The sequence below is a fragment of the Nuphar pumila genome, chromosome 4 (assembly GCF_984573655.1).
Source record: "Nuphar pumila chromosome 4, dmNupPumi1.hap1.1, whole genome shotgun sequence".
Lineage (NCBI taxonomy): Eukaryota > Viridiplantae > Streptophyta > Magnoliopsida > Nymphaeales > Nymphaeaceae > Nuphar > Nuphar pumila.
In genome coordinates, this window is record NC_143252.1 from 136,114,833 (window position 1) to 136,177,655 (window position 62,823).

At 34.9% G+C, this 62,823-nt stretch overlaps 2 protein-coding genes across 3 annotated transcripts; both read right to left on the bottom strand.

The window, feature by feature from the left end:
* Window positions 1–6,898: 6,898 nt before the first annotated feature.
* LOC149841202 (putative calcium-binding protein CML23) lies at window positions 6,899–7,593 on the bottom strand. Its single transcript, XM_090004707.1, has one exon. It carries the CDS (start codon window positions 7,502–7,504, stop codon window positions 7,226–7,228), a length of 279 nt encoding a protein of 92 aa, XP_089860833.1. The 5' UTR covers window positions 7,505–7,593; the 3' UTR covers window positions 6,899–7,225.
* A 19,135-nt stretch (window positions 7,594–26,728) lies between these two features.
* LOC149841203 (uncharacterized) lies at window positions 26,729–37,742 on the bottom strand. Of its 2 annotated transcripts, none has more exons than XM_090003674.1 (4): window positions 37,583–37,742; window positions 37,398–37,467; window positions 27,220–27,372; window positions 26,729–26,863 (listed from the first exon to the last, which is right to left on the bottom strand). In XM_090003674.1, exons 1-4 carry the CDS (start codon window positions 37,713–37,715, stop codon window positions 26,830–26,832), a joined length of 390 nt encoding a protein of 129 aa, XP_089859800.1. In that variant the 5' UTR covers window positions 37,716–37,742; the 3' UTR covers window positions 26,729–26,829. The 2 variants fall into 2 exon arrangements, with proteins under 2 accessions (XP_089859800.1, XP_089859799.1); XM_090003673.1 differs by having other exon boundaries at window positions 37,398–37,485; window positions 37,583–37,741.
* Window positions 37,743–62,823: the final 25,081 nt, after the last annotated feature.

Below are 62,823 nucleotides of genomic sequence, written 5' to 3' on the forward strand. Positions count from 1 at the left end.
GGGTAGTTTACCTTTTAAAATGTTGGCCATGATGCAACACACATCTTGGTCCTGCATCCCACTAAAACGAGTGTTTGGTAGACTGTAACATCCTTAACCCTCTCTCTCTCTCTCTCTCTCTCTCTCTCTCTCTCTCTCTCTGGAAGGTTTTATTATTCATCTTTTAGATGTTAAAAATGCTTATCTGCATGGGGGTATTCACCAAACAAATTTTCATGGAACAACCACCTAGATTCAGGGGTGCAACATGGCCAAACCATGTGGTTAAAACAAGTTTTCTACTTGGTCAAAAACACAATTTGGCACCTAGCCATCAAACCCTAAAAAGACCTAGTTGGCACTTAGGGGGACTAGAGTTACCAAAAGCTTCTTAAATAGGTGGCTTGCTTTCCGAAACATTGCTTTAGAAGCCCGATACTCACCGCTTTCTAAACTTGATGAGAATCTCGATTCTTCCACGCTTCTCATATGCTTTCCACATCTTCATTTGTTCTTATATATTTTCTCACTCTACTTTTCATGTTTTTTATGTGTTTCCTCCCACTCTTCTTACTCACTTCCACGTGCTTTCTCTAAATTGGCAATCATTTATAAATTTTGTTAAAAATTTAATTCTTACACTAAAAAATTATGAAATTTAAGAATAGTCACTTTTATTTTGGTTTTTATGTGTTCCATTTCAATTTCTTATATTGCTTTTTTATTTTATTTCTTGCTTTCCGCTTCCTATACATTTTAAAATGCATCGCTTCTTGCTTCCGCTTTGTGTGTCGTTTGGGGGGGACTAGTCGGCCTAATCGAGATTTAAAATGAAAAGTTAAGTAAAAAAATTTACAGTAAATTGCTAATGATAATAGCAAACATATATATATATTTAATATGAAATTAATCAACAAGTTGATTATAATTACAAAATGACAGTGTAAACTGTGTAACACATCGTAAAAACTATAGCTTTGCATAAATATAAAAATTAAAAATGTTTGAGAAAAATCACATAATTGTGATTATGAATAAAGCTAAATAATTCAAATATATACGTATTACATACATATATATGAATACATATTTGCTACAATCGTTTGTTTGTATAAATGACTCAGCAATTCGTTTTTTATTAAAAGTGACCCCACGGATGTGATGTGATGTGCATGTTTTTCTAGTGGAGACTGGCATTTGGATCACCAGATTCTCACGTAGGAGCAGGTCTTTTCAGCTATTGAAAAAATCAATGGCAATAAAAGCATCAAATTTTTCACTCAAAAAACATATTTTTTTGAAAACCGAAAAACACAATCCAAGGATCAATTCTCACTAAATCAGGCATGTTAAACACATCAAGAGGGTTGATTGAGTCAAAACCAATGTGGTGAATAGCCTCTAGGCGTAAAGGGTAAGCTTCACAAAAAATATTAAAAAAAATATTTAAATAAAAAAACAAAAATAAATATGCATCATTTATGTGCTATTAATGAATAATTGGATAAAGTGAAGAATCTACACTAAATTGTAAAACGAATTCCAAACAACAAAGGATGTTCACCTCCAATTTAGGGCTCCCAAACAGAGCCTAAAACACAACTAAGTATGAGATGAATATCATGCCCTGTGATAAAGTTCTCAAGAAAACAAAGTCAAACATCTTGCAAAAGGAGAAATGAGTTCATTCATCAAATAGAACTATTTCTTGTAAGAGCTAAACATGGTATAGATTGGCAGCATTGTACTCTATTAACCAAGGGCAGTGAGGATGGAAACAAAAGATTTTTTAATGACTCTTTAGTAGGCTCCAAGGTGCTTTTCAAGTATATCCAAACTGATGTATTCCTTGCAACAAGGGTGGTATGGCCAGGCTCTAATCTTAGCTGGATGGGTTTTATGTTTCAAAAGATTAACATCTCATCATCCTTGAGTTTTTCTCTTCGTGATTTCCTACTTTCTCAATAAATTTTCTTTCTATTCCTTCAAAAACAAGTCTTAAAGAGATTCCCTTGTTTCAATAGGAGTTTGTGAGGCGACCCACGGAAATGCATGGGACCACGTGCATTTTGCAACACCGCCCCCCCTCCCAACTTTCTTTGGAATAAATCTCTCTCAATTATTATGGTGTTTGCTTTTGAAGGAGCTAAGAGAAAAGTTTGAGTTGATGTAAGTGGCTAGAAAATATCTTCTGCTTTATACTATTATCAATCAAATGAAAAGTTATTCTCTATATGAATCACACCTTACATCCTTACAAGTGGGGTGCACTTTTGGAATTGATAGCTTCAACCTTATTCATTGTATTGAGCCTTCTCATGTGAGTTACTTTTCAAGTGAATGTTTTCACAATGAGAGGTTGGGTTGGTTCACGCCTTGTTTGAGAGCTATCTTTTCATGGAAAAAGTTTATCTTTTTCATTCTGATGGTCCCCTTAGAACTCCTCACAATCAAAGAAACAAATAAATAAAAACATTATGGCAACTAAAATGCATTCCTATAAATTTTGGGAGCCTATGGTATGAATTTTACACTGTAATGGCTAATAAAGAGCCAATTTCACTTCTTTATAAAATACATTACAGTAAAACTTGAAACCTTTTGCAATGAATTTTATATTAATTACATTCTAAGTTTTGCACATGTTCTTAGTTAAGTTGTCGTCTAACTTCAAATTATCATAGAAGATGTCCAAAGATTCCAGTTCTATGGGGTTCTTTCACTGATACTTGATTGAGATATGTGAAGCCGCTCTTACCCCAAAGGGGTTTGGCATAGTGGGATGGGGCCTAGGCTGCTATGCAGAGAGTTTAGGTTCAAATCACATGGGCATGACCCCTTGAACAAGCCGAAGCATGGAAACTCCTTTGGGGTAAGGGGTAAGCCCACAGAGTTTTATGCTGCCAAGACAATGATCGTAAATATGTCTAGCAGAGCCTGAGTGGCTAGGTCTTTGATCCTAGGGGTGGTTTCTTTGCATAAATATCAGAAAAAAAAGGTAAGCACTCTTTTTCACATGGGCATATTCATAGCTATTTTACATAAAAAACCTCACATAGGGACCCGTTCTTTTACAGTTGTAGACATCCCAATTTTAACCAATCATATCCTAAGGATTTTTTGTCCAAGTGTCTGTTTTTTTCAAAACATTGATATCTTGTGTCCAAAACTATTAGATCTATTTCAAATGCACGGTTTTTAAGCCTTGCTTTCAAAATATAAGTTAAAAGAGGACATCATAATCTTTTCACCACACCAAAAAATCACCTCAAACTAAGATTTGAGTAAAAGGTTATGGTTAAAAAAGGTTTTTACTCTGTTTGGGTTAGTATTTAGACTTAGATTCAGTTCAGGTTATCACTCAAACCTCAGTTATCGTCCCTGGTTTGGACTTGGATCACACTTGTTGCTCAAACTATTTAGATCTAGACCTTAGTTATAGTCTTTAGTATGGATCTGGACCCAAGTTGTCATCCATACTAAGTGGGTTTGAATCATATCCAACTCAAATTGTTGCTCAAGCTATTTGGACCTGGAAAAATCTTGAATAAGTAGTCATTTTTATCTCACTTGTCGTTCTCGCTATTGGATTTGGACCGAACCATTCTAGGATCACTCATATTGTTTGGATTTGGATCAGATTCAGGTTGAGTTGGCACCCTTACTATATTCCAGGTTTAGATCCAGACTTGATTTAGACTCACCTTAGTAAGGACAACACCCATGTTGGGACCTATCATTTTGAGCTTGGTTCAAAAGAGTTTTGGACCTTTGAACTTGTTAAAAAGCTCAAAAGTTGCTCCTAGGCATTTCAAAATTGGTTCCTTAGCCTCTTCAACTTGCCAAACTTGATTTCTTGGTCTGTAAGTTAAAAACCTTGGCCAATAAAATTGTGCCACGTGATATTTCTAGCCAATCAAATTCAAGAACTTGCATGACACCTAGATCTAAATTTTTTAGTCCAAAATTCACTAGATCTAAGCTCAGGAACTTGTTAAAAAGCTCAGAACCAACCTCTCAGTTTAGCATCTAGGATCTTTAAGTCATCGTTCTAGACTTTGCCAGATTCAACATAGCCTTGTATACCCATACATGGAGCTTGGACCCATAAGCCTTTAGATCTAGAACATTGTCTCACTCAGCATTGCAAAGTCTTCGCCTAGCTGAAGCTCATCGTGGTGCTTGTCATTATTGTAAAAAGGGTGACCTAAGCTTGAGGTGAGACTCGTATCCTTGTAATTTTTTTTATTTGATATTTTGATTAATCTAAGTGTGGATTTGTCTAACGGATATCATATTGTTTGTTTTGAATCTTTTTCAAGCCTTGGTGGTGTCTCTACACCGTCAAGCTCACATTTTTCATAGAGTTGTACATGGAGTACCCGCAAAGAAGGAAAAATATTGGACTAGTAGGCACGTTACCTTTTACTAAAAAAATCTAGATTCATTTCAAAACCTTTGCTAAAAACCCCATCAAATCCCTGTCTTCACGACCGTATGTTCCAAAGAATGGCACTTTTTTTATATACGTTAGGGCATGCTTTTATTGAAAAAGTAGACCAAAAGAGATCTACTTTAGGCCTATCACATCAACTTAATTATTTTACTTTAACCTTTCGTTACTTAGAATAAATTTACTAAATTAAGTACCATTCGAAGTTCACTTTATCAAAAGAAAAAAAAAAGTCACTTTGGAAACAAACATTCTAACTGGAGATGAGCAATGGTTTGGCACCGTGCACAATTTGGATAGGCAAACTGGGCCCAGCCAGCAGCCCACCAGGTTGGCTCATGAGCTTAGTTGAGCTGAGTTGGCTGGACCAGTATATATAAATAATGAAAAGGGGACCGCCCAACAAAAGGAAGGTACAAACCGTCGAAATTACTTTTAAAAATCACATTTAAAAGCACTTTTTTGGCAAATCTGACTATACAAATGGAATCTTCATGATGAAAAAAAATCTTCAGAACTATCTCTTATTGCAAACATTTTTATGCATGGATTTTGGATTTTTATGATCTAAGAAACTTCAAAAATATCAAACCATTGATTTTTAGCACATTATAAAACCTTAGCTACACCTCGAAAAATTTTTTTACAAGAGCTGATTCTTAAGTTTTTTACTATAAAGATCATATATGTACTGTCATAATTGCCAAAAAAACACTTTTAAAATCAGTTTTTAAAAAGTGGTTTGGACGGTTTGTACCTTTCTTTGATTGGACACACGGAGAGAGAGAGAGAGAGGCACAACAGTCTCTTTATTTTCTTAACTTTTCTTTTTTGTTTGCTGCTTACGGGTTACTTTTCACCACCCTATCTGAATAAAGTTCACTTTTATTCAAATATATATAGAAAAATTTAGTCTCTGTTTTTTTCCCCGGCAATTACTTGCATTTCACATACTTTTTACCTGTGGACTAAGTGGAACAGATCTAGTGATCAGGCCAGAGTACTCAGTCCAAACAAAACACAGAAAATCACTGTGCGTGCAGCGATTTTCTGTGTTTTGTGTGTTACACAAAATCGTTGCACACATAGTGATTTTCTGTGTGTGTACTTTACACAGAAAATATCTACACATTAGCAATTTTATGTGTGCTCGAGTACTTTGTAAAGTACTCGGCCCAATCACCTAACCACCTCTGGTGGTCTAAGAAGATTGCTTAGTCCAATCAAAAATACCTGAAATTTGAAAGGTGCACATCCCATGCATTTTCAATTAGTAACATTTGGAGTCTTTGGACCTGGTGAGAGTCAAGTACCCCAACAACTGTAGATAATTTTTCTTTTTTTCAAGGTTAATGGGTGCCGGTGGTTGCACTTGTGACTCAGTTGCATTAGACCGAATGGAACCTAGGCTGATTAGGCCTATCATTAGGGCCCTAGGTCAGTCATCTGAGCCCTAGGCCTCATCCTGGCATCCTAGTGGATTCTGTCACTCTTAAACCTGGTTCACCAAAGCTTGACAGACCCTTGTGTGTTCACTATAAAACCAGCTTGAGCACTACCCTAGTGCCACATATAAGATCCAAACTGATAGATTTTTTTTTTAATTTATAACCCGAAGAAACAACACCTCTCACGAAGAGCTGGTCGTCATGCTGGTAGCGTAAAACTCCGAGGCTAGGACCCCTACCCTTTGGCCTATGCTACTTGTTGGCTTGCGCCGAGGGGTGATGCCCTTGGGAATTGAACCTTGACTGCCTATCTAGCAGCCAAGACCCCACCCCACTATGTCAACCCCCCTTGGGCATCCAAACTGATACATGAAAATGGATATCTAAATTTTAGGTTTTCATTGCCTTTGTGTTATAAAAACCAAACCACCTAAAGTAAAACATACAGATACGAAGAAGAGAAAGAAAAAAAAAAGGAGGGAGAGAAGGAAATCTCAGATTAATTTACATCGTACCAACGGCGCTTCCTTTGTTTGGTAGGAGCAGTTAGTAAACGTCACCTTGTGTCACCTTGTGTTGGGACGTTGCAAGTTCAAAACCCAATGGTATGAGTTTTATAACTGGTTGGGGTCTGCCTAACACCATCTTTCTTCATAAAAAAGGAAAAAAAAAAGAGTTACGACATTATGTGGTTCGGCTTTCGTCCCAAGCCCACCGCTACCACCATAAACCTCAATGGAATTTCCTTTTTTCTCCAAAATTTTGTTGGATTGGGTCACCAAATGGAATGGGCAAAGAATTCAACACGCGTAATATCTGTAACTTGAATTCCTCACGAGGATTGAAAGGTTATTATAAAAGCTAAGCTTGCTTAAAAAAAATTACGTATATATAGTTGTTGTAGTGAATATTAATTTATTTTATTTCGAGTTCATGCAGTCAGTCATTGATATCCCTCCCAAAGGGCCAAAGCATACCCATGAATGAGGCCTTGGAATGCCCAAAACAGGCGACGTAGTTTACAAATAAATAACCATATTACCACAACCTTTTATACACTTCAATCTTAATCAGGTACAACTTCCAAGATAAGAGAAGTCTTATTACAATAAAACCTAGAGAACTATTGACAAATACAATCAAATCAAAACCATTAGGAAGGAAATTATGTAGTTGACACAATTATATTGGCCAACTGCATCAAACTATAGAAATTCAGGAATTCAACAAGTTCTTGAAATATGGTGGTGGTGGTGGTGGTGGTGGTGTGTACCTGTGTGTGTTTGAGAGAGAGAGAGAGAACCATCTGCTTTGCTTGAAAATATGATTGTGATCTACTTAATTATCAAGCGGTTATCTTCATGCCCAACCTCTTCTCAGCGAACACGACCAGCTTCTCCATCTCTGCATCATCGAGGACTCCATCTCCATTGGTGTCTGCATCTCGCATGCCCTCACCGATCTTGAACCAGCTGAACCTCACGCTGGCACTGCGCATGGCAGCACGCAGCTCACGCTTGTTAATACGGCCGTCACCACTGCGGTCGAACTGCTTCAGCCACATCTTGAACTCCTCCATTGACAGGCTGGGCTTGCATGGGGCATGCTTCATCACGATGGTCATCTTCTTCTTGTGCTCTCAAACTTGTCAGAAACTTTCCTTCTTCTTCTTCTCTCAGACAACGTTTAGCTTACTGTGTCCACAATGACAAGGGGATCAGCATCATTTAAGCTTCCTTCTGGCCCCCTATCTTTTTCAAAGTTATTCTATTTTATTCTCAATAAAGTTGCCATCTATTGTTCGTCCTTATCAACTCTGGAGAATAGCATAAAGTTAGGCAGCACCACCTTCATGACCACCAACCATGCATCTCCAACTTTAGACTATTATTGGTTGGAAATTTTGATTCAAAGTTAGTGCGCTGGCACGTACCGTTTGTTTTGGACTAATTCAAATCAATTTGCGTAAATACAATGAAAGTTTTCATGATCATCATCATAATAATTACGTGATCAACTTCAACTATAGTACCAGCCCATAAGGGTTCCACTCATCTGGTAGGGGTGACTTTGAATGTCAACAAGTTGATGGGGGGTGTCACAAGTTGGAAACCCATGGGTGGTGCCCCTTGCCCCTTGCTGCAAGATTGAAGCTGGGTGTACTCCCCAATGGGCAGGGGTGCAAGAATGACAATATGCACAGAAACAGGTGAACTTGAGTGGTAAGGTTACGCAATAAATTGCCACAAACAGATTTTTTGTTCACAGCCTCTTGCCTTTCAATTCGATATGTTGGGATTCCCAAATTCTTGTAAGAGTTTCATGCATTGTAAACTGGCCCCCAAGGGCCCTTTTTGTAAAATTGAAAGTGGGGGTTGGATTGGGACATGTCTGCCCCTTCAATTTCAAGGGTTGCATCCCTTGTATTATTATCTTTCATTTTAGTTTATGTTTCTATTTAATATTTTAAATAACTATTGGAAGACATGTAATCGTCTTAGGTGGCTCCACTTGATCCTTATATCTCTCACTTGGCCATAAGGGGCAACTTGTGCTATCAAACTTGCTCTTTTATGAGTTTTGCAATGATACACTTTCTTGAGTTGTATATTGTTTACACAATTTTTGTGAACTATATACCATCACCATTTTAAAATATAAATCAAACATACCAGAGTTTCATTTGACTCGCATGTTTAGAGAAAACATCCTCATGACTGCTTTTGTCAAAGAATCGACTACCATGTCACTTGATGAAACATAATCTATAATTATTTTATTCTTCATAATCATGTCATGCACATATTGATATTTAACTTCAATATGTTTACTTTTAGAGTTATTTGTTGTTATATGAATTAGATGTATGACGGCTTTGTTATCACAAGAAATTTGACATAAATATCTTAAAATATCTAATTTCAAATAATTTAAGAAGTCATTTATCTAAATACTAAATATAACCATAATATTACAAGCAATATATTCAACAATCTGAGCAACACCCTTGTTTTTTCATGACCAAGCAACTACTCCACCTCTTAAAATAAACACATAACTAGAAATGAAATTTCACTACAAGAATTCTTCGGATTATCGACGGATGCTATCCATCGCTAAGCCATCGCAAATCCGTCACTAATCCGTTTAGCGAAGGATTGGCGTCGGCTTAGCGATGGATAGCATCCGTCGTAATTTCCTGATCACTAATTAGTGGCAGAACTGATATGTCACTACTTTTGTCGCTAATTCGTGACGGATTAGCGAATGTCATGATCCATCACTAAATAAGGACTGATTTTGTTTTGCGATAGATACATATTTGTCGATAATCCGTCGATAAAATTTAATGATGGATATGTATCTATCACTAAGTTTCATTGCCAAATTATCGACGAATTCATGATGGATTACATTCTATCGCAAAACATCGGTTGATTCAGTTTTTGAGATAGATAAATATTCGTCCCTAATCCGTCACTAAATTTGCGACGGATATTATCCATCGTAAATTTTATAAAAAATAAAAAATTTTATTTAAAATATAAATATCAAGAAAAAATTTCTTGTTGTACAATTTATATAACCTGTGTATAAAAAATAAAGTACACATAAAAAATATATATACAAAGGAGGTGAAACAAATTTAACACAAGTTATAAGTGAAACAAATTTAACAACTCACTATAATCCTCGTCAAGTTCTAATTAGCTACAAGTAAACATATACAAAGAGTTTCGTTTGAAACAACAAGTACGTGAAATAAATTCAACACATGAATCTAATCATCGCCAAGATTCAGAGCATCATCTTCTTCATTGTCTCGACCTGCCCCCTTATCCATACCTCCATTAGCTTCTCTACACTGATCATCTCTAGCATCCTACAAGAGAATCGAAATGTCAGTATTGATAAATAAAATATAATGAAATAAATTATATGCAATGCACCTAATCTAAAACAATCAAAGTAACATGGCTGAATGACACATAGACTAGCAATAAAGTGAAGGACATTAACAAAATTAAGATATGTGTTTTGAGGCAGACAAAAAAATTGCATAGTGATTCAATCATGTAGATATGTGTTCTAAGGTTATCAAAAAAATGTCATAGTGATTCAAGCATGCATATATGGTTTATAAGGATGTCAAATAAATGTGTTATGTATCACAATCATGCACACATATAAGGCAGTCAAAAAACTTTCATAGTGATTCAATGATGCTTAAGTGTGTTTTAAGGTTGTCAAAAAACTTTCATAGTGATTCAATCATGCATATATGTGTTCTAAGGTTGTCAAAAAACTTTCATAGTGATTCAATCATGCATATATGTATTCTAAGGTTGTCAAAAAACTTTCATAGTGATTCAATCATGCATATATGTGTTATAAGGCAGTAAAAAAACTTTCATAGTGATGAAATCATGCTCATATGCGTTTTACGGTTGTCAGAAAACTTTCATAGTGATTCAATCATGCATATATGTGTTATAAGGCAGTCAAAAATTTTTATAGTGATTCAATCATGCATATATGTGTTATAAGGCAGTTAAAATTTTTCATAGTGACTCAATCATGCTTATATGTGTTCTAAGGTTGTCAAAAAAAATTTAGAGTGATGAAATCATGCTTATATGTGTTCTAAGGGTGTCATACAAATTGTATAGTGATTCAATCATGCATATATGTGTTCTAAAGGTGTCAAGAAAATTCATAGTGATTCAATCATGCATATATGTATTCAATCATGCATATAATAGCTTGAAATGTAATGACATGAAACAAATGACATAAAACATTATACCTAACGGGCACCGAAGCTCATGTTGAATGCAGACGAAGTTTCTCTGTCCCAAAAAAAGTTGTGCAACTCATTATGGACAAGGTTGAGGATGACTTCATGTAAAAGTCACACATTGTGTCCTGAAGAAGCTGGCGGGCACCATCCCAAGAAAAAGCGGGGTCAATCGGATGGTGGGAGTTGATGCTGACAGGAAAACTCTGAGAGCCTTGGCTGCAGGAGGCAAAGACTGGTGTGGTGTTCATGTTACTCCTAAACCCGAACACACGACCCTTTTTGGGTTTACCGGCTGCAGTTACCCATGCTGCAGGATCAAAATGCGGATGCTGAGTGGAGTCATCGCCATATCGCTCTGCCATTTACTGCTCGTATGACTCCTACAAATTAATGATTACAGTATGAATTAATAAATAAGAATTATAATGTTTATGACAATATAATTCATGGTAACTTGTATATTACAATGTTTACTAATATAATAAATACATATCATTATCACTCTTGCCTTCTCTGATACAAACTCTCTCGTACTCTTACGTTTATGTGTTTCAACAAACACATCTTTGTAAGGCACAATGCCTCTTTTTTCTGCTTCCTGCAAGGTTAAATAATAAAAAATTTAATTAAAAAGTATGCAAAAATACTTATAAATTTGATAATATATATTAATGAGTTACCATTTTTTTATGGTGGCTCCCAAAAGTCCTAGATTCACTTGTGTGTAGATGGGCATCATGCATCTTTGCTCGGTTTTGTGCAGCCTTTGCTGAGAAGTTTCGAAATTCATGGTTGACCCACTTGTAGAACATTGCATCCCAATAATCTGTTTTGATAGTAGAAGGGTCATGGCCCTTCCACTATAGTGGATCATCTATCCCACCAACTGCTTTTATTGTTGCAGTCTTCATATTGTACAACATGTCAGCAAATTGACTAGCAGCCACCTTCTGCCACACTAGCCTCACATTCTGCTCTTCCTTGACAGTCGCGAAGTGATTCGAAGCCTACAAATAATTTTAGAAAGTTAGTACACATGACTATAACAAAAAATTAAGTATGAAACACAGTAGCTATGATAAACAATTGTATACTATGAATGAGGACCATAATTTATCCAACACCTCCTTCGGTTACTCTTTCCATTCAGCGACCAGTCTTGGAAGATGCTAAACTAGTGACTTCTTAATTTCTTCTATTACTTATGGTGGCTCGAAACTCGCGTTGTACATGAATTGGTAAACATTAACAATCGACTATTGATATACAATATTTATAAGATAAGTATTGGACAAGTGACAATGAAATACTTACGGTCGACTATATATTGATATACATTATTTGAATGAATCATCGTGTGTCAGACTGAAAAGACCCTACATCCAGCGTCGTTGTCTCGTGATATGTATGAGTAGTTGTGTAGGTGGGTTATGTGCAGGTGAAACATCATCTACAGAACAATGAGTTAGAAATTCACATAATACACATCTAAACTAATCAAATATATAATTATTTAAATAATATATCTATCGAAGCATTTCATGAAGACGAAGGCTAATATTGCCTGTCACTGAGCTGGGATCCTATAAAAATGATTAACAAGTAATAATTTTTATATCACATATAAGCAAAAACATAATGAATACCTATATTTAAATATAACACAAAGACATCTACCTATTGATGTCCCACGGCCTCCACTTGGTCCTCGACCACTGGGTGCTCGACCACTGTGACCTTCACGAACCATATTCTAACAAATAAAAATATTATTTATATCAGTTACATAACTATTGATCTTAGCATGGATATGACATATGCATTAAATGTAAAGATATAAAGGTACTACATGAATCAGTTTTATAACTGTGCATGTACATGATAAGTATGCATGAAATGTAACATGATAAGCAATTCCATGGATATGGATACATAATCAAATAAAAAATAACTTCATGAAAGCATGGATACAATCACATCAAATATGGCAATACATTCAAATCATTAATAAAGTTACCCTATTATTTATGCCTAAGTAAGTCAACTTCATTATTTCTTCTATAACACTGTAGTAGTCAAGTTCATTTTCACCGTAACTGCTACTCTTGACACACACGCCACTATTTATCGTTGACTTCTTTACACCATAGTCGTTTGTATGGAACTGATAACCATTTACGATGTACCCGTTGTAACATTACACAACTTTGGTCGAATTATTTTATAAATTACATATTTCTTGGTCATTAACATCACCATGGCGGACCTACAAGCATAAACAATAATTGTATAGGTGATGTCTAACGCCATATGGTTCTTGTGATCATTGCAAAAATTTTCCTCTTGTGTTCTCTCTTTTTCTTCTTTTAGCCTTTCTAGCCTCTATTCTCTTTTGAAGGGGAATAAAAGATAGAAAAGAAGAGAGAATGAGAAAAGAAAGAAAGAGAGAGGAACTCTTTTGCAAAGGTCTCACTTGACCTTAATTTTGAAAATATTTGAAAATTACTCACCTCCGTTTTGAAAATTTATGGGAAAATAGAGAGACAGGATTCGCTCGTTGGTACGAGGTTCGACCGTTTCTGGCGCCTTTACCAGAGGTAATCGAACCAAGGATCAAACTTATGCCTTTTGCTTTACCTAAATATTGTCTAAGAATTTATTCTAAGTCTAAGAATGCACAAAGAATCATGCTTGTGAAAATGCAAAGATGTATGCTATTTGAGAAGAATAATTAAGAAGTTTTTTAGATTATCCAAGTGATTCTGAAATAAATTTGATAATGTGGTGAAGAAATGATTCAAAGGGCTGAAAATTGGTATGAAAAAGTTAGATTTTTTAATCTAACTCAGAATTTGAAATAGATCTGAGAAAAGAGACTTGAAATGTCAAGTCTTGGAATAATCAGAGTTTGGAAGATGGATTTTGAATTGAAGAAATAAAAGGAAAAGGAGATTTGAAACTTGGGCTAGAATTTTGAGAGAAAAAAATGGAGTTTCAAAGTAAAAATGGACTTTGAATTTGAACTTGATTCTCAAGAATCGATTTTTGAAAAGAAATTTTTGAATTCAAAACCTCAAACAGGAATTGAATTTGAATTTTAGACTTAAGAAATGGATTTAAAAATGGATTTGAAAATAGGAACTGAAATGGAAATCTTGAAATCCAGATGAGATTTGAAAATGGAATTGAACTGGATTTGAAACCTGGGATCCAAGATGGATTTAGATTTAAAATCTGGATTTGGGAATGGATTTTGAAAATGGAATTGGATTTGAGAAATCCAAATGGACTTTGAAAATGGAATTCGAATTTTGAAAATCCAGATGGAACTTAGTTTTGGATTTGAGAAGTCCAAATGGAATTTAAAGATAGAATCGGATTTTCGAAATCCATATGACATCTGAAATTGGATCTGAGAGATCCTAAATCGACTTTTGAAATTGGAAAGAAGGATAGAGAATGAAACTTGATTTTCAAAACTCGAATTTTGAAATCAGGAGATGAATTTGGAAATTTCAAAGTTGAATTGAACTTTGAAATTTCATTTTGAATTTTAAATCGAATTTAAATCTTGAATCTAGAAATGAATTTGGAATTTCAAAGTTGAATTGAATTCTGAAATTTGATTTGAGTTGGAAATTGAATTTTTGAATTTGAAATTTCAAAGTTAGATTGAACATTGAAATTGGGATATTGAATTTTGAAATAAAATAGAAATGAGAATATGAAGGTGAATTTGAATTAATGAATAAGAATTGAAGATTGATTTAAGAAATGAAGAAGATATTTGAAGAATTGTCTCAAAATCACTTGATTTTTGAAGAAAATTTAAAATAATTTGAAAATATGATGTAATTTTATCCTAAATGATGAAATGAATTAAAGAATTTAAAAATTAGATTTTGAAAAGAATATTTCATTCTTTAGGAGAATTTAAAATAAGAGTGAAAATATAATACATCTCTGACTATGGTCATAAAATGTATTATAGAATAATCTATATTTAAATTCAGATGAAGAATAAGACACATTTTTGTGCCTTTATAGGGTTTAAAATGAAATTAACTCTTAATGTATCCTGACTATGGCCATATATATATTTTTTTAGTTAATTTGAAGTTAAACTTTAATAGAGGAAGAAAAATTTAGAAAATATGATGATTTTTTAAAGAGATTCAGCGTGGATCAAATGTTATTCCATAAAAGATGAAAATCCTAAATTTTGCCTACACCTTGACTATGGCTATTGATGCACATCGTCAACTTAGGATTTAATCACCTTTTATTAGAATGGTGCACGTGTCATTCGTGTTCTCATTCGTGAATTTTTGAAATAAAAGGAAAATGACATGAAACAGACAATTCATGATATTTGCATGCTCATACATTCTAATCTGAAGCTGGAAATGAAAACTTCTCATTAATATCTAGCTATTACATCCTTGAAATTGTATTGAAACACAAATTCCTAATCTAGAAAAGAAATTCAATAATTTATAATTTTTTTGCAAAACAGAGTTAGCATAGAATAATGTGCTAAATATTAAGGTGTTTCTTCTTAGCCCTTTTAAAATAATATTTTTGTTTGAGTCAAATATAAGACATGCATCATGTTTAAAACTGACATTATATTCTATGTCACACATTTGACTGATGCTTAGAAGATTATGCTTTAAACCTTTCACAAGAATAATGTTTTTAATAAGTGGATGATCGATATTACTGATATTACCAATACCAATTATTAATCATTTGTTGTTATCTCCAAAGGTGACGGTTCCTCCTTTATACTGAAGAACAGCAAATAGATCTTAATGTCCTGTCATATGCTTTGAACATCCACTATCTAATATCCACCTGTTCTTTTTTTTGAAAGCCTACAGTAAATCAAATGAATGACTTTTTTGGTACCCAATCGGGTCCTTTTTTGTTAGATTTAGGAACCCAGATCCATTTAGATTTAGGTTTCTCTTTAATCAGGAAAGAATACATAGTATTTGTCTTATAAGAATAATAACTCAGTTTGGAATTGAAATAACTTTTAACAAAAGTAGTTTTCTGATTAGTACAAGATGATTTATTAAAATGAGAGTAACTAATGTCATCCTTGTAAAAGAAGACTCTTTGAGAAGCTAAAAGTTTATCTAGGTTTTCTTTTCCTTTGGTAAATTTGAAAACTATTTTCATCAGGTTTTCAGTTTTACTTCTTAACTCTGAAGTTTCTATTTGAAGACTTTTAGTCTTTGCACTTGTAGAATTAATTTCAGAAGCTAGCCTTAGATTTTTCTTCTTTAGATCAGAATTTTCAGTAATAAGTTTTTCATTTTTCTGAGAAAGGTCTAAGTTTTCAAATTTTAAAACTTTATTTTTGTGACTCATTTTTCTAGATTCTTCAAATAGTTCTTGAAAAGCATCTAGAAGTTCATCAAAATAAAAGTTAGATTTTGGACTTACAGGGCTTTCTTCTTCCATGAAGCACATGTTTGATGTTTCCGCTTCATCATCACTTGAATCTTCACTTGAGAATAGCTTTGAGTCATCCCATTGAGCATGAAGAGCTTTCTTCTTGAAGTATTTTTTCTTTGGGTCTTCTTCTTTGGATCTCTTTTTTAGAAGAGAATGGTCACATTTTACATGACCTGGCTTTTTGCATTGATAGCAGATGATTTCTTCTTTAGGATCCTGCTTTTCGTTATGCTTTTTGAACAGCTTGTCCTTTTTCATAAATTGTTAGAATCTTTGAGTTAGAAGAGCTATTTCAGAATTATTTTCTGAATCATCTTCTTCAGGAAGAGCTGGGAAGGCAAGAGTTTTCTTTGAAGGTTGTTCTTCTCTTCTTTCCTTTATGTAGATTTCATAGGCCATTAGATTGCCTATGAGATCGTCCAAAGTTAATTTTGCTAGATCTTGGGCTTCTTCTATAGTTGTGGTCTTCTTCTCTCAAACATATGTGAGAGATCTCAAAACCTTTTTCACCCTATCAGTCTGAGAATAGGTTTTTCCAGAGATTTAAGATCATTGGTGATGTTGGTGAATCTAGTGAACATCTCTGTAATGGATTCATCTTTATTGATTTTGAATAATTCGTATTTCTGAACTAAAGATGAGATCTTTGCTTCTTTTACTCTGTTAGTTCCTTCATGGATGACTTTCAGAGAATGTCATACATCATACGCAGAATCACAAACAGATATTCTATTAAACTCATTTTGATCGATGATACAATATAATGCATTTATAGATTTTGCATTTAAATTTGCCATCTTCTTTTTTCATCAAACCATGAAGTATAGTCTGATGCTGAAGATGTATATGAATATTCTACAATCTTTTATACTGCAAATTCTACAGACTTGAGAAATATGGTCATTCTGCACTTCTAATATCCATAATTAATGTCAGTAAAAAAAAAAGAATGAGAGGAGTGTTGACCGTCAATATCACGAACATAGAAAGATGCTGTCATTTTGTGTCGGAGGACTTGTTATGTCGGGTCCAGCAAAACCTGATCTGATACCAAATGAAATTTCACTAGAGGGGAGTGAATAGTGGATTTGATTTCGGATTGAAAATTAAAAAATAATTGCAATCAACACATAGAGAACATAGGATTGATACTGATTCGGTCAAACACCTGATCTACGTCCAGTCCTCAAGTCTTACCACTTGAGTATTTCACTATTTCCTCCTTGTCAAACCCAATAAGGATAAATATTACAACACCCTTATACAGACAACCCTATAGAGGTCTTCTTCTCAATCCCGAAAAGGATCAATACTGAAAAACTGAAAGATTACACACTTTCTCTATAGAACCTTCAAAACAATATGCAACAGATGAATGGACTTTTAGAATATCTCAAGTTTTGAATATTCCCTCAGAATGCTCTCTTTTCAAAAGTAGAAAGAATAACCACTCAAGAGAACGAATTTTTCTTTTTGATTTTTCTCAATACAAATTTGTGTTTTTGTCAATAAGCGCTTTGTGTCTTTTGACACCTTTTGTTTGTATATATAGGTTTACAAAATGATGTATTTTTTTGAAACATTATTTTAAATGAGTGTACTTTTTTATATGAGACACCTTGGCTCTTCAAGACATCCTTTCTTTTATGAAAAAGTTGTGTACTTTAGACTATAATAATTTATGTACTATTTCATTTTTTCATAAGTCATCATTTCTTGAATAAATGCTTTGTTTAAACAATAAATGTTTGTATATTAAAAATAATGTTTTTACTATAAATCATTATTTCTCAATTAAATGATTTGAAGTATAATAAATGCTTGAGTATTTAAAATAATAATTATTTTACAAATCATCATTTTTTGTGTAATTGCTTTGTTTAAACAATAAATGTTTGTGTATATTAAAAATAATGCTTTTACTATAAATCATTATTTCTCAATTAAATGATTTAAAGTACAATAAATGCATGAGTATTTAAAATAATGATTATTTTACAAATCGTCATTTCTTGAGTAAATGCTCTTATATCATGAGCTATTATATCTTTTCAATAGTTGTCTTTTAAATAAATGCTTTTGAAATCATGAGTTATTATATCTTGTCAATAGTTGTCTTTTTCATAAATGCTTGTAGAAAGTACATTGATTGTTCTAAAAGGTTTGATTTTAACCTTTTGAAAATAATTCAACAACATACTCAACGACTATATTTAAAAGTAGCCTTTTTGAATTTATATGACTTATACGTTAATGTGTGATTTTTGAAACATATATAGAATTATGAATTATGCATGTTTTTTTAAGGTTCTGTTACATAAGACTCTAAGAAGAAAAAAAAAAGACATTCTTGAAGTACCTGATCATCTCCATCTTGAAGAGAGACTTTATAAAAATTGAGCCAATCAAGCTTTCCTTCAAATATCCGAGTATGATTGCTTCAAATGTTGCACGTGATCACATAGTCTTCACTATTCTTTAGTGAAAAAACTTCTTCACTATTCTTTAGTGAAAGAACCTTACATCAAATACACGTTAGATACATAGCAAATCATATCATATCAAGTCATAACATAACATTTCTCATATCATCATGTTAAGCATAAGCATATCATATTATCTCATATCACATATTCATCATCAAAATATTGTTTCTCGACACTAATGACCAACTTGAGTAGTAGGCCATTGAGATAGGAACTAGTAGGATAATGGTGGGTCCACTCTTCAATAGATTCCTAGCATGTTTGGGAATCCAATGAAGTTGGCTATGGTTGGGTAACGGCTACTCGGGGGGATAAATATCGCAACCCCTACCTCTGTAGGAAATATAGAAAACTCGATATTCATATCGAGGATCCCCTTAAAGCAGGTTGTTAATATCAATCATTCTTATCTTCTCTCCTAGCCTTCTCTGCTCCCACCTCGATCCTAATTCCTATAAAATTCGATATTAAATTTTGGACTTGTGTTTTCCTCTCATATAGTTTGCAATACAAGGGATACAGGTGCTTGCATCCTAGAACTAGAAGAACTATTTGTCTAGGCATGTGGTTGTCGATGAAGAAAACATGCCCTAAGAAAATACATCCTTGTTATATAAAGATGAAAAAATTATGTTAATTTTTTCACTTTTGATGAATGGGAGACAATGTTTTTGAATGACAAGGCTGGTCAAGTTGATGAAGGTTTAGCTGAAATGTTTTCAGATAAGCAGAATCATGATTACTAAGAAGATTCTCTTTCCAATGTTCAAAATGAGCACGTCACCCTCGAGGACACTCCTCACGACACACATGAAGATGCTCCTGTACTTTCTCAAAATTAGAATTTTGCAGAAATTTTTCATAATGATAATATAGGTCAAAATGATGAGAGACTTGATGAAAGTCAAGAACATAACGCATGACAGCATACTTAAGCCAAACCCCAAGTATGCCTATGTTCGTTTTTTGTACAAGCTATTCCAAAAGAGCCCAAGTCTATAAGATAATCCTTAGCTCAACCATGGTTAAAAATTGCCATGGTCGATGAGATTGCTGCCTCGTCCGAAAATCAAACTTGGGAATTAGTTTCCAGAAACTCTACTATGAATATTTTTTGCTCAGAATGGTTTTTTAAAACCAAACTTAAATCTGATGTGAAGCTTGACACTTAAAGGCTCGATTAGTAGCTTGGGGTTTCAATCAAATCGAGGGTATTGATTTTAGAGGGGTTTTTCAACCAGCGAGCATTAGGTTGATTCATACGATTGCCACTATAGAAAACTAAGAGATATGACAGTTGGATGTAAAAAATGTGTTTTCACATGAATCCTTATTCAGCAATCACTTGGTCATGAATATCAAGTTCCCAAAATATGTTTGCAAACTAAAGAAAGCCTCAAACGGGCCATTGAATACTTTTTTATATGAATATGGTTTTTCACGCAGTATGTTCAACCCTTTATGTTTGTCTATCAGTTTGAGAAGAGAATTCTTATACTTTTGGTTTATATTGACCATATGGTCCTCAAGGGGAGCGACACTATCTTGATTCAAGATTTTATTAGTCATTTGAAAATGAAATTTCTAGTTAAAGATCTGGGGCGGCTTCACTATTTTTTGGAAATGGAGGTTCTGTATGTTGAGGGGCTCTTTTTATTTCAAACCTAATATGTTAAAGAACTTTTGGAATGTGCACAAATGTTAGAGCGCAAAACTGCTAAACAGACCTATGGTCACCAAAATGGGGGTCATCAAGGGCATAGTGACAAACATTTTTTTAAGCAAAATCTCGTTTGTCAAAAACTCATGAGAAATTGAAAATTTTTCATAAATCTCATGCTTTTTTTGGCAAAATCTTGGCAATAAAAAAATTAATTAAAAAATATATAATATATTTTTATAAGAAAATATTAATAAAAAATATTTAAAATAAAAATACATGGTTTTTCACAATAAATAGTCATTTAAAATGTAAATATCGTGTTTAAATCACGGTATTTATGTTTTTTTCATAAATCTCACGAGAAATTGCCATTTTAAATTTTCAATTTCTCACGATATTATCGCAAGATTTTCATAAATCTCACAATATTTGTTACAGATATCATGGGAGAAGCTATGGATTTTGAAGATCCTACTCATTACAGGAGTATAGTCGGGGCTTTAGGGTACCCAACTATAACAACCATTGATTTTGAGTTACGTATCCTCTCTTGCAGTACTTTTGATCTATATGCTTTCAGCGATGCAGATTGAGTCGGGTGCCCCACTATCAGGAGATCCACTACTAGGTATTGTACATTCATTGGAGGGAACTTTGTATCTTGGAGCATGAAGAAGCAAAACATTGTTGCATGGTCTAGTGCAAAAACAGAATATCAAGCAATCCCTGTGATTCAAGGAGTTATAAATACCTCATCTTTATTAAAAGAGTTAGAATTTGAAAATTTTGGTATTTGGAGTTGGATCAACAGAAAGAGGGAAACCCAAATTAAATGAGATCTTCTAAGGATGAGATCAAGTTCATCTCTCCTTCTTTTCCTCCTTGATTATAGGAGCTACTACTGTGATTTGGTGCCTAGTTGAATTTTGAATCAGCGTCACTTTCTTTCCTTTTGATTATATACATTTTTTCAGCAGAGTTAAATAAAAATGAAGGTATGAGTGTGTTTTCCCGCGGACATAAGTTCATTCGAACTGACTATGTATATGGTTTAAAGAGGTTTGGGACAGTCCTAGGGATAAATGGTCTGGAAGCTACACATTTTTCGCTATATTAAAGACCTAAAAACTCTCTTTATCTCTATCTCTATCTCTATCTCTCTCTTTTTTTAGACAGAGAAAGCTGGAGTTAGGCACACCCCTACCAGTTATACAACTATATCATTGAGATTCGAACTTGCAACGCCCCAACACAAGGCGACGCGCACTAACTGCTCCTGCCACACAAGCGGAGCCCCCCGTTCTCTCTCTCTCTCTCTCTCTCTCTCTCTCTCTCTCTCTCTCTTGCACATCAGTTCCTATTTTGGACTATGGAGAATTTGAGATTGAAATCTTGTATTATGGATCTATCACCTAAGTTAAGGCCTAAACTTTAGGTCGAAAGATGCTCGGTTCCGATCTGGAGCAATATACAAATGTGAGAGCTTATAGCTTAGGATCAATAGCCTATGCACATAGAGTGGACATCATTCGAGATAAATCGGTTCTGGACCCTCAGAATAACCGTTGCACATGGCATCACACGGAGAATGATCAAGTGGGTGAATGATCATGGATTTGCCCCAAAAGCAAGCATCTTGCACCATATCTGTTTGGCATATGTTTGAAGTGCTCCACGAGAAGCAACCAAGTTCATCAACTCAAACACCATCTTGGAGTTCATGTAAAAAAAAAAAAAAGAAGATAGAGATCTTTTGAATCATTAAGCAATCAATATGGTGCTGCCACACAGGCAATGCCAAGAGGCTTCATTAAATTTAAAAAACAAAACCACCATGGTGGTTACCCATGTGGTCAGGGGAGTCTTGCATCAAGCTGAACCAGGATCAAATCTTGCTGGTGCATGGGGGCTGCCGTTGCTTGATCATGGTTGGGGCACGTAAGGTTGGGTGGTCACGTTCTCAACTCAGAGTTTACCTCGTAGGGAGGCAGGCTCATTAAGTGACCTGGCTCTCGGTGAAGGTTTTCCTTTTTCAAAAAAAAAAAGATATCTTACATGCAACCCTTTTTTCCAACTTTTCCTAGTTTAAATCGGCTTCACTAATTCGGCTTGAATCGTGCCAATTCTATCCTGAATTAATTCACTTAAACAGTTTTAAAAAAATGTATGCATAAGAAATAAAATTGAATAAGAGTTAATCTTTGAACGTGTCCATTTCAATTCAATTCAAGTTCATTTATCATTTCCTTGAGAAACCGATTTTGACAACATGGCTTTTACCATTTCTTGTTTTTTGAAGGAAATTGCTTTTACCATTTCTTGCTTTTTTGAAGGAAATTGCTTTTACCATTTCTTGCTTTTTTAGGGAAATTGTTTTTACCATTTGAAGATGGCAGTTCTGCAATATATATGTAACTTGTAAGCCGGGAATTTTGAACTATGGCATTTTTTGCTGCACTAAACTAGCCGTTACTCCAAACACCAAAGAATGAAAATAATTATTTTGTTCCTTGAATTCTGAAAGGTAGAGAGGAACACCTAAGGTGCATATATTCTTTTTGATCGGGATAATTTTTTCCCCCTTTTTAATTTCCAAATGGCCTCCTCTAGTTAAAATAATGACAGAAAGCTGCCGTAATTATCAGATATTTACAAAGATCCACCCAGCATTTTGGTTATGTTATTTAACAGCCTAATTTTGCCCTTTTTGTTTCATTGACCACAGCTTAGACATAAAATCACCCATTTTGACCCTCTTGAACGACTTAAAAAGGTATATACACAGGGAGTAAGGGCTAGGTGAGAACGAAAATGCACTTAAATTTTTTTTGTTAATTCTAGCTGTAGAAATGTGTTCTACACGATCAAATTAGTAGGGATCAGCTTTTGAATCATCCTATTATGACACATCAAAAGGTGTTTTTAAAGGTTGAAAATCAACCACCCATCATTTTTTAAATTTAATTTATTATAAAATCATATTTTTACATCAAAAAAACATAAACTAAGATCCGGTTACTAGCAAATGCAACATGTCCAACACATTCATATGGTCAAATCACCGAAAATCGGTATCTAACACCGAGCTCTGTGACAAATATCACAAGATTTATAAAAATCTCGTCGATATATCGCGAGAAATTGCCTGAAAGTTTAAAACGGCAATTTCTCACGATATTTTCAAACCATGACAAATATCACGATATTTATATTTTTAAAAGATATTTATTGTGAACACCCCCCCCCCTGAGTTTTTTATTTTTAAATGTATTTTATTTATATTTTATTTTTTTAAATTTATTTTTATTCCCAAGATTTTGCCAAAAAAAACACAAGATTTATGAAAATTTTCAAAATCTCCCAAATTTTTTTGCTGCCGAGATTTTGCCGTTTTTAACTTTTGTCACTATGCCACCGAGAAAGGTCTTTTTGGTTTCAGCTTGCGTAGAAGATGCACCCCTTAGGTTTCGAACTCAGATCATCCCTTCAATTCATGACAATCCAGTCGCCTGTTAGCTAAGTGTGTGAACCTCACGTGGACTTGCTTAATTTGAACTTACTGATATATTCTATAACTTATTTAGCAGAAAACTTGCTTTTAGATGTATAACTTTAACGTTCAGTTCAGTAGTGTCGCTAAAACACTGCATTGGCGATGGAGTTGGCAGCTACACCACCATTTACAAGTGTACGGTTTTGGCAACTCCCATCTTAAACGCCACAATTTTTGGCAAATTCAGAAACACATAGAAATGGTGTTTCCATCTCAATGCAAGGCTCCCAAACTGAGCCTTACATGTTTGGGTTAAGCAAATAAATAACTTTAACTATATTTTTTTGAAGTGTTTATGACGTTTGTAGATAAAACAGTTTAGGTGCTACAAAACCACCATAAGCTATAGCGGTAGATTCTTGAGTTTACAGCCATGAACAGCATCACAGCGATGTCACTCGGATACTTTTAGGGTGCGTTTGGATTCAGGTGAATTCTCAGGAAAGAGAATTCACTTTCCTAATGCTCCATTGCAACGTCAGATTCATGTGTTTGTATCCAAATTCAGTTTTGGGAAAAAAGAATTCTAATTTATTTAAAAATTCACCTCCTTAAGTGGGAGTTCTAATTCTTGCTCCCACCTGTAGTCTTGAGGAACCCACAAATTTCTTCTCTAGAGTGGACTCAACTCCCTGCATCACTGCAACCTACAACAGCTCTCTCTCTCTCTCTCTCTCTCTCTCTCTCTCTCTCTCTCTCTCTCTCTCTCTCTCTCTCCATGATGGCATGACCTCTCACCCAATTTCTGTGCTATAGCCAAATAATGAGAGGGTTCTCAAGCAAAAACATAAGAACACACCAAAGTCATCTAAACAAACAAACAAAGGAGATCGTTTTTTTTTCTTTTTGACATTTCTTTGGATTGAGAATTCTTCTCCAAAATATCCAAACACACCCCAAGTTTTTTATTCTTTTTCATCTCCAATGATAAGAAACCAAAGGCAGGCTTACGTAGGGTCAATGGTCCCTCCGATGCCACTCATCCATGTAAATGAACGGCATTCAAAAACAACCTTTTACCTTCGTGGCATGTTTGAATCATGGGACGCACACGAGTGGAGACTGACCGGTCACAGTCAGAGTGCAGTCCCACATTTGATACACGGAAACCAACTGGAGACCCGTTGCTTCCCACCCTTTTGTATTTAAAATGTAGGGATAGCAGTGGATCAGGGCAGGTGCTGGGGACAAGGTCTCCACCCCTGCCCCCATCTTAAAATTCTGCCCTCCATCCCTGCACAGGTTTTGATTTTAACCTCCATCCCCATTTCATGTTCTTCATTCTCAATCCAAACGGGGTAAGGCCCCCTTTTCCCTTAGTCCACTGTCATCCCTAAAGAGTATTTTAGCATTTTACTAACGCGGATCGGGAACGGGGTGGGGCAAGGCAGGGTGGGAGAAAGCATAAATCCATGCCTGCCTCCATCCCCTCACGGGTTTTGATTTTAACCTCCATCCCTGTTTCTTGTCCTCCATCCCAGGTCCAAACCGGGCCAGGTGGGGCAGGACCCCATTTTCCCGTGGTCCACTGCCATCCCTATTAAAATGGGTGGGATGGAACCAGTGAGTCGCACCTCCGCCTGGCATATCCAGGCGATGTTTGTTCGGTGAAGCAAACATGCCCTCATTTACAACCGTCCATTCTGCATGATCTAGATGCCTTCCATGTAGAGCATGAATGACCATGAAGAAAACTGTGGGGCCCATCTAAGAAGTAAGCATTTAACCTGTGGTGTTTTGGATGCTGATCATCACATGGATGAACAGCATCAGGGGAACTACTGTTGATACGACTTTAAGGGTGTTACTGATCTGATCCAATCCCTAGCAGGAATACCAAGCCTTACACTAGTAGGCCTGTTAAAACAGGTTTGGTGGGGATTTTATGCCACCAAAAAACTATAGTATCCAGAATTTTTTGATAATTCTAGTTCGTAGTTGCAGCATTATGCCATTATCCACTTTATTGTATTTAAACATGCTATTTCCTGAAATTAACGTGCTCTCATGGTAGCAGGAAATTTGAAGACCTGTCTACAAGAGTTCCACTCGTCTGATAGGGCAACTTATGAACGTCACCAAGTTGACAAGAGTCACAAGTTCAAAACTCATGTATGTGTCCCTTGCCACAAGGTTCGAGTTGGGTGTACACTATGGTGGGTAGACTATAGAGAACCTCAGGGGGCGATTGAATTGCAGACAGTGCAGCCCATCCTGTACTGTCCACAGACAACAGTGCACACTGTCCTGCCCTGTCCATACACCATTAAAAAAGAAAAAAAAGTTGGTTTTTTGTGTCAGTTCTTGTCCATCCACCGCTGTTCCATGGGAGGCATGGAACAACAGCGGACACTGTTTTTGTGTCTGTAGGAAGCAACAAAGTAGTGTCACATGTCTTGCATTTGCGTGGTGCACAGATGAGTGTGGGCCCCATGCTCGGTGATCCCGCGAACGGGCGCAGATGGGGATTCAAACGTGCCCTCAAGGGTTTTACCAACTGGAGGCCTGCCAATATGTGGTTGGTGATTTGGGAGTGGGGGTTATGAAAAAATATTAATATGGAAATATTTGCAAAATATCAGCAATATTAGAGACTATGCTTTATCGCAATCAAATCATTCAAATTCTCACCAATATTCGTGACTATGTTCCAGGCCCAAGAACACCAGCCTAAGGCCCCATGACCCAAAGCCAATTCTCATGGATTGGCTCTCTTGAATGGTTGAATTTGTTTGTCCTAACATTAATGCAGCATGTTCCGATGGACAGAGTTCTGCAAATCAGTGTTTGGTGATCTTGATATGCATTTTAACAGAAAAACAGCTTAGAAAGAGAGACAATCTACGCACACAAAATGGAAGAATGATCAATGATAATACTTAGATCAAGGGCAATAATAAACATTATATGCATGGAAGATAACTGTAAGCCTGTGAGCACAATATCTACAATTTACCACTTAGAATTCATATCCCAAGAATTACTCAGAGCGAGAAGTCCAGTACATCAGCCCACTGCAGACAAAGGACCACCAAGTAAATAAAATGTCAGTAAAAGACACTGCAGGACAAGTGTCACTAATTAACCCAGATAACAAAGAGGATACTTTAGTGGCAAGAATTCGGTCACTACCAAGCCAATTAACATGGACTGCATAAATGTCACTAATTAATCCAGAAAACAGAGAGACTACTTAGGTGGCAAGACATCAGTCACCACCAAGGCAATTAACATGGAATACATCACAGACCCTAGGTTGGGACTTTGCACTTTAAATAAGTTGGCCCCAAGTGGTCACTTGAAGACCTGGGTGGGTTTTCCAACTTCATGGCTCTTGCCAGCATTGAGTCAAATAAGACGTCATGCATACCTGATCAATACAAAAACACATTGCAAAACACCCGCTGTGCCCGTCCAAGATGAAGGACCAGAAGTCGTGAGTGCGTCTTGTATCAAAAGGCCAACTGAAGCGGCTAATGAGACAAATGAGACCACATATGCAAGGAAAAGCCAAAGTTTCACTCTGCAGAAACCACATAAAAGAAGTGATTTCTCAGCTGTTCTCATGTGAACTTTACAGTCTACACATAAAATGATTTCATCAAACATCTATTCAATGGCTTTATGTCCATGTAAATAAGACAGGCATTTTAGTCCTTTTAAAACAAATATTACAAGCAGTTGCATTTGCAATTGTGAAAAAAATAATAATAATCAGTTTGATAATTCAGTTTTTTTTCATTCTTTTGACATTTTCCTTTAATGACAGATGGAATTCAGGAATCAGAACTCCCAAATAGTCTACCAGTCAATCCTTTTACATGTGACAAATGTTGATCAAAAGCAAGGACTGTGAACAATAGAATTCTTCCATACACCAGAAATTAGAATCTAGATAGGTGACAATTTCAGGGCAGCAAATAGGAGCTCCTTAGTAGTACCAGCAACACAAATACACAATAGCATCATTATTTAAAATTTGCCGTGTCCTATATTATATTTTCAATATATAATATATTAATATATATATTTTAGATATATAATATATATTTTCAGTATATATTTTAGATATAGAATATATATTTTCAGTATATATTTAGCCATGTCCCCGTACCCACATTTTTTGGAATTGCCGTGTCGTACCCTCTGTACCTGTACACATACCCGTACCCATGTGACACAGCAAGTGTGCAACCTTTGTGGACCCAGCAACAGTAACCTGATTCATAAGTTAGATAGTAAAGATAAGAGGAGATCAGGATAGGGCTGCACATGGGCTGAGCTGGGCCCAAGCCTGGGCATGGATGAGCTTGGCTCATCTAAAAGGCACCAGGCTCAACCTTGGCACAAGCTTGAGCCAAGCTTGCATAGCCTGGTTCAGGCTCAAAACTGGCTCAGCTGAACTTCAGTCTGTCCATTTTATTCAAAAAAAGTAAGTTTATTTTGGGTTTTGAGGGGGCGGGATTCGAACCCACCACCTTGTGCGTGAAAGGCAAGCATCCTATGCCACATAGGTGCGGGTGCGGGTGTGGATGCGGCACTGTAAAATAACTTGGGTGCGGGGGTACGGGGAGGATATATATATATATATATATATATATATATATATATATATATATATATATATATATATATATATATATATATATAATTTTTAACATTTTTAACACTACGTGTATTAGTGTGCATTTATATATATAGAGAGAGAGAGAGAAAGAGAAAGAGAGAGAGATAGAAATGGACTTGATTAGGGTTAACTGAATCTACTTTTGGATAGAAATGGACCTTAGTGTGGTTGACTTCACCTAACACAAAGGAAGTTGTGTCCAAGTGTCGCACCCCCATGGATGCGGGTGCGGTGCCCTGTTAGAAGAGTCCGTGTGACATAGCAAGCATCCTACCACTAGGATAAGGGCTCCTTTAATTTGTCTCCAATGCAATAGAAGATGTATATATACATATTACCAAGCTAAATCGGGCTTAACAAGCACAATGTGGATCATTTGCTCAACCAAGCTTGACTCATTTAAATGGTCAAGCCTAGGCTCAGCGCTCGGGCTCAGCTCACTTATACCCACGGACGAACCGAGGCTCGAGCTGAGCTTAAATATATACGAATGAAAAACAGGTTTGATATGGACATGAGACATGAATACAGAAATTTTGTGAAAACTAGGACACAAGGATGTATTTTTTTAATATATAGTATTTAGATTTCAATTTATTTTTTTTAAGTATATTATTATTGAAAAATACTTTCTATGTATGCATAAACAAATAGGAGTAAACTCATACATTATAGAGAAAACACAAACATAATAAAATATACAAGGAAATGTTAAAAACATGTCACATGGCATATTATTATCCCCCCAAAACAGGACCCTATATAGGATCACTTTGTCACATAACAACCAAGTAATGGGAAAAAAATTACCCTTGGTACCGGCAAAGGTATGACTGAAAATGCATTAAGATATACTCTGAGGCATGCAAATATGTCAGAACATGAAAATGCCCCATTGACCTTGATGTTATAATATCATATACATGGGATCACTCCAATCTGCATACTCCCTTACAATTTCTTTTGTATACGTTTGTTCTGCAACTGGAGACACTAGTAGCTAAACTAACCATGACGCCCTTGTGTTATCTTCTTGCTAACATCCTCTTGCTTTGTTAAGCCCCAACCTTGGGGCCAACAGCAACAAGTTTATTAGATGGCAAAGAGCCTCGTCGATGTTCGTCTCAACATTAAAACACTCCTCAACAAAGAATACCATCAACTGTCATTATGAATACACAATTTCAACTAGATTCTCGGTCACAAAAACAAAAGACCTATATCTCCTATCAATATGAACTTTTGAAGCTATAAGAAAACCACAATAGATGTGCAAAAGATCCAAAAGATAATAAGCATACTTCCTAAATTACTATCACAATACGATATAAGACCTTAAAGTCATGATTACAGAAAACACCGTCAACCTATTGAGAAGGACAAAACATAGATAATCCATCACTTTTGCCTCATTTTAGCTAATGGCTATCTAAGTTGGTTATTTTGGAGCATCATTTTGTATCAATTGCCATATTCAAACAAGTAGCATGTGCCTAATAGTGACATGAATACTCATCTCCCACCACAGCGGGGAAAAGCATCCACAATCCTTTTTGTTCTTGGAAAGCACTCATATGGGAATGGTTATTGCACTTGGAAAATACTCATATAGGGCAACACACAAGAAAGGGAGATCAATTGGATTAGCAAATAGTTAATCTACAGCATCCAAGGGAAGACAAGCAATCATCTCTGTCTCATACACCATCTTTGCAAGATTAAGAAGAAAAGATGACCAGCTATGCCTCCAGTAAATCCAAGTCTGTTTAGTTTGTCCTTTTAATTGACACAGAAAATTACACAGATTTTTCTCCAATGTCAGATAGTCATCTACTGATGGAAAGGAGCCTGACCATAATCAACGGGCTTTTGCAGATTCAAGGGCTTTATCTTAAAGCATTACCATAATCATTTGATGTAGATTTTTAGGAATGTTAATAGCAAGGCATATACAGTCATTCCTTAGTTTCACAAGCCCCTTTATAAGAGGACCATCGGTGAGCACTTAACTATGAAGATTGGAACCTGTCCCCACCATTTCTTGCTATACATCATCACAGCCCATTTATTTTGCCTTTATCAACTTTGAAGCAATGCAATTAACTGTGCCTTAATTAGGTGTAGCACCAAGCACAATTGTTTTAAAAATGGTTTCTGAGAAGATGTGTATTCCTTTTTTCATTAACAATTGGACTGCATTATACCCTATCATCAATGATATCAAGTTCAAATGTGCATGGGGTTATTACAGCTCCAATCTAAGGTACACAATGTTAAAATGTAAAACTGTACATATATGTATATATAATAATATTATATTATATATATATATACATTTTTCATTTCTTTCTTTTCTGTAATTTTTTTCCTTTATTTTTTATTTTTTGTCTTTATGTCATCTAGTTCAGTTTGAACTAGAATGACTGTTGCTAGTCAAGTCCTGTCCAGACTTGACTAGCAATAGAGCTGTTGGACTGACACAGTCCAACAGCTCTTAATAGAACAGCTCTTAATAGAGCTGTTGGACTGACATTCCAACAGCTCTAAATAGAGCTGTTGGACTGTGCCCAACAGCTCTATTGAGTCCTCTTTCAGCTGTGTATATAAAGGGGTGCAGCCCCTCTTGTATTTTACTCCAATGCTTCTTAAGCAATTGGTTTTTCATATCAATAAAGAATACATTTTTATTTTTATTTTGTTTCCAGTTATACCCTTTTTAAGGGTTATGCTTTAGTGTCATTCTTGACACTTGCTCTTGTTAATCTAAGCTCGTGTTTCGAAGATCCCCATTTCATTTCATGGTATCAGAGCCGCGGAAGTACTAAATCTTGAGGAAAAGCTGCCTCGGTTTCCGTGCCCGTTTGCAAAAGTGTTCGCCACTTGAAGAGAAGTGTTTTATCACTTCATTGGAGAAGATTTCACATCTTGTTGTATTGTTTTTTTTTTCTTTCTTTTTCATTTTCCTTGTTTCTCTTCTATCCCTATTCTTTCTCTCCTTGTAATCGATGGATGACAATGATAAAGTCACCATCATGCCTATGAAACTAAGCGATACGAACTATGTAACATGGGCTTCAATCATGAAGCACCATATATGGGGAAAAGGCTTATGGGGGATTGTGGATGGTTCCGATTCGGAACCTAAGCTATCTCTTACTAAAAAGGAGGGAGATAAAGAGGTCCCTCCATCGGAAGAAGAGAAAATCAAGGTTATTGCCTCATACGAGAAGAAATGGAAAGAATGGAGAATATCTCATGCGAAGATAATGTCATGGCTTATCAATAGCGTTGACATTAAAAAATGCTCAAGTCTTGCCAAATTTGATCATGCCGATAAGGCATGGGAATACCTTAAGAATATGTATTCCCTTAAAGATATTGCACACGTGTGCAACCTCCAAGAAAAAGTTCGAATGATGACACAAGAAGACAAAACTATTCGTGAATATTACAATGGGTTGTCCGAACTTTGGGAAGAACTTTCCCTTTTAGAACCAAAGTGGCATTGTGCCGAAGACATCGAGCTTCGTCAGAAACAACTCGATGCCGAACATTTTTACCAGTTTATCACTGGATTAAGGCCGGAATTTGAAACCACTAAATCGGCCCTACTTCACCGGGGAAAAATTTCTTCTATTGTTGAAACTATTGAAGAGTTAACAATGGAAGAAAATCGTCTCCGGAAAGGTTCTTTAAAAATTGAAGATGATTCCGTTTTAGCCGTGTCTAGACCAGAGAATCATGTTCGATCATATAGGCCTCCTCACTTTAACCGACAAAATGGTGACTATGATAAGAAGAAAGTTATTTGTCATCACTGTCATGAACCGGGACACTACAGGCCACAATGTCCCAAACTTAAGGAGCTGAGAGAAAAAAGAGCTGCAATTGCTGGATCGGAGCCTAAAGATCAGGATGCACCAGTTTCCCTGGCCCAACTAATGGAGATTCTTCAGCCTCTCATCAAAGGTGCCTCTTCCTCATCTGAAGCTTCAACCGGCGCAACAGCCTCATCTTTTTCTGATCTAGGTAAAATTTCTTGGCTTCTTGACTCTGGTGCATCTTTTCATATGACCCCAAATAATCAAAGTCTATCCAAATGTGTTAAAAATAAAACAAGTGTGTCAAAGGTCTTTACTGCTGATGGGACTTCTCTTGAAATAGAAGGAATAGGAAATTTTGAAAAAATTTATAAAACAAAAAAAATTTTATTCCAGAAATTAGACATGTTCCCAAATTAAATTTAAATCTTTTATCTGTATCTCAAATTTCTGATTATGGGTGTAATATTTCTTTTTCTTCTCATGGTTGTTGGGTACAGGATCGCCAGTCAGGCAAGCTGATTGGGGAAGGCCATAGAGAAGGAGGACTCTATTACATGGATTTTTTGGAAATGCCAAAGAAAGCTTTTTGTTATAATATTCAAAAAATAGAGTTGGAACTGTGGCATAAGAGACTTGGTCACCCACATATAGCCAAAATCCAACATTTTCCAAATCTAGGGAAATTTTGTAATTCTGAATCATTTGATTGTAAAGATTGTATTCTCGGCAAAATGAAAAGATTACCATTTCAGAACAGAACCTTTTTCTCTTCAAGACCACTTGAATTAATACACTCGGATGTTTGGGGTCCTGCACCAGTAATTTCTAAAGGAGGATTTGTTTACTATGTTATTTTTGTCGATGATTTCTCCCGACATACATGGATGTACTTTCTCAAACATAAGTCTGAAGTATTTTCATACTTTCAAACTTTTCATAATATGGTTAAAAACAAGTTTCAAAATGATATTACTATTTTTCGCACAGATTCAGGGGGAGAGTTCTTATCCACAGATTTTCAAAATTATCTTAAATTGCATGGCATCACACATCAAAGATCTTGTCCTTATACACCTCAACAAAATGGACTGGCAGAACGAAAACATCGCCATATTATAGAAACCACTAGGACTTTATTAATAGCAAATCAAGTCCCGAAAGACTTTAGGGCAGAAGCTGCCTTAACTGCCACATATCTCATTAATAGGATGCCATCTTCTTCGTTACAAAATATCACTCCCATTGAAAAACTTATGAACATTTCTCCAGACTACTCTAGACTAAGAATATTTGGGTGCAAATGTTTCATATTTACTGACAAAAATGATAAACTTTCCCCTCGTGCGATTCCCTGTGCCTTTTTAGGATATGCTGAAAACCAGAAAGGTTATAGATGTTTTGACTTCAAAAATAATAAACTATATGTGTCTAGAAATGTTTCCTTTCTTGAAAAGGAGAGCTTCTTTGATTTTAGAAAATTAAAAGACGTCACTGAGTACTCCTTTTTGCTAGATCTAACATCAACATCTAATGAATATGACCTTGACTGTAACTTTGATGATGATCAAAGAATTATTGATCTTAATGTTGAAAATGAAGAAGTTCATACAGATACTAGTATTCAATATTCCAGGCGACAAGAGTCTAATCCTCCATGTGCACTTGAGAAATATTCTAACATTCCAACTAGACAATCAACCCGAATCTCGAGGCCTCCAGGAAAGTTTGTATCATACGAGTCTTTCTCACCCACATATAGGGCAGTTATTGCATTAATTCACTCATATGAAGAACCATCCACATATTTTCAAGCAAAAAATGATATCAAATGGATAGAAGCCATGAAAGCTGAATTAGATGCACTTGAAAAGGCTTCTACATGGAATATTCAAGATCTTCCTCCAGGGAAGAAAACTATAGGATGTCGATGGGTTTATAAAATTAAAACCAAGAGTGATGGTACTCTTGAAAGATATAAAGCCCGTTTAGTAGCCAAAGGTTATGCCCAAGAATATGGGATTGATTATGAAGAAACCTTTGCTCCGGTGGCTCGTATGACTACTGTCCGAACCTTAATTGCCTTAGCTTCTATCAAAAAATGGTCTATTTTTCAAATGGATGTCAAAAATGCTTTTTTAAATGGAAAGCTAGTTGAAGAAGTATATATGGAACCCCCTCCTGGTCTAAGTATTCCTAAGGGTAAAGTCCTCCGCTTAGAAAAAGCTCTTTATGGACTTAAACAAGCACCAAAAGCTTGGTATGATAGGTTTAGTCGTGTTATGATTGATATTGGTTTTCAATTCTGTTTAACTGACACTGCTTTGTTTATTAAGAATTCTGATGCAGGGATCATTGTGCTTCTTCTCTATGTGGATGATATGATCATCACCGGAAGCGATAAACAGGGAGTTGAAACAATCAAAACACTTCTTAAATCTCATTTTGAAATGACTGATTTGGGCTTGTTGAGATATTTTTTAGGCATTGAAGTTGCTTATTCTCCTAGAGGATATTTATTATCTCAGACTAAATTTGCTTTTGATATTGTTTTCAGGTCTGGTATTACTGATGATAAGAAAGTCGACACTCCAGAAGTTGTTAATGTTAAAATGAAGATTGATGATGGAGAACTTCTTGCAGACCCTACTCCTTACAGACAGCTTGTCGGGGCACTTTCCTATCTATCCATTACCAGACCAGATATAGCACATGCTGTTCATACAGCAAGTCAATTTCAACGTGCTCCTACTTCTGTTCATATGGGAGCAGTCATGCGTATTATCAGATACATCAAGTCCTCTCTTTCACGAGGACTTTTCTTATCTTCCTCCTCTTCTCTTGATTTAATTGCATATACTGATGCTGATTGGGGAGGTGATCCCAATAACAGACACTCAACCACTGGCTTTTGTGTCTTTTTAGGGGAATCATTAATCTCGTGGAGGTGTAAAAAGCAGCAGAAGGTATCTCTCTCATCCACCGAAGCTGAATACAGAGCCATGGCAACCACGACCATGGAAGTAGTTTGGCTCCGACGACTGCTTGCTGACATGGGAGTTGAAGCAACAAAGGCTTCACAAATGTGTTGTGACAACAAAAGTGCGATCTACATTGCCAGTAACAGAACATTCCACGAACGCACCAAACACATCGAAATGGATTGTCACTACGTCAGAGAGGAATATCTACACGGGATAATTGATCTGCCATATGTCACTTCAGAATATCAGTTAGCAGACTTCTTTACAAAGCCTCTCGCTGCTCCCCGATTTCACTTTCTCTTAGACAAACTTTCGCTCATTGTACCGTAAGTTTGAGGGGGAGTGTTAAAATGTAAAACTGTACATATATGTATATATAATAATATTATATTATATATATATATATACATTTTTCATTTCTTTCTTTTCTGTAATTTTTTTCCTTTATTTTTTATTTTTTGTCTTTATGTCATCTAGTTCAGTTTGAACTAGAATGACTGTTGCTAGTCAAGTCCTGTCCAGACTTGACTAGCAATAGAGCTGTTGGACTGACACATTCCAACAGCTCTAAATAGAGCTGTTGGACTGTGCCCAACAGCTCTATTGAGTCCTCTTTCAGCTGTGTATATAAAGGGGTGCAGCCCCTCTTGTATTTTACTCCAATGCTTCTTAAGCAATTGGTTTTTCATATCAATAAAGAATACATTTTTATTTTTATTTTGTTTCCAGTTATACCCTTTTTAAGGGTTATGCTTTAGTGTCATTCTTGACACTTGCTCTTGTTAATCTAAGCTCGTGTTTCGAAGATCCCCATTTCATTTCACACAAGTCAAGGATGTTAGCATGACATCCCAAAGAGATTTTAATTCCTTTGAACTGTTGCTACATGTAGGTGATCCGATGATGCAGCACCATGTTTTAGAAGAACTTTTACCTGCTCATCCATTCTAGAGAGCCTTCTTTCGTCATGGCGCCTAGCAATCCCATTCATACATGTCATTCAATCAAGCTCAGGCCTAGTCAAGTTTGCTGGATGTCACTGAGAATGCATGCTCAACTTTCCATGAGAAAGAAAAGGGCAGGGTATAGTGGAGTATTTATTGAGACTGATTCATGAAGAAAAATCTGGCAGCCACATAATATTGAATGAACAATAAAGACGAATGAGGTATGCGATGGGAATATCAGTTACGATGAACAAAAAGAGAAACTTAGTCAACCTCGACAGCCAATGTTGTGGAAAAAGCTGAAGGGATACTCTAAATGCTGTGCATCATACCCTAGAATTCATAGACTTTGTTCCCAGAATAAACTTTGTGATAAAACCTATATTCTGCTAATTTTTAGATGTAACTTTGGATAAATTATTTATGCTCAACAACTCAAAGAAGGTGAGAGGATAGAAGTTAAGCCATATATTCACTAAAGGTTTAAAACAACATGACCATACCATGCATAAGTTCTCATCCAAACCCATCTTCTACAAATCATAGAACAGTAAGTATCTTGATTATTATAAATCAATATTTATCAAATCTACAGCTGAAGTACAATTTCCTCTCAAACACTCCTAGCATCTGCACATAAGAACCAAGCTTATATCAAACCGCATGGTAAGGTCCTGCACCCTAAAAAATCCTGCCATGAGCAACACGGCGTCTTTCATACTCATGGCCGCCACCCAGTACAGAACACATTTTGACTCGTATATACTCCAAGGTTATCTCTAGCTTAGTGAAAATAACAATTGCGCAGTCATCTAATCATCATAAGCACACACAACTTTCGACCGATTCCAAATATGAATTTTGAAGACCAAAAGAAATACCATCCTCCGCGAAAAAAATGACATGGAAAATCTTGAAATTATGCACAGAGAGCCACACAGTTGAAGAAAAGATAAAAAAGAAATCGTCCCAAGTTGCCATTTGAAAACAGCGGCAAAGAAAAGGAAATTTAGAAACAGAAGAAAAAAAAACAGAAGGGACCATCTGATTCTATCAAATTCTTGCACGGTGTAGTGAAGTACAAAGATAGAAAGCTAAACAGAAATTCAGGAGAAGGGGAGCGTAAATTGAAGATTAAGAGAAAAGGGGGGAAGGAAGAAAATTCTAACCTCCATTCTCCCTCGTCGTAGGGTGAGTAATCGATGTCTTCCCGTCGAACCCCATTGAACATCAACGCCGCTAACGACGCAAACATTCCTGATTACCCACAAAGGAGAGGTACCCAATCCTCCATAATCGAGAAAGAATGCAATCGAATTGCCAAACAAGAGAAAATTGTAGAGAGAGAGAGTACCGGGGAGGTAGTGGAGGAAGGAGACCTTGACGGAGCTGCAGACGACGGCGTCGACCCAAAACCACCATCCCGTCCCGAACACCGCTCCGGCGATGCCTGGCCCGAAGATCGCCCACAATTCCCCTAATTCCATCTCTCTCTCTCTCTCTCTCTCTCTCTCTCTCTCTCTCTCTCTCTCTCTCTCTCTCTCTAGACTATTGGACTACAGAACTGAGAAAACGAAAAAGGACTTGATTTCTAAACTCTCCCTATAGAGAGGGAGACTATTCCCTGAAAAAATCTGTGAAGATAGACTCATTTGCACCCACTGGGTGTGCTTACCTTGTCGTAAGGACATAAGAGCTAAAATACCATTGTCCTCAAAAGCTTTAATTTCTGCCAACATTGCGTGTTGTCAATGTGATTTATGTATCGCTAAACGTGTGAGGTTTCCTTAAAAAAAAACAGTAGAAATGAACGTGAAATGATTAAATGTATAAGTAAAACCTGGGCAATAAGGTATGATTGAGTAAGATGCACGCAAAGGGCTGGGTATAGGTAGAAGAGCCGACATAGTCGGAGAAGTAGTTAGGATGTTGATGTGGACGGGTAGATTGACCCAAAGAAGTTGGCTGTGGTGAAAGACTTGGACCAAGAGTTGGGGGAGGGTGAGGAGACTGTATCATCAGCAGACTCATTAACTCTACCAATGAGAGTGTCAAGTGGCGAAGGAAAGTAAGAAATGAGAGTCATGACCGGCACGAGTATGACGGGTACCGTAAAAAGTGGATATGGAATGGACGTTTGAAATAGAAGTATGTCTTCATGAAAAGTAACATAGCGATTGATGAAGATGTCATGAGTATCCAGATCATAAAGGCCATATCCACACTGCTCAAATAGATAACCAACAAAATACAACGATTGACTCTGGATAAAAATTTATCCTTGGATGCATTGAGGTTATGAGCATAGCTTAGACACTTGAAAACATGCAAGTGAATGTATTTTGGTTTGGTTTGAAAAAGAGTTTCATGGACAGTTTTGTTATGCAAAACCTGAGTAGACATACTATTAATGTGGTAAGTGGCAATGAGAATGTATTCCTTCCAAAAGAAAACAGGTAAGTTAGCATGAAATTGCAATGCCCGAGCAACTTCAAGAAGATGTTGGTATTTGTGTTCGACTCTAGCATTTTGTTGGGAGGTTCCAACATAGGTTTGTTGGTGGTCTATACCATTTTGGTGAATATAATTTTGAATTATATCAAAAAGAAATTTGGTGCCATTGTCGGTGCAAAATTTCTTTACATGTATGTTAAATTGGGTTTTGACCATGGCAATGAACTTTGTTAAAAAAAATATGTTTCTTATTTGTACCTCATTAAATAAGTTCAAGTGCAACGTGAAAAATGGTTGACTATGGTAAGAAAATAATGTGTGCATGTGTATGATGGTGTAGCATAAGCACCCCATGTGTTGTAATAAATCAAATCAAAAGAAGAATCACTTTTATTTGTGCTAACCAAAAATGGTAAACGAGTTTGCTTTGCTCTATGACATGCATTACAAAATGGCTCAAAATAGAGAGTAATATCAGGATTATCACGTGATAAAAAAAAATATGGTCTTTGGCTGGGTGTCCAAGTCGCATATGCCAAATACGAGAATCAGAAGGAGATTTGGCATATAAGGCTCGGCTATCTGGGACATTTGAAAGATGGTATAGCTCGTCTTGCATTTTACCAACTCTAATCAGCTTCTTCGATGAAAGGTCCTGAAAAACACAAAAGGTTGAAAAAAACTCACAGTACATTGCAACGATTGAATTAGTTTACTTATGGATTGAATTTGGAATGCAAAGGACATTTGAGATTTTAGATTGGGTGATACAAATGTGTCACCTATGTGAGAAACCATCAAACTTTGACCATTTTGAAGGTTAACCGGTTTTGATTTTGTTAAGGTCATCACATTGCATGAATAATGAAGTTGTGAGGTCATGTGATCAGAGGCACCGGTGTCTATGATCCAAGAGGTCACATTATTTACAAGATTAACAGCGGCATTGCCTGCAAGATTAGCAGAAGCTGGTTTAGAGTCCCTATTGACAAAAGCAAGAAATTGCTTGAACTGCTCCTCAGATATTTGTAACATATTGTGATCAATATTAGTGCTTGGTGTCGACCCATGGGAAGCAGCAGGGAAGGATCCAAGCTTTTGATCGGCTATATTTGATCCTTATTTGGGTCCTTGAATAAGTGCCGCATTGGATGAACTTTCTTCTTTAAGGTGATTTGAAGGATAACTATAAAGGGCATAATATTTGGATTTGTAATGTCCAAGCATGCCATAATGATCACATTTAGGTTGGTTTCAATTTTTTCTTTCGGGACAAATTTGGTTGGAGCGTGAGCATTACTTCTGACATAGAACACTGCAGGTTCAGATGGATTACTCATAGGCTGAAGTAATCGTTGTTTTACTTCTTGAAGAACCATGGAGTACATCTTATTGATGTTTGGTAAGGGTTGAATGGCGAGGATTTGGCTTCGAATGTTGGTGAAACTCTGGTTCAGACCATAAGGAATTAAAATACTTTCTCTTATTGTTGGGTGGAACTTTGTTCCTTGGATGCACCACATGTGCATGTGATGACTTCGGAGTAGGATGAGAGTTCATCCCATAAGGCTTTTATCCCGGTGAAATACGTAGACAAGGATGATTGTTCGTGTTGATATTCTGTAATTAATTTCTTTAGATGGAATATGGTGACATCACTTTGAGAGAATCTTTCCTCGAGGCCGACCCATACATCTCTAGCCGTCTCGACATTTATGACACTTCAAGTAATGTCTTTTGTTAATGCATTGAGGATCCATAACAAAATCATGTCATTGCAGTGACTCTATTGTGGCCATTTAGGAGAGTCGCTAGGTGGTTGGGAGATACTTTCATCCATAAATCCATACTTGTTTTTCGCACTTAATGTCATTTTCATGGCTTGTTTTCACGTTGAATAGTTGTCCCCATCTAACTAGGCTAACACTAAAATTGCACTGGGATTGTCGGAGTGGTGGATGTAGTATGGAGATGAATTTTTATCTCCCCCTTGATTCTAAATATTGGCTGAAACATTTTCACAAGCCATGGCAAACTGTGGTCAGGAAAACACGAATGTGATAATGTAATATCACGATTGATGTGCTCGAACGGTTTGCAGATCTGTTGCTAATTGGGAGTGAGGCAGATGATATGCTAGATCATTGAGTAGTGCAGAAGATAGGAGTGCAGACGGTACAAGCACGCAACAATGAACAACAAAAAGTAAGATGATTTGCTAGATCATCGAGTAGTGCAGAAGATAGGAGTGTTGACGGTGCGAGTATGCAACAACGAATATCAAACAGGTCTTGACAGATAATTGGGTCATCAGACAAATGATCTATAGCATCTGTAGATGCGGACGAATGCACTCACACTGATTGTGAGGAAGATAATAGCAGAGTTAGAAATCTTGGCTTTGATACCATGTGAAGATCGATACTTAGAGAAAATCAATAAATCATTATTTGATTTATTTCTGATATATTAAACTAATGCAGAACACTATTACATATATACATTGTTTACAAAATAACTGATAGTCACAACAACAAATAGTAAGATACGATAAGTGTTATCGTTATCATATTTTCTGCTATCTGTTGATCATGTTTGGTGTGATCTTTATCCGAAGGTGCTTTCATTTGATGCCGTCTCACCAACACATTTTCAGCTATACGGTTGTTGTGTTGATAGCTTACGATTATCGTGAGACTGAATATCGTGGGATTATTCTAGTTTCATGACAATTGAATATCATGAACACTAAGAAAATCCTCCCTCTACTCTAGAGAGAGAAAGACAACAAATTCTCTCACTCTCTCTCTCTTGTAGTGGGATTGAGACTTCTGACTTTAGGTGTGACATAAATGATGACACGGTGATGCAGGTTAGACTCATATTCTAATTTTTTTAAATTAAACATGAGGGCATGTAATTTTTAATTTGTCACCAATAAAAAAAAATTGCTTATGTATTTTAATGTTTAATAATGTATTTTTTTATATCTGTTTTCTTGAATAAATCACAACATTTTTTTAAAAATGTTTGTTATTATACTTTGTCCTCAGCCTACAAGGGGAATGAAGAAGAATTATTTGACTATTGATGTTGTGAAAGTGTAGGAGGAATGTGCCCCAATTTTAACATTCACAATAAAAAATCGGTCTCTCTACTTAATGGGAAGTTAAGAAATTAAGTAGTGATAGTTGTCTGACATGATCCACGCAGGGGTATGTTTTTACCTGATTTCAATGAAATTTATAAAGCATTTACAAAAAAACCGCCTAAAGTTTGACATAATGGCAAAAACTGCATGCCTTTTCAAAAAATTACATAAGACATGCCTAGGTTATCAAAATATTTTTCAAACAACAGCCTCTTTCAGCATACCATATTTATTCATCTGAAAATTACCATATTACCCTCTCTCTTTTTTACAATCTAACCCAAAATGGGTGATTCTTCTCCCATACATGAACACCATCTCTGGCTGCCACGGCCCATCTCGTGTTGGGTTGTTGGAGGCTTGGCGTCCCCACATATTGGGTTGAGAAGGTAAAAACTAAAAGAACAGTTCAATGCAACTTGCAAACATGATTCAATTTCAGTCATGGGTTAGAAAAATGGGATGGGATTCATGTATTTGATTGGTATATATATATATATATATGGTACGGAATGTTGGGCTGCCAAGAGACATCATATTCAAAAAATGAGTGTAGCTGAGATGCGTATGCTTAGATGGATGTGTGGAAATACAATAAAAGATAAGATTTGGAACGAGGAGATACGTAAGAAGGTAGGCATTGCACCCATTGAAAATAAGATGAGAGAGAATCATTTACGGTGGTTTGGACATATTCGACGAAGGCCTAATGATGTTCCAGTTAGAAGGATGGAGAAATGGGAAAATATATTAGTTAAAAGATGTCGGGGTAGGCCTAGGAAGACTTGGATGGAGATGATAGGAAAGGATATGAATGCTTTGAACCAAACCGAGGACATGGCATTGGATAAAAATGATTGGAGGAGAAGGATTCATGTGGAAGACCCAGAATGATTTTCTTTTTTGGTTCATATAGCCGACCCCAATTGTTTTGGGATGAAAGCGTAGTTGTTGTTGTTGTTTGTTGTATAGGAAAAGGAAACCTACTAAATGAAACATGATAGTTGATTTTTGTTTTTGTTTTTTTGAAATTCTGACCCCATACATGTGTTCAGCACGATTGATTTACTAGATTGAAATCAACATTTGGATATTGTATTTTGGATAAAAATGGTATTTAAAGCCTCAAAAAATTTATGAAAATTGTAGGTTGATTTTTTAAACCTTATAAAAACATATTCATTCATTGGAATCAAGTGTTTCAATAAGTAAAACAATCTTATAGATCACGGTCATAATTTCGAAAAAACATAAAAATTTATGAAAGTCCACTATCATGTTTCATTTAGTAGATTTTCATTTCTCTCTATATATATTTCTCTCTCTGTATAGAGAAAGAAATATCTGGTGTGAGGATTTCACCAACCCAACTTGGTGGGTGCTCAAGCAACAACCAGCGTGGAAAACGAGACCCGATAGCAAGAGATGGTGCTCTGACATTGGGAAGAAACCCACATTTTGTTTTTGATTAAATGTTATAAAGAAAAGGGCAATATGGTGATTTGTGCGTGACTAACCATGGATTGACTATGGTAAGTTGAAGGAGGCGGGTGTTTGAGAATTATTTCTTAACTCAGGTGTGTTTTTGTAATTTCAGAAAATATTAGGCATGTTTTTGTAATTATGTCAAATATTGAGTGTGTTGTTATTTTTTTCAAATTATAAGGAGCAAAGAGAATAAACCAGTTCACCAAGTTTAAAAAAAAACACTTAGAACAAAAAAAGGGCAATTATAATAAGAGTTAGTATTTGGGGACATTAAAGGCACTAAACTATTGAGTTAAAAAATCATAGGTTCAAGCTTTTTCAACTTGACATCATAAATGTGTTCATCATGGGTTTTTTTGTTAAGGATCAAACATTGTGTCTTTCATCTAAAAATATGAGCTTTTAGAGTTGTAAAATTTTAATACAATAAGGAGCGTTGATTTTTTAAGTTCTTAAAAAACCTATTTGTGTAAACTCAAATTTTACTAAACAAACCCAAACCCTGTATATCACAAACTCTGATGCACGTATAAATACATATATATAAAGAGGGTGATTTATACTCAATTTGGTGACTTTAGTAACACCAAACATTAACCCTTATATATATATTCAGGATACTATTACGAGATCCTAGTCACATCCAAATCTAGAACAAGACCCTGATTCAAAAAATAGGATACAATGGGTACAACACGACTTGATCCATATTGAATCCGAAACTTGGACAATAGTTATATATTTAGACCGGACTAAGATTATTACATGGATGAGGGTCAATAGCGGAAACTTTTTTCTAACAAAACAAAATCTCCCTGCTATTGATCAAGCAATAACGATGAGATTTTTGTCTCCACTAATTGATAGGTAATAGCAAGGACATAAATATATCGCCATTATTATTCTACTACGACCATGAATCTCGTTGATATTAACTTATGAATAACGGCGAATGGGATATCCCCTGAAATGTCTTGCCCTTGCACATGTCTCGTCGTTAAAGACATATGTATAACAACGAGTTTATCTGACTGTTAGATATTATTGTTAAAACACTTTGCAATTATATTTAACGGTCAAAAGATCTTGTCGATATTGATCAATAATGGCGAGATCTAGATCGCTCCTAACGACGATAGTTATGTCATTATTAAAGGCATATGTATAACTGTGAGATTCTTTGGCGGATAGATATTGTTGTTAAAATATTTTAACGGCCCAAAAATCTTGTTGTTATAGATCAATAACGACGAGTTTTGAATCTCATCATTATAGGTTTTATTCTATACCAACGATAATTATGTCGTCGTTATAGAGTGACATCTATAAAACGAACCCAACATGCCCTTTCTCTCTCTCTCTCTCTCTCTCTCTCTCTCTGATATCTCACCTCTCCCTAAGAGCAATCTCATTGCAAAGTCACCACCGTCGGTCGGCCTACCACCAACCACCACCTCCACTTCTCCTCTCAGTTAGTCAGCCGCTATCTCCTTGTTCCTCTCTCTCTCTCGTTCGAGCACCCCCACCGATGCCATAGCCTCCCCTGATCTCCCTGTTCCTCTCTCTCGTTCGGGCACCCCTACTGACGTTGAAGCCTTCCCCTATCTCCCTGTTCCTCTCTCTCATTCGGGCACCCCCACTGACGTCGGAGCTTCCCCCGATCTCTAGGACTCTCTCATTTGAGCACCTCCACTAATGTTGAGGTCTTCATCCCCTTTATTTCTTTCCAATTCATGATTATTTTAGGATTTAAGGTATTGATTTGGATTCTTGCAAACAACATGAGTGTTTAATTAGGGTTTTAAGGTTTTTAGTGTACTTTTTTTTTAGAACATGATCTCAGTACACGCTAAATGAATAGCCTATTTGGTGAACTCCATTATTCATTGATGGTTCTTCTTCTCTTGAAGTTATAAAAAACATAAAGTATTAAACCCTCATCCTGCTCTCTCTTCTTTTTCAATTTCTATTTCTACATCTCTTTCTAGTTTTTTTATTCTTCCCTATTTATGTCGTATGTGTGTTTTTCCCCCTCAAAAGTTGAGAATGGTATTTGCATTGTTGTGATGATCCTTCCCTTGATCCTGCTATCTTCAAGGATACTCCATTCTCTTACTGCTTGACTTCCCCATCCTTTTCTTTTAAAAAAAAGAAAGAAGGAAAAGCTTCTCCATCCTTTTATCTTGACCCTCCTGTGTCTCATTCCTTTGGATGTCACAACCCAAAAATGAAGGTTCCACCACCACATAGGCACAGACATGGGTAAGCAACATGGCCACACACACACAAAAGTAACAATTTGCATGAAGTCATTAGCTCAACTAGAAAATAAATGAAACCTATCAAATTGTTTGATCAACATTATAACAAGAGAAGATCCAACAATTTACATTAGCAAATACAACACAGCTTGGATTGGAGATATATGATGGAGGATTTAGAGAATCAAACCAGCTAAAAAGCTAGCCATTCAATAAAAACCGGAAGAGGAACCAATACACTTAAAGATTTACACCCAACTCTAGATGATGTGAAGAAATCCAATCAACAGTGCACATTCATGTAGCTGACAAACTATAAATTAAGAGGAATATGCATATATAGGAAGAATTTTTTGATAATTGGATAACATACACGGAAAATTAGTAAGAGCGTTTATGGCATCACAAGCAGTCATAGCACAATATATTAACCAAGAACATTTATCAAATAATTCATATTTCATGCACGACATGCACACGATAAAAGCCACATATGATTAAAATGCCATGCTACGAATCAACATGTCACAATACAATAAAACAGGAGCAAGAAACAAACCTAGCTGCATGTTCAGGAAAATACTTTCTCGGTTGCCTTTTCCTGAATGTATGCAAATCTCTGCCAATGACTAAACATGAAAACGTGTCAGACAACACAGGCATCAAAGCTGCTGAATGCAAACTAAAAGTGATACCCTTGTGAAACTCAGTAAAATCAACCTCCTAAGCAGAAAAAACAAAAAGATCCTCCCAAGCAATGACTAATTTAAAAGTGGGAGTTTATCCATTTTGAAAGCAAGACTTTCAAATTCTCATAGACATCTAAATCCAAGTACCTACGACTTCACAAATGAATGGACAAATTCAGTTCAGACTCTAGATTAAGAACTTTCAAAAGAACTAAGCCAGATTAACATGTCAATTTAGTAAGAAACAACACAAAACATGGAATAGAGATGCTGAATAAAAGCGCTGGTAGGAAACCAAACAGTGAATTAACATTACTTTTAAAAACATGCAGGAAATAGAAAGGAAGACAAATTTTATGGTTTGTGCAAGGAATCTTGTTTGCATTTGCTTATCATGTCTTATCGTTTTGATTACATGACTTAATTGATCCAAGCTATCTTGTTTGCCTTTATCACAAATATAATCTCTTAGCGCATTGTGGTTTATGCATTTATGATAAATTAAAAAATTATATACAAATATATCTCATTGATGCAAGATTCTCTTGTTGAATATAGTGGGGTCGTCATCTATTAATACGGATCAATCATATATACATATTCACAACAGAAGTTCTGAATCTTATGCATTTGGAATTGATCAATTTCATGAAGTGTCATGTGCTCATGTTGATTCCGTTGGTAGGATACGATGGTCATGGCATGACTGCAATAATAAAAAAATTAAAGTTCTACAACTGGTCAAATTATACTTTATTAACGTGACATATGAGTGTGACACAAACCCACGTAGATGTAGTGCATGTAAATCATGATGAAAGCGGAGATACAACATAGGTTCATAATTGGGTCGAAGAAATGTTGGACAACGTTATTATGAGAACAACATTAGATCAAACTCAATATGATGATAGCGAATATGAGCCCCTTGAAGACTTAATGGGTGATGCCTGAAGTGCTCTATATTAAAGTTGTACAAAGTTAACGAAACTAGCTTTAATTCTCAAGTTGTTACATATTAAAACAATGAACAATGAAGTGATCATTCGATATGCTTATTGATTTTTTGAAGTGAAAAAGATTATCAAACTCTTACTACGAGGTGAATAAATTTATGAATCATATTAGCTTTGATTGCATGAACATAGATGCATGTGTGAATGACGCTTGCTCTTCTAGGAGGCGCATAAGAAGAACAAAATGTACCCAAAGTACAGTGCTTCAAGATGAAAATCACACAAAGGAAAAGAAAATAAAGTTTTTCAAATGGTGTTACGATATTTTCTCGTAAAGCGTAGGTTTGTAGTGCTTATTCATGACAATGAAAACAACTTCAAATATGAGGTAGCATAAGACTTGACGTGCAAGCAATGAGAACATATTAATTCATCCATCAGATTTTGTAGTATGGAAGGAGTTTGACAGAGAACATATATCATCCATGGAGGAATCTCGCAATATTCGTCTTGCCTTGACAAGCGATAGTTTCAATCAATTCAAAAATATAAGCCAGTTATACAATATGACTCATAATATTATTGTCATATAATCTGCCTCTATAGATGTGTATGAAAGATTCTTTCATACAACTTTCTCTAGTAAGCCCTAAACCAAAGGCACCAAGAAATTACATAGATGTTTACTTGTAATCGTTAATCAAAGATTTGCAAAAGTTATAAGATGAAGGCATTAACACGTACGACACATCAACTAAAGAGATATTTAAGATGCGGGCAACTATCAATGATTTTTCAGCATATGCTAACTTATCATGGTGGTCTACGAAGGAGAAGTTTGTGTATCCAGTTTGCAACATCAATACAGGGTTGTATAATATGAAGTTTGGCAGGAAGAAATGTTATATGGTACACCATCGATTCTTATCACATGATGGTCATCAAAAGAATGAATTTGATGATAAATAACTTAGATATAATGCATGTTGAGAAAAATATATGTGATAATATCTTATATACATTGTTCAATGCAAAAAAAAAAAAAAAAGACAATGAAAATGCACAAAAAGATTTAAGACTCAGAAAGATATGTCATCACTTGCACTTAGACAAAAGTGGTGCAAGACTAAAGAAACCACATGCACAATAGACATTTTTGAGTAAGTATAATAAGAAGTTTTTTTATTAGTTAAAGCATGTGAAGTTTTTTGACGGCTATGTATCTAATATTGAGCGATGTATAAACATAAATAATGCTAAATTTTTTAGAATGAAGAGTCATGATAGTCATATCTTCTTTCGGTGCCTACTTCTTATTGTAGTTTGTGGATATCTAAAGAAGGCAATCAACTTACTTTTAATCCATTTGAGCGATATATTCAGATTGTTGTGTGTAAGGACGTTGAAAACAGATGCTTTAACGCAGATGAAGGAAAATATTATAGTAATCTTATATGCTTTTGAGAGAAGATATTTTTACTCGCATTTTAACCATCGTGGCACACTTAGCCAAGGTTCTCGAGAAGCAATACAAATATGTGAGAGGGATGGGTGCATTTGTCATTCCATCCAAACCATCATTTTATAATAAGGTCTGAGTTTTAGAGCTATCTTCTCAACTAAAGGTGCCACAGACACAACTCCAACAATTAAGAGGAATAAATGACGGATTGAAAAGAACAATAGTAGAAAGGGAGTGAGAAATACAAAAAATAGAGCAAGAGAGGAAGTTCAGAGAAGAGATGTAGACCTTGATGGATGTGCACAGTCAGAACCCCTCATCCTAAATACAAAATTTCTAAACTCTCTTTGTTTAACTATAATTTTCTACCATCCTACAATTTCTAAAATCTTTATTTACTTGTTTATGATCTAATTGTTTTGATTACTTATATGTGTTTACACTCTTGAAATTCATGTGTTCATTATATCTATTCATATTCTTGAAATTGTTGTGTATTTTGACTCATTCTTATTACTTATATGTGTACACACTCTTGAAATTCATGTGTTCTTTTAATGTGTTTGATAGTTTTGACTGAGTGTCATCTTGCAGGGATGGGGTGTTGTTAACTTGTTTTTTATCTCAAAATTATAAGATGTTGCTCTCTCTTGAATTCTTTGTTTGTTCAAGTTTGTATTTAGTTAAGCATAAATGCTAAGTAACTTGGCTCACAATGTTTCCCAGTTGCAGGAGATTGAGTTGGACAAGTTCGCCCACTACAAGAATTCTGTGGATTAGCGACGAACGCTATCTGATGATAATCAATCATAAATCCATTGCTAATTCGTTTAGTGACAGATTGGCGATGGCTTAGCGATGGATAGCATCCATCACAATTTCCTGGTCGCTAATTAGCAACGGAACTAATCTATCGCTACTTCAGTCGCTAATTCGCATCAGATTAGCGAATGTCATGATTCATCGTTAATTCATTGCTAAATAAAGACCGATTTGGTTTTATGATAGATACATATTCATCGATAATCCGTCACTAAAATTTAACAATGAATCTGTCGCTAAATTCCGTCACCAATTTAGCCACGGCTTCGCAACGGATTACATTCCGTCACAAAATATCGACTGATTTAGTTTTTGAGACAGATAAATATATGTCCCTAATTTGTCGCTAAATTCATGACAGATATTATCCATCACAAATTTTTAAAAAAATAAAATAAAAAATATTTGAAATATAGATATCGAGAAAAAAAATCGTTATACAATTTATATAACTTGTGTATAAAAAACAAAGTACACATAAAAAATACATATACAAAGCAGGTGAAACAAATTTAACACAAGTTATAGGTGAAACAAATTTTACACAAGTTATAAGTGAAACAAATTTAACAACCCACTATAATCATCACCAAGTTCTAATTAGTTACAAGTGAACATATACAAAGAGTTTCGTTTGAAACAACAAGTACATGAAACAAATTCAACACATGAATCTAATCCTCACCAAGATTCAGAGCATCATCCTCTTCACTATCTCGATCTGGCCCATCAACCATGCCTCCATTAGCTCCTCTATGTTGATCATCTCTAGCATCGTATAAGAGAACCAAAATGTTAGTATTGATAAACAAAATATAATGAAATAAATTATATGCAATGCACCTAATCTAAGGCAATCAAAGTAACATGACTGAATGATACATAGACTAGCAATAAAGTGAAGGACATTAACAGAATTCATATATGTGTTCTAAGGCTGACAAAAATTTTTTATAGTGATTCAATTATGCAGATATGTGTTCTAAGGTTGTCAAAAAAAATGTCATAGTGATTCAAGCATGCATATATGGTTTATAAGGCTGTCAAATAAATGTGTTATGTATCACAAACATGCATATATGTGTTATAAGGCAGTCAAAAAACTTTTATAGTGATGAAATCATGCCTATATGTGTTCTAAGGTTGTCAAAAAACTTTTATAGTGATTCAATCATGCATATATGTGTTATAAGGCAGTCAAAAAACTTTCATAGTGATGAAATCATGCTTATATGTGTTCTAAGGTTGTCAAAAACTTTCATAGTGATTTAATCATGCATATATGTGTTCTAAGGTAGTCAAAAAACTTTCATAGTGATGAAATCATGCTTATATGTGTTGTAAGGTTGTCAATTTTTTTTTATAGTGATTCAATCATGCATACATGTGTTCTAATACTATCAATAAAATTTTATAGTGATTCAATCATGCATATCTGTATTGAAATCTAACGACATGAAACTAATGACATAAAACTTTATATCTGACGGGCATCAGAGCTCATGTTGAATGCAGACAAACTTTTCCTGTCCCGAAAAAAGTTGCATAACTCATTATGGACAAGGTTGGGAATGACTTCATGTAAAAAGTCATGCATTGTGTCCTGAAGAAGCTGGTGGACACCATCCCAAGAAATAGCAGGGTCAATCGGTCATTGGGAGTTGATGTCGGCGAGAGAACTCTGAGAGTCCTGGCTGGAGGAGGTTGTTATCATTGCAAAATTTTACTTTTGCAAGTCAAACTGACCTTTGAAAAAGTTTTTGAAAATAACTCGCCTCTGTTTTAAAATGTAGGATAATTTCGAAGAATGGGACTCACTTGTCAATACAAGGTTCAACCATTTCTGGCACCATAACCATGGGTAATCGAACCAAAGATCAATCAAGTGTTTTGCTTTGCTCAACTCATCTAAATCAATATTCTATTCCTAAATGCACAAAGAATCAGGCATGTGCTATGACTTAGAAATTTTTTGATTTGAAAAACATGATATATGCTTGAAATACTATGAAATATTTGAAAATATTTGTAAATAAAGATATCTTGAAAATCATGAATCGTGTTAAGAAAATATTTTTGAGGAAAAAGGAAATCAATTTCTGAGCAATCTTGATGTTTTAGGAAAATCGATTTATGAGAGAACTCAAAATGACTTAAAGAAACTTATTTTCTGAATTTGAACTTTGAAATTGAGAACATTATAACTTGGAAAAACGACTTTGGGACTTAGAAAAGCATTTGGAAATCCGTTGAAAATCATTTTTAATGAAAATAAAACCTTAATGTTTTGAGAAAAATCAATTTCTGAAGAAATTTCAGGATAACTTTGGGAAATCGATTCTCTTGAAATTAGATTCTTGATTTGATAAAAAAGCAGAGTGTGTAACCTTGTGGAATCCTTTTCATGATACGTTCTAACCTAGATGATGCATGAATGCAATTTGCAACAATAATTTTTGAAGAATTCAAGGAAAATCTTTGAAAAGGAGATTTTTGTGCCTTATAGAATTTTGATGAAATAAATTCTCTATATATCCCTCACTATGGCCACAAATATGCATTGAATATAGTTCATTTTGATTCTAAAAGAGAGAAAAATGTTTAGAAAACTTTGAAATATGCAATAGTTTTTTAAGATAGCGTAAGAGTGTAGGTCGTTTGTGACTTAGAAAAAGATGATAAATCTGAGTTTTGTTTGTATTTTAACTATGGCTATAAATACGAACTCCACTGAGTTTATCAACTCCTTAGAAGCTAGTGCACGTGCCATTCGTGTAGACTATGGCAAATTTGAATATGCATGAATCATCATCCATTACACATTAACATTTATATAAAGAAATAAACTATATATAATGCAATCCTATTCTAAGCAGGAAAAGTAAATTCTTATTCTAAATTTATAATTAATTTACATCACTAATTGAATTGAAATAAAAAAAAATAAAAAGAAATACAGTCTTAAACTGCAAAACTAAAAAACTTGTTAGTGAAAATATGTCATTTTTTTTATTATTTATCCAATAATATTTAGAAATTATTGGATTTATCTGGATATAAGCAGTTTTCCATGTTTCCCTGAGATAAACATAATAAGAGATAATGTAAAATTGAATAAATAATAAAAATAAATAACTTGAAATTCAAAATTTGGAAAAAATGACAAAAATACCTCTGAAAACAAGTCTATGTCTATGGCCTTGAAATTAGGGTTTTCAGAAAAGATTTTGGTAAGACTTTGAATTTAGGGCCCAAATTGATTCAAATAAACACCAAATCGGATGTGAAGCACGCTAGCATGATTATAAACATGATCAAACATTAAAAACATGGAACTTTTTTATATAAAAAAAAAAGAATATCACAAAAATAGTTATTTTCGTCAATTTTTTACTCAAACCAGGACTCCGCGGGCACTCTATTTTCATGATTTAATCAAATAATATATCAAACGAATTTAAAAATCAATAAAAATTGACATGGATAGTTCTGATAACCCTTAAATTAAACTGTATTTAAAAAAATATATTTTTGACATTATTTTAAGATAAAAGTTGAATAAAACCCTAAAATACATAGTTATGCTTGCAAGCACATATCTATCATAGTGTCAAACCCAAATTAGGGATCAAATCACCATATAAATTCACAAACTTTTATAGAGGGGTATTAGGCAAAAAAAAAATTGTTTTTTACAGATTAGAAAAAGCATCTTTGGTTAGGGAGATATCGCTCCGACAATGTATGTTTGATTATGACAAATATATAACGAGTGAAAATAAGTACATTCGGTTTCAAATGCAGAGAAATATAGAAAATCATATTCAAAAATTATAAAATTTTAGAAGTGAACATCAGATACATAGAGGAAGGTTTTTCTATTTACGGATCATCAATCGGATCTTTAGTTAAGGAGATACGATCGACACAAGTCGATCTAGGGTTTAAACAAGGTATAGCAGGCTCTGTAAAATTGACTCTTCTTTATGGTAAAAGAAAAATAGCAAACAAATGCATAAAAATATGAAAATGTTACAGTAAATACTAGACATCAAGACAAAACCACTGCAACTTATAGACCATCGATCAGATCTTTGACAAGGGAGATATCACCTCGGCAAGTTATTCCTGAATCCACATAGCGATTTCATAGTTTAAAAAATAAGTTTTGGTTTTCTATTTTTTTGACAGGGTTCCAAAATCCAAAATAATTTGATTTTTTTATGAAAAGTCACTAACAAACCCATGGACCAATCCTAAAAAAATTATTTTTTTTTTGATAGAAACTTAAATATGAAATAACATGATTTTCGCATACCTGGGATTGAAAATCGCGTATTATCGATAAAGCTTGCAAAACCCTAATCTAAACATGCAAATAATATCACAAATTTAGATTTGATGCTTGGATGAGTAAAATAAACATTAATACAATAAGAAAATAAAAAAAAACATAGAATACGTTGTTAGAATTTGATTTAGCCTTTGAAAAGAGAGTTTCGACCCATTTAGCGAGCGAATATTATCTTTTGATGGGCTTAAACATAAAAAATGATATTTTTAACGATTTAAACGAATTAAAATCATGAAAAACATCCTAAAACAAAGTTAGATTGCTTCCTTGAATTGATTTGAAGGCTTTTGAATTAGAAACGAGCTTGAAATCCATATGCAAGGGGCCGCAATGGTGAAATATATGAAATAAGCATAAAAAATTAATGAAATAAAGCGAAGAGGATTTACCTTGGGCTGTAGCTTCAATGGAGGAAGAAGAGGATGCTGGGAGGTGAGAGAAACATCAAGAAAGCAATGAGAAAAAGAGAGAATTCATGAGAGGGTTGACCCCCCTATACCCCCATTTATAGGCTCTAGTTAGCATTAATTAGGAAAAGTCCTAATTGTTTTGAAATCCTTCAATTAAGTTAATTGGGGTGGAGAAGGTTTTGGCTAATTGGGTTGACTTTTCAACTCTCCTAATTAGATCTAATTAAGTTAATTGAATCCTAATTGGACTAAACAAAGTCCAAATGTGGCGCCACCCAGAGTGGGGCCACATTTGGGTTTTTAAAGGCTTAAATTTAAAAGTTAAAAATATGTTTTGAAAATACTAAAGTAAAATGAAGTTTTAAAATCAATTTAGATCTTTTCAAACTCCTAACCTAATTAGGACACTGGCTAACCCTAATCTAACCCTCACTTTTTTAAATGTGGTTCCATCTAGAGTGGGTCCCACTTGATTTTCAAAAATGATTTTTAAAGCTTGAAAATGAAAGCTTTCAGAAAGGGGTTTAGAATTTGAAAATGGTTTTGAAACTGAAAGTTTTTAATCAACCAGAGTCCTTACTCGATCAAGTCTCCTCTGGATGTGGCGCCAACTGAGTGGGCCCCACATCAGGGTTTTGAAAAAGCTAAAATAAAGACTGAAAATGGTTCCAAAACAGAGTAAAATCACTGAATGAAAATCAAAAGTTTAAAAAATAGAGTCTTAAGTGAACTGAGACTTTAGACTAGAGTCCTAAACCAACTAAAACTCTAAAATTTAGGTTTTTGAAAGCCAAATAAAGAGATCTTTAAAAGATTTTCTCAAAACAAGTGAAAATAAGTCAAAAAACAGTCAGGGTTAGAGTCCTAACTCAACCGAAACTCTGAAATAGAGTCCTGAATAAATTGGAATTCTGCAAAATGGACTAAGTTTTGAAAAATAAGTTAAGAGAATGAAAATGAAAGTAGAAACAAAGTCCTGATCGGACTTAAACTCTAGATTTTTTAGTTTTTCTGACAACAATTGAGAGAGTTTTTAGAAAAATGATAGAAATAGGATAGAATTTGAAATCAGGATTAGAGTCCTAATCCAACTGAAACTCTAAAATTTTGGATTTATTTTTGAAAAATAAGTAAAATAAAGGTAATTGATGAAATCATGGTAGAGTTTTAAATCGATTGGAACTTTGGTACAAAGTCCTGATTCGATTGAAACTCTAGAATTTTGCTTCTTTTAAAAAACAGATGAAAGGATTTTTGAAAATAAGTAAAAACAGCGACAAGCAGTGAAATCAGAATAGAGTTCTGACCCAACTAGAACTCTGGGGATAGAGTCTTAATTCGACTAAAACTCTAGAATTTTGGCATTCATGAAAGATAAATAAAGAAGTTTTAAAAGATTTTCTGAGAATTTGATAAAATGAGCTTAAAAGCGAAGTCGTAATCAAAGTTCTGACCAAACTGAGACTCTGGGACAGAGTCCTAATTCGACTAAAACTCTCAGAATTTGGAATAAATGAGGAGGTTTTAGAAGCTTTTCTGCGAAAATAGGTGAACACAAGATGAAAACTAAAATCAGAATTGGAGTCCTGATCTAACTGAGACTCTAGGACAGAGTCCTAATTCGACTAAAACTCTTAAAATTTAGAGTTTTCTAGAAAACAAATAAGAGAGTTTTAAAAAATAGGTAAAAATAAGATAGAAATTGAAGTTAGGTTCAGAGTCCTTATCCGACTAGGAGTCTGAGGAAAAGTCCTAATTCAGCTAGAACTCTGAGAATTTTTGAACAAACAAGAAGCAAGTGATGAGATTTTTAAAAAGGACTTTTGAAAATCGGTGAAAATGAAATAAAAAATGATATCAAAATAGAGTTCTGATTCAATTAGGACTCTGAGGCAGAGTACTAATTTGACTAAAACTATAGAATTTTGGCCAGAATGAAAGGTTTTTTCAAAAAAGGATAAAAATAGAAGTGAAAAGTAAAGTTCTGATCTGACTGAAACTCTAAAAAAGAGTCCTAATCCGACTAGGACTGAGATTTTGGCCAAAATGACAGAAATGAACAACGGATAAGCCTACCTCTGATTTAAAGCTAAAATAGAATTTTGAAAAGGTTTAAAAAGTAAAAAGATAAAGTTCTGATCTGACTAAAACTCTGAAAAAGAGTTCTAGTCCAACTTAGACTCTAAAATTTTGATAAATCCAGATAAAAGAAATGATCCAGAAGTGACAACACCTAGATGATCTTATTCGAGAATTGAGATTAGTTAAAAATTGATTTTAAAATGAATCCAGATCATTTTGTAAAGAAAATATTTTGAAATAAAAGAATATAAGATCTTGGAGGTTAACAAATGGCAAAATATCGATTTAAAACCCAGGTATTTGGAATTGATTTTGAAAGAAAAGTTTTAAGATCGAATCTGGATTGAAAGATTTTGAAAAACAAGAGTTTTGGATCTCAAAAATGAGATGCAATGACATGAAATGATATGAGATGGTATGAGATGATATGCCAAATGCATGCAGTGATATGCAATGACACATAAAATGTAAACCCTGGATGAGGGACTTGGAATCCCGAACCCCTGGCAGACACAAAGGATTGAAAATTCTCATCTGAGGATGAAAACTGATAATTGAGATTGAGCCAAATTGAGGATTGAATCTTGATTGTAGGATGAAATATTAATTTTTTTTTGTAAAATTTGGGCTATGAACAGCCCTGGCTCAGATATCGACCAACTGGTTCCCTGAAGGCTACATAGAGCGGGCCCCAGTGGCAAGGGAAAAGGGTTTGTGAGCGAAGGTGGAAAATTTGAGGTATTTACATAGGCAACGACTCGTGTGGTGTTCATATTACTCTCAAACCCGAACATATGACCTTTTTGAGGTTCACCGGTTGCAGTCACCCATGTTGCAGGATCAAAAGGCAAATGCTGAGTGGAGTCATCGCCATATTACTCTACCATATGTTGCTCGTATGACTACTACAAAGTAATAATTACAGTATGAATTAATAATTAAGAATTATAATGTTTATGATAATGTAATTCATGGTAACTTGTATATTACAATATTTAATAATACAATAAATATATATCATTGTTACTCTCGCTTTTTCTGATACGAACTCTATTGTGCTCTTACATTTATGTGTTTCAACAAACACATCCTTGTAAGGCACAATGCCTCCTTTTTTTGCTTCCTATAAGGTTAAATGATAAAAAAACAATTAGAAAGTATGCAGAAATACTTATAAATATTGATGAGTTACTATTTTCTTCTGGTGGCTCTCAAAAGTCCTAGAACCACTTGTGTGTAGATGGACATCGGGCATCTTCGCTCGATTTTGTGCAGCATTTGCTGAGCGGTTTTAAAATTTATGGCTCACCCACTTGTCACATATTATATCCCAATAATCTGTCTTGATAGTAGAAGGGTCATGGCCCTTTCATTGCAGTGGATCATCTATTCCATCAGTTGCTTTTATTGTTGCAATCTTCATATTGTGAAGCATGTCGGCAAATTGACTGACAGCCACCTTCTACCACACTAGCCTCACGTCCTGCTTCTCCTTCGCAGTCGCGAAGCGATTCGAAGCCTACAAATAATTTTAGAAAGTTAGTACACATGACTATAACAAAAAATTAAATATAAAACACATTAGCTATGATAAACGATTATAAACCATGAATAAAAACTATAATTTGTTCAACACCTCCTTCGGGTACTCTTTTCATTAAGCGATCGGTTCTGAAAGATGCTAAACTAGTGACTTCCTAATTTCTCAAATTACTTCTTGTAGCTTGAACCTCGTGCTATATATGAATTGATATACATTAACAATTGACTATCAATATACACTGTATTTAAGATAAGTATTGGATAAGTGATAATAAAATACTTATGATCGACTATCAATATACACTATTTCAATGAGTCATCCTGTGTCAGACTGAGAAGACCCAACATCCAGTGTTGTCTCGTGATGTGTATGAGTAGTTGGTATAGGCGGGTCATGTGCAGGCGAAACATCATTTATAGAACAATGAGTTAGAATTTCAACAATGCATATTTAAACTAATTAATCATACAATTATTTAAATGATATACCTATCAAAGCATTACGTGAAGATGAAGGTTGAGACTAACTATCACTGAGCTGGGATCCTATAAAGACAACTAACAAGTAACAATTTTTATATCAACATATAAGCAAAAATATAATGAATGCATACATTTAAATATAACACAAAGACATCTACCTAATGTTGTCACACGGCCTCCACTTGGACCTCAACTACTGGGTGCTCGACCACTGTGACCTCCACGAACCATATTCTAAGAAATAAAAATGTTATTAGCATGCACATGACAAATGCATGAAATGTAAAGATTTAAAAGTCCTACATAAATCAATTTTATAACTATGCATGAATTATGCATGTACATGCTAAGTATATATGAAATGTAACATGATATGAAAGATATAATGTTAAAATAGATAGTGCATATGAGAAAGTGATGTGGTATGTATTACAAGATGTATTTCACTAGCTCGAGTATGCTTCCTCATCACTTGTTTGACTTTCATATTCTTCTTATTCATCCTCCTCCTCTTCGTCATTGGGCAACCATCCACTTGGTATATCATTTGGATCACATTCTTCCATACGTGTGCCATTAAATAATGAAGATGTGACATCAGACCATGTATGACATCATGACTATAAGAGAAGTCATACATATTATCTGATTGATAGTAATCACCCTCTTCAACAATCTTATCTTTTTGTAAGTGATCATACTTGGGGCATAATTTAGACTTCACCTTGCAAATCACCCGTCATTCATTTTTATCTGACTTCTTTGTATTTGGATATGAAGTATAGTAAACTTGTTGAGCTTACGATGCTAATATGAATGGTTCATATATTCCAAACCTTGATTTATGATTCACCTCTACAATGCCTAAGGCTTTATCGACTCTTGTTGTTGTGAGATCAAACCAATAACACTTGAATAAAGTTATTGTGTTATTTATGCCTAAGTAAGTCAACTCCATTATTTCTTCAATAACACCATAGTAGTCAAGTTCATTTTCACTGTAACTACTACCCTTGACACACACGCCACTATTCATCATTGACTTGTTTACATCGTAATCTTTTGTATGGAATTGATAACCATTTACGATGTACCTGTTGTAACATTGCACAACTTTGGTCAAACCATTTTGTAAATCACATATTCCTTGGTCATTAACATCACCATGACGGACCTACAAGTATAAACAATGATTGTAACATATTATTGTTTACACGAAAAGAATGCATGTCATTGTCCTTACCAACTCTTTCAACCATGCTCCAACTTATGTTCACGTTCTTTCTGTACTTTTGAATCAGTGAGATGTGGAAGTTCTCTTTGTAACTTCAGATCAAATCGCCTACACTTAAAAGATAATTATATTATCGAACCATGTACGTATATAGAGAACTTAGTGTAACATATTATGTATACTTACTCGATGCAGGGGTCGATCTCTGAGCAATTAAAAATGATATAGATTTGTGCTGCATCTTGCTCTTGATCTTCCAAGAGTCTTGATCGACAACTGTCAAAGGCATGCCCAAGTGGTTTAAATATCCATAGTTTGTCAGCCACAGTAACTTGTTCTCCATTATTATTACGAGGTGGGCAAGTGTAATGTGTTGAAATGTGAGGCTCAAAGTACATAGATGAGAAATTTGAAATTTCTTCTAAAGTATACGCCTCACAAATTGAACCCTCTACTCTTGCTTTATTTTGAACTATTTTTTTTTAGGTCAAACATGCATCTGTCAAAAATATATATCTCGTAATAGAATAAATTCCCAATAGCATTAGAGATAAACATATATCTTTCAAATGGGTACATCTACCGATATTGCACAGGACCACCAACCCTAAGTTCATATGGCAAGTGTATGATTACATATTCTATAACGTCAAAAAATGCTGGCGAAAATATCTTCTCTAGCTGATAAATAGTAGTGAGGATAAAATCTTCAAAATTCTTTACCTCAGTTACTACAACTTTTGATGCACACAATGTTCTAAAAAATTGAGTCAACTCACATAATATCCCCCATATAGGTTTATTTAACATATCATATATTGCTAGAGGAATCAACCGTTGTATGATTACATGACAATCATTGCTCTTCAACCCATATAATTGCCCCTCATCTAACATCACAACCTGAGCAATGTTAGAGATGTATCCATCTGGAAATCTCAACTGTCTTAACCACTCACATACCTGCTTTACTTGATCTGGTCCAAGCATGTATATTGCCTTTGTTTTCATTACTTTGCCATTATACTCTTGGAGTTCCAATTCTGGTCTTTTATATATTACTTTTAAATTCATACGAGCTTTTGGATTATCCTTCATTTTTCTTTTGACATTCATTATCGTATTAAACACATTATCAAACACATTTTTCTCTACATGCATCACATCCAAATTATGTCGTATCAATAAGGTCATCCAATATGGTAGTTCCCAAAATATAGATTTATTTGTCCAATTGTGATCCTTTTCAAATACAAAGGCATTGCACTACGGGCATCTGTCAGCCCATATGGAAAATATCACAATCGTCTTAAGATCTCTGTGTCAAACAACCGTGTAGGTGGACCTTCTATTTCAGTTTTTCCTGCTCGGAACACATTTCTTTGTCGTCAGAACAGATGGTCATTGAGTAGAAATTGACGATGACAATCAAACCAACACGACTTACTTTTATGTGTCAATCTAAAAGATTTTGTATTCTTCATGCAGTATAGACATGCCAACCTCCCATGTGTGCTCTAACCAGATAACATACCATATGCAGGGAAGTCACTAATTGTTTATAGAACAACCTTTATATTAAAGTTTTATTTTTTTGTGGACATCATACATGAGAACACCATCATCCCACAATATTTTCAGTTCATTAATCAATGACCTTAAATATACTTCAAGATTTTGACCCGAAAATGTCGGACCAGGGATCAATAGAGACAAGAAAAGATTTTGACTCTTCATGCACAAGTTTGGAGGAAGGTTGTATGGGGTGACAAATACCAGCCAACACGAGTATAGGGTTAATCTACCCCCAAATAGATTAAATTCATCTATACATAAACTAAGTCTAACATTTCTCACTTCCATTGCGAAGGTCTGATGAGTACGATCAAAGTGTTTCCAAGCTTCCGCGTCAACAGGATGTGTAATCTTGTCTTCATCATGTCGAACTTTATTTGCATGTCATCTCATGTGTTTAGCTGTCCTCAAAGACATATACAATCGTTGCAATCTAGGGGTAAGAGAGAAGTAACAGAGTGACTTGTATGATACTTCTTTTGACCTCGTGCTAGCATTGCCTCTTATCGTTGGCTTGAACCGAGGATGCTCACATGATCTGCTATTTTCTTGATCTTTGAAATATAACATGCAATGATTTGGATAAGCATCTATCTTTTTATACCTCATAACTTGAGCAGTAACCATAACCTTTGCACGATAGAAATTTTATGACAATTTCTCATATTTGAGCAATATACTCTTTACAATAGAGCATAGACGGTCAAAACATGATTGACTCAAATTATACTTTAACTTCAAATTTAGTAGTTGAAGAACTGTAGACAAGATAGTGACTCTTACAACCATTCCACAGTAGCTCATCAACATCTCTAAGTAAGTTATAAAATCTACTAGTTGCATCGTTTGTTGCTTCTTCCTCTACCCCAGTTGGTATATTACTAGAATCTATAGCAGAACCCAGTTCTAGTCCTGCGGTATCAAATATCAAATCCACATATGGATTATCGTGCACCACATCCACCCGTGCTTCAAAATTCTTCACCATGAAGCGTCCAATTCTGATAACCACTCATAAAACCTTTCATGTATAAGTGATGTCTAACACCATGAGGTTCTACAAATTGATTATTCTTACACATTGTGAAGGGGCACCTGATTCGACCAGTGGGATCCACTGTACCGACACTTGCCGTTGCAAATTCAATAAATCTGTCAACATCATCCATATATTTAAGCGACACCTACGCTATATTTATTCACGGTTTGCAGTCATTTTGTCCTATAATATTGTAGATATTATCTTCACTAGTTAAAAGAGAATCATAATAATGCTATAATGAAGAAAATATCTAATTTATCATGCATTGATGGTGGATATAATGATTTGATATATATATATATATATATATATATATATATATATATATATATATATATATATAATGACTGATTTCTTCTTGTTGGTTTGCTATAATTTGCATATTGTAGGTCATAAAGTCTTCATTTTGCTTGTTGCTTGTATTGAATTGGTTAACACTTTATTATGGTTTACAAATTTGTTAGAAATTCTTGTTTGGTGATTGTTGGGGTACAATTTTTTTGTTTCAGTTAATGCATAAATTTTCTTTCCTTCTCTACCACAAACAAATTTAACATAGAATGCAATTTCATGAATTATTATGAATGTAT

Bases quoted from the DNA above. Each gene is read 5' to 3' on its own strand.
- LOC149841202 (XM_090004707.1), bottom strand. From the start codon at position 7,504: ATGACCATCGTGATGAAGCATGCCCCATGCAAGCCCAGCCTGTCAATG.
- LOC149841203 (XM_090003673.1), bottom strand. From the start codon at position 37,715: ATGGAATTAGGGGAATTGTGGGCGATCTTCGGGCCAGGCATCGCCGGA. The intron at 37,486-37,582 runs GTACTCTCTCTC...GTGGGTAATCAG, and splicing joins CTTCCTCCACTACCTCCCCG to GAATGTTTGCGTCGTTAGCG. The intron at 27,373-37,397 runs GTTAGAATTTTC...TGGTTTCTGCAG, and splicing joins TACGACGAGGGAGAATGGAG to AGTGAAACTTTGGCTTTTCC.